General features: G+C 36.1%; 1 long non-coding RNA gene across 1 annotated transcript; it reads left to right on the forward strand.

Moving 5' to 3' along the window:
• Window positions 1-9,372: 9,372 nt before the first annotated feature.
• LOC143631489 (uncharacterized) lies at window positions 9,373-36,163 on the forward strand. The gene is made up of 3 exons (XR_013153366.1): window positions 9,373-9,914; window positions 9,993-10,047; window positions 35,853-36,163. It is a non-coding gene; the product is annotated as an uncharacterized LOC143631489 (long non-coding RNA).
• The last annotated feature ends 35,926 nt before the right edge of the window (window positions 36,164-72,089 follow it).

Here is a 72,089-nt window from a genome sequence, read left to right on the forward strand (position 1 = left end):
GTTAAGGTTCGTTGGAACTCGAGACGTGGACCGGAGTTCACGTGGGAACGCGAAGATCAAATGATGAAAAAGTATCGTCACCTTTTTGAAGGGCTGACCAAACACAGGAAACAGCGAAACCCGACAAACCGTCAAAAATCACCGGAGGTTTGAATTAAATTTCGGGACGAAATTTCTTTCTACTAGGGGATGATATGACAAACTGAAAATTTTTCTTACTTTTTCAGACACTCATCACGACTTGACTCAAATTTTCGTGACGAAAATTCTTTAACATGGGAATGATGTGACAATCGTCAATTTCAGGTTAACTCCGTTAACTCAACTCCGTCAATTCAAACTTAAAGATTACTGAATCTACAACGCACACTTCATTACATTTAAACTAGGGTTTAAATGACGCTTGACACTTACTACATGTGTAGTCTTTCGGGAATTGCACCGAAACGTAAACGAGTTGACGCAAACAATTGGTGAATAAACGAAAAACGTCAAAACAATAATGATGTGATAATTATGTGTTAGACTTATGTGTTATGTGATAACATTGTTATAAACGTTAATTCAAGGTGCAAGAATTAGTTAATTAAGCTAGTAAAGCAACATTTGAAAGTTGAGGGACTTGAGTGTAATATGTTATTATAAATTAATAATAATCACCAAACCCTAGCCTCTACCCCATTCCCAAAACCCGATCGGCAGCCCCCCTTTCTCCCCCTTTCCTTGCGATCGGCCCTCATACACACACATACTACCATTGTTTGATCTTGTTTTTCACAATTGAAGCATTCTACATCCGTTTCTAGCCATCTCCTACCTTCCTATTGCTTGTGTTGGTGTTTTTGAAGGTATAATTGTGAACCCTAGGTTCCGAAAATCTTCATATAATGTGCTCATATGATTCGTTTGATTTGATGATTTATTGATGATGATTTGATAACTAGAATTGATATTATTACATGTTAATTGTTGTGTCTTTGATTTTGAGATCAAATAAAACCCTAACCATGTATGTATGGTGTAATTGACATGCATGGATAGTGGTTATGGTGTCTAGAATGTTTTATGAATGAATTGTGGTCTATAGATGGTTAATATGTTGAGTTTTGTTGCAAACAGTCTCTGGACAGATTGTGTTGTTGATGTTCAATTGACTGTAACGGGGTGTAAATATCAAAATTGGTCAAGATTATTGATACTACAGTAAACTAGGTTGAGTCTAGTTTCTAAAGAATATAAATTTGCAATTTTTGGACGTGTGAAAGTTAACCTTTATGATTTTACAAAAACGTTGTGCAAAGCTGAGTTGTTAGACCTGCTGTTAGGTTGTTTTGTAAATATTATATCTCATGAACTACGAGACCAATTGGGTTGGTTCCACTTCTGGAAGTTGACTTGTTGAGTTAGGAACCTAACCCAAGTGGTCTTGCATTTGTTGGATTTTTCGTTTAACGGGAATTTCAAATAACATTCTGTTGCGCATAAATTTGACTGTTATGAGTTTGCTGTGGTAAATTGATCATTGTGAAAAATATATATGGAATAAAAATATAACAAAAATATGTTCTGGAAACCTAACACATACATGCTTTTGTGATGATTTTTGGTAAATTAATTGAGATGCTATGATCGGTGGAATAGACTAGTTTTTCAAGTAGAATTCTGTCGATAAGAAAACTAGTTGCTGAATTTTGTAAAAGTTGCATGAAACATGGTAATTGCTAATTAATTGTTATAATTTGACCAAATTGCCCCTGCGGGGAATAGTTGCTAGTGATGTACATTATTAATACATGACACGTAAATAATTGTTCACACATGTATCGTATCACAAATGTACTTGTTAAGGCACACACGATTCACAAACAAACACGAAACGTATCTTGTGCTTAGAAATTATGTGCCGGGTCTAGAGACTCGATATTAGTTCCGATACTTAGAAAATCTCCTTGTTGTTTTAGAACGCTAGAGAGAGTTTTCTGTGACGCGGATCACTTGGTGATTTATTTTGGGAATTCTTCGCAAACAGTGAGTTTCACTTACCCCTTTAAACTGTTTTAAACGCTTTTCACTTGGGGGAGATAACATACTCCGAAAACGCATTTAAGATTTTGTTAGTAAATTATATATCACTTGTAAAGGCTAAGTGGCAAACGAAACAACTGAAGTCCTACACATCGAACCGGTTAATATTTGGATAATAGCGAGTCACTGTTGAGTAGTACTACTGGGTTTGACAAACCCCACCCAACGCTAAACTCGACTGGAGGTCGAGTGGGTGTAATTTTGGCTAACACATTACCATGGTCTGGATGACCTGGTGGCAAGGCACTTGATAAACAGTCAGCTTCGGTGTCGAACACTTAGTAATACTTGTTGTATAGGCTAGCTACCTATCGATATATAATTGATTTAACACTATCTGGTAATGCAAAACGCTTAACGCAAAACGCTGAACGCAAAACGCTGAACGCAAAACGCTAAACGCTTTATTTTATATAAACTTGTGAACTCACCAACCTCGTGTTGACACTTTTAGTATGTTATTCTCAGGTAGCCGAGGCGGGCGCGCGGTATAGGATCATGCATGGTTTTTGAACATTCTGATATGCAAACATGTTTTTAACTATTATTACTTGGGTTTTTAAGTCGTCCTGCGTGACGCAACTTTTGTCTTTTGGTTTTTACGCTTCCGCACTTAACTTCATTTAAACGTTCTTATGGTTTGATTATAACTAATGATTCCGATCCTGTTAGTTCACACCCTCTGACGGTAAAACTCTGTTAGTGGATTTTGAGGGTGTGACAATAATAGATAAAGTTTGAAACCAAGATTATAAAATCGATGAGATGAGATAAGAGTACCATGAGGATAAGGTGAGTTTGGAGGGTTTGGGTAGCCATGTATTAAAATATCGAAATAAAATTTGTACATGTGACTCATGTTAGATAACTATGTACAACACATGTTCATAGTCCCAATTTCCAACACGTTTGTAGGAAATCGGTCATAGGTAGTTTATGATATAAATACGGTACTATTAGATAACTATGCATATCACCATGCACATAATCCCGGTAATTAACCGGTCATAGACCAGTTAAATCATGATAATAAATTGTGTAATAATAAATAGTGCACTAAACGACAAAATAGGAATAAATGAGTGATTGAACAACATTATAAATAACCATAATTCTCATTCATAACAAAACTGGAGATTTAATGAAGTCAGTACATTAGATTTAAATGAAGAACTAAATAAAAGAAACTTCTTTGCGTAGCATGTCTTCATAAAGGGTTAGGCTTAGTCTTGGGAACCGTTGATGTAACACACTTTCCCTTGAGTAGCTTGGTCACTTAAGGCTGGTTGGTTGATTGGGGTTTGGTTGACTTGAATGGGTTGGACTTGAATTGCTTGGATGGGTTGAGCTTGGATTGGTTGAAGTTGATTTACTTGGCTTGGTAGGCTTGATATTGAGCGGTTTGAGTTGGGTAGGATTGAATTTGGTTCATGTGTGTGAGTCTTGGGCATGCATTGCGAAAATGGCTAGGGTCTCCACAATTGTAACAAGCTCTAATAGTTGAGGGTGCATGAGTAAACGTTTGAGTATAAGGTAAGGGTTGGATAAGAGGTGAGGTAAATGGTTGCATCAAAGGTTGGTTGCGTTCACGACATGTGGTAAAGAGGTGACCAAATAGATTGCAATGGGTGCATTGTCGACACTTGAGGTTAGGCGAATGGTGAAAGTTACACGTATCACATAATGGGTGGGGTCCTGTGTAGGGCTTCTTGGTGGGTTGGGCTTGCGATTGGGCCAGAACATAGTTTTGGGAATTGGATTTTCTTTTATTGTTGCGGTAATGAGGAGAGTTGCTATGCTTGAAGGATTCGGGCTTAGAATACTCGGGTTTGGGAGATTCGGGCTTGGGTTCTTAGGTGGGCTCGGATGCAGATTTATCATTGGGCTTCTTGGAATTTTTCCAAGGTCCCGGCCTTAACGTGGTTTTCGGTGAGGGTACCGGCTAAGGTGATGGCATCATGGAGCGTTTGAGGGTCACGACTTAGAACGGAGTCTTGGATTTCCATAGGCAAATCCGAGATGTACTTGTCGATTGCACGCTCAAGTGGAGTGACCATGTGGGGAATGAGAAGGCTCAGTTCATGGAAACGATCGTTGTAGGCGATGTCATTACCACTTTCTTGTTTCAAATTCCAAAATTCTTCTTCCAACTTCCGAATCTCATGTTTCGGGCAGAACTTGTTTAGCATAAGTTTCTTGAGGTCATCCCATGGAAAGGCCATGGCAACCTCAGCGCCAAGCGTGCGCTTCTCACCATTCCACCAATTGAGGGCATTCTTCTTAAGCTTGCTCAAGGCGTAATTGGTTTTCTTGTCCTCGGGGCATTCATATTGGAGGAATATGCTCTCCATTTCTTCGAACCATTGGAGGAGAACAGTAGCACCGTCGATACCGTGGTATTCGGGCGGGTTGGCACTCTTGAATTGTTTGAGGGGGTAAGCAATTGGGTTCGGTTTTGTGGATGATGTAGGGGCATTCACATTTTGGAGTTGAGAGATGATTGTTGGGAGGGCTTCCACGATTCCCTTAGCGATGCGGGATGACATGCTACGGCCTGAGTTGCCGGTGCGACGGTTACGGTTTATAAAGCGGGAAGAAGAGATGCTACAATGACGACACGTGAAAAATTTATTACGTTTTGGAAAAAAATTGTATGTATAACTATGTGAAATTTTGAGTTTTGTGAAAATTCACGAGAATACAAAAATAAAATTTTAATAACTTTAACTTAGAGTATTGATGAAATTGATAATTTGAGAAAATATTCGTTCTTAACAAAATAGAAGAATTTAAACAAAAATCTCATCGTTGATTTAAGAGTGTGATCGTCACATGACCACGTTTGATACAATGAGGGTAGCATATTCGGGTACATTTGGTGTGATATGCTTTGGCCTAATAAGTTTCACCCCCTTACCGAACACTTCAGAAAGGCAACCAGGTCCCGCGGTTGATTGAGATTTATGCGCATTGCACTTCCTTAGGCTCGCAAGCCTTGGTGTCAAGAGTTCGGTAAACAAGTGCGTCCCTATTACAGTTACTACATATCCGTCCCCACGAATCATCCTCAAGGAGAGGGGAGTAAAAAGGCGGGATTTCATAAGGAATTTCCCATTTTTTTTTAATCGTCCTAAAGTTTTGAAAACAATTTTGAGAGTGAGGCATAGCCTCGGATTAAGTGTGTGATTTTGTGTACAAGAATAATATTAAATCATTAAATAGTATTTAAGCTACTGCAATCAATAATATAATTCAGGGTGCAAACACGTAAAAGCATATCACGTATAGGGACACTAAGCATGCGACTAGGCCGTTATATCTAACCACCTATCTTATAGCATTCGGCTCTGATACCAGTCTGTCACACCCAGACCAAAGGCAGAACATGCCGGGGCGTAACGTATGGATTGGACAGTAACTCAAAAGACACTAATTAAAGTGACAATAATTATTTAATTCATTAATATCAAAACAAGTACACAAATTCAATAAACAGAACAAATGCATCATATTTATTGTTTGAATAAATAACCTATGGTAAAACTAATATCTTCAATCTTGATCAATATAAATTACTTGTACCTGTAGCATGTATAAAAATAGAGTTTGTCAACACGAATGTTTGTGAGAATACATAAGTTTTAGTTGAGATACATATATAGATAAAACTACAATTCATATGTAAATGATGAGTATTACTATTTCTATGAAAATGTAAACAACTAAATAGATGTGGACCCATTCTTATTGATACGAAATCAATGTACTTGGGTAAATGTATGATCATACTAGATGAGGATAGATGAGGATGAGATACCAACCACCAAACATAAAATAAACAATTAAACACATAGAGCATTATCATAGAGCATGCAATAATCACACATAAACATATATTGAATTGGGTTATGAATAGATAAGTAAATAAAATGAGTAATTTGAATAGGGTATACATGCCACCCCCAAAACTTAAAAGATAAAAAAAGGGGGATATGTAAACTCACCTTATAGCGTAGGATATACGAGGACGATATAATAAAAGAAAAGGCTAGGATGGAAACGGTCAAGCTCCTCGAGGTTTGCCGAAAATTAATCCTAATTGTTAACGATAAAGAGAGTTAAATATAGTCATAAAGAAAGGTTAAGTTTTATGACGGGTTTCGATGTGGTTAATAATATTGAAAGCTACATTATTGTTAGATATAAAGGGTTATTGTTATATTTATAAATGTTATTGTTGTTATTGTTATCCTTGTTATTACTATTATTATTACTAAATATTATATACAATATATTAACGGAAAGATACGAGATAAAAAGTTTGAGCTTTGATAAGAGAACAATACATCTCATTTACGCGATTGATAAAAGGATTTATTGTTATTTTTATCTATTATGTACACCATATATATATACATATTTATATACATATATGCATATTACATGGTTAAAAAATGGTTCAATGACACGAAATTAAATCTGGAGTTCGTTTATGAAGAAAATGCATATTTAATTATATATACATGTATTAATATCAAAATCTTTGATTAAGAGTATTTAAAAATAATAATAACAATTAAAAACAACAAAACCGGGCCTGGGGGATGCGAACCCGCGCCCCAGGCCGGTTCAAGCTTTAGGACAACATGCGTTGGCCATCAGGCCATCGCCTCAATTTGATGAAACAATACAACAGGAAAATTTAAATACAATGAATGCAGCTTATGTTCTTTCCCAAATCAAACCCTAGACTTTAAATTGATTAAATCGCTTGGTGTTGATTCAAATTGACTTAGGGCTTTTGTTTGTTGATTAAAAACGAGCATGAAGAAAAGTTTAATTACCAGAATTGATGATGAAATGAGGGTGAACGACAAGATGAGTTGTCACGGCTCTTGGATTGATCGATGAAGGTCTTAACGGAAGTGTATGTTGAAATTAGGTTAGGGGTTAGGGTCGCAATGCAATAGGGGTGGAATGGTGTGATTTAATTGAATTATAGTGACGTTTATATAGTGCTTTAAGAACCATTTAGGCCGCGGTTCGTTTTATTCGCAATTACGAATCAATTAGTTGTCTTTACTAACTAATTACCATGTATAGCTTGACGGTAGACGCGTTTTAGGTTGTCAATGATTTGATTATATCAATTTGCTTGATTTAGTTCGTAAATTTTGGTCCAAGAAAAGAGGGTGGGGTGTTGTCGGTTGTCGCAAGGGAGAAGAGAGGAGGTTTAGAAATTTTGAATAAAAAAATTGCAACCATGTCCCTAGTTTATGGTGGTGGGTCAAAAGTGGTTATTTTGATAATTTAGGATTGAATTTGCATGATGCTCAAAGTTATAATTATTTATATTGAGTAACTAAAAAATTAAACGAGTCGGGTTTTCGGGTCCAAAAATTGACGAATGTTACAAGGATTAATTAAAATATCTGTTTTAGTTATTAGAGCTTGGTTTGTTTGGTATGGGTTATGTTTTAGTCTTTTAGAGGTAAACGGAAAATAAAGGTCCGGATTTTTGTTCCGGGTTAGTTTTGGATCAGGTTGTTTTTTGTTTAGGTTTGTTGGGTTCTTATATATAAGATTGTGGTTTTGTTCGGGTTATGCTAACTTTATTTATTTTGTTGATAGATTTAGAATGAATCGGGATTTGCTACGCTCGTGGAGATCGGCGATACGATCGATAAAGAGAGTAATGCCGCCATTTTTGATACATTGTTTTAAAAGCAGCCCCACATTAAGTTAGATTTAAATGTTTTTGAGATTGTTGAATTTGGAAAATTTGTGTAGTTCGTATTGTTGATTTTGAAAAATTTTTGTATGATTTTGGTGATATATGTAGCAACTAGTTTTTGCCTCCCGTATTACGGAGGCTGTTTTACATTATTCGTTTTAATAATTATATACTTTTTTGGAGTTTAACTTTATTTATTGTAACAAAATTAATAATATACTTAGAGTTTGATGATAAAAGGGTTTCACAAATAACTAATATGTTATAACCCGCTTTAAAAGTTATCTGGGTTTGGTGAGACCAACACCCGCTTATTTTTTTTTACTATAAAATTGTTTCTTAATTATAAAATAATATCTTTTTTTTTAAAAAATCATATAAAATTTTTTACTATATCCCTATTTTACGAACTGCTCAATGTCTCGCAACGGTCAACCTAAAACGGCTAAGCAAAAGGACAAATCGACTCTAATTATCCGGGTAGGACAAAAAAAAAGAGATGGACTACTGGGTTAGACAAACTTGACCAAATAAACCATATGGCTAGCTAGACCATAAAACAACCGAAAACACTTAGTCAACGGAATACATGCAACCCTAAACCAACATGAAACTATTTCATGTAAGACAAGATCACACAATTATCATACACAACAATATGTCACGGAGCTAAACAATAAAAATCAGAACTCTATATTTAAACCTCAACACATGTTCATCAAATAATCCAAAAAACTCGTCAAACAATCATTAATCAACTCTAACAAGTTTAGCCAATAACCATAATCATATCAAGAACGAATAGCAAAACATAAGCCATAGAAAACATGTCTCAATTCAGAATTTTAGTATAATCATAAAACACTAAAACCAAAAACAAATAAACAAACCATAAAAACAATTGCTCTTGAACCTTGATTCATGTGTCTCTAAAATCCTTTAAAGCCGCTAGTAGAATTAGTGTAGTGCTCCACAAAAAATTAATAATTCTCTGTCAAAAGAAATTGTTGTGCTGCTCTAAGAAAAAATGCTCTCTAAACGTCCGAATATATGTAGGGTTTGTTTTCTCTTTATGTTTTCTTTTTCTTGTAAAACACACTTAATTCCTTGACGACCCAATCTTTAATAGCTCGATCCATTAAAACATCTGTTACAACCCAAACTTCATACGTCACAGCATGTGCGTTGAATTATTATTGGTATTATAATAGTTAAAATATTTGGTGAGATAAATTTTTAATTTAATGGGATGTTATAACCCGTTTAAAGAAATTCTGGGTTTGGTAAGACCTATACCCGTGACTTTGGGTCAAATGCATGAGAAGCCTCCATTTAAAAATCAAACAAATCTGGTGACTCCAAAAAAGGGGGGAGCGACCACATCGCGACACATAGGATTTTTATGTTTTCGTTTATATATATTATAGATATTTGTTGCATAATATTGATTATGTATAGCAGTTTTATAAATAAAATATCCAGTTATTTATTATTCATATTTAGTTAATGTTTGCTGCTATTATTTATAGATATTATATATATATATATATATATATATTTAAAAAGCATTCACAACTCCTCTCACAATGACAACTGTTCATTCAATTTACAACTTATAATGCTTTGAGTACATTCAATACACACTGATACATACAATCAATACATATATACATTACACACATATAGTTCTGTCATGGGCAAATGGTTACTGGTTAGCTATCGTACTTATCATCATTTGGGAGACATCTGTCTATCTTTACATGTGGAGTTATTTGTGCGATACATGTTCTTCTTCCCATATTTCCATACATGTAATACAGATGCAAAAATATCTCACAATTTCATCATCATCCACCGACTTTGTCGGCGTTTGTGGTATGAGAAATCGATTGCGACCGTCTGCGAGGTGGCTCTCTTGCTCTCCGTGAGCATATGAGGATACAACATTTGTTGCTGTTTTGATCGGATTTCTTTTCGTTTTGGCGTGGCAGAGATTGTCTAAGAGAGTAAGAGGAAGGCGATTTTGGAGTCGTTGATGATTGTGGTGCAATAGAAGGTTTCACTATGGTGCAGATTTCATCCTAATAATTTATACGTATGATTCATTTCTCTTTTTCAAACTTCAATGAGATTCTTTTATCGTTAATGAACATTGATTTGTTTTTGTTTGAAGGCAATTATTGAGGAAGCTAAAACTCCATATGAAAAGGGTAATAGTAATCGATTTGGTGTAACATCCCCAAAATTTTGATCCAAATTTGACAACTTAGGAAAGTTGAGGGATCAAAAATAATCTCAAGATAAGTAATGAGAAAATATTAAATAATGAATTATGAGAAAAATAAGGAAATAAAAAAATATTTCCTAAAACTAAGTATTCTTACATGGAGGAAATAAGTAAAGAGAAAACTCCATCCCACATTGGAAGATGTAAGAAAATGGAAGAACTTTACTAAAGTATAAATAAGAAAGATGGAATCCATCCCACATGGAAAGTGGTAAAGAAATGGAAGCTCTTTATAAGGAAGAGATTTTCCATAGTAATATTCTTTTATGAATATCATGCACCAAGTAGTCGTAGCGGAGGGTGCGTAGCACCCGACGAGCACGCGCAAGCGCTCGGACTCGGACGATGGCGATGGCGATGGCGACGGCGACGGCGAAGGGCGTTGGGCGCAATGTGGCGCTTTGATGGCGCACCTTGCACTTCGCACGCTCGCATCGCCACGAGCCGCTTTAAGAGCCGCCTTAGTATTTTTGGACAACGAGAAATAGACCAGAAGTGACAAGCTATAAAAGACGAGGGACTAAAACTGAAAAATAATATTTAGGGACCCATCGCGCTACGCGATGAGTCCAAGGAGATGGCCATCGAGTACCGCAATGGGCCGTGATGACGCATCAACACGTGTCACACACTGGTGACACGTGGCAGCATGCCATGACACGTGGCAGAATGTGTCAGACCACTTGGCGACACGTGGCACACGTGTCAGGCCACGTGGCGACACGTGGCGTAATCTGAAGAAAGGGGGCATCGCGCTACGCGGTGCCGAGGAAAGTAGGATCCATCGCGTATCGCGATGGGATTCAAAAATGGCTATAAATAGGAGGGGCTACGGGCTCATTCCCATACACCACATCCACAATTTCTCTAGAAAATACTCTATCTCTACCTTGGTTTGCGTGTCGAACACCGTTTTGCATGCCACCGACCCGACAAACATTACATCGTAATCCGTGCCAAATACCCGGTGTTTTCCTCGTAGTGCGTGCCACTCAAGAAACCCGACATTTCCGTCTCGTAATACGTGCAAGACCCGGCGGCCGAGCGTTGCCTCGATTTGCGTGCCAAGGAAGGTGGATCAAGAATGTCTCGATATACGTGCATAGAGTACAAGTGCTGCCCGTATAAACTTAGGATTATCTAACTCCTAATACCCGTGTGAGGTAAGGGGTTCTGCCTAAGTTATTAGTATATTATTATAAATGGCTTAGGCCATAGTCGGAGATATAGCCGAACATTGATTACGACTAAGAATAATATAACTTTTCTTAAGCAAAGGTTATAGTTAAATAAGTATTTCTTTATTATTAAGAAATATGATATTCAAATAATATAGTTTGATTAATGTTTCTTCTTGAAGAAGGAACTCGGTATAGACGTTTCTTCTTGAAGAAGAAACGTAGCATATGATTGGTAAATAAAGAAAGGGACTAAAGGTCCAATATGTTTTGAATAAACAAATGTTTTATCAAGGTTAAAGCTATATGAAATAGACTAAAGGTCTTAAGCTAGATCGTTGATCTAGTTATTTATACAAAGGTTATTCTCGTACTATAGGTCCGAGGTAACAAAGCAAGAAGAAGAATCAGAAAACAGGAATCAGTAAAAGAAACTGATTATAAACAGAAAAGGTGAATACGCCCCCAAACCTTTTATAATGAGTCTGAATGTTTGCATAGGATTTACGAATCCTTAAAACTTTGTGTTACAATAATAAGAAACGGACACTCTGATTAAAAGTATACATGTGTCTGGATCCAAACATACATGGTGACTCGGCATTTCCCCAAGGCCATGCATATCATCAACATGCCTCTGAAGGTCTACGGGACTGTTCAGAGAAATGATATTGTGTATATAAATAATTGTACATGGTACTTAGGGTAATTTGATCCCAATTTAGTTGGGTGCCTAATGAGTAGTCACAAAGGTATTATTGTTGGTTTAACAAAGGTATTGAAAAAGAGATTTTAGCGTCAACGTTATTCACCAGCTTTGTGCTGAAGTATTTTCCCACCCATGTTACAGGGATACAAGAAAAGTTAAGCAAGAAGAAATAGAAGATTGGAGTTATAGTCATTAGATGCTATCTGATGGCTCAAATATTTTATTTGAAAATATTATTATAAATTATATTTTATAAAAAAGAAATGTATTTAAAACATCAAACGGGTATTTAAACCTGAGAGTTTAATAAGTTTTCAAAATAAATGTATTAAAGACTTCCGCTATAAAACCGCAACTCTGATGTATTTACAAAACAGGTACCAACTATTGGTCACACGCCTAGGCCTAAAAGTGGGGTGTGACAGGTTGGTATCAGAGCCATCAATCTTAACGAATTAGGTATTTCATTATACCTAGGCTTTGATTAAGGATAAGTTTTGAAAACTTATTATATTGATTTTGATTCAAGCAACATAGATACTTAGTTGAAAAGTATCTAGAAATCATTTATGGATGAGGTATAACAAATAAGATAGGAACGTCTACCTATCCCTAAATTTAACCTCGCGCAGATGTCCGATTGTCAATCTAGCGAAGAATCTATTAAGCCTCGATCTGGTAAAGGAAAAGGATTTATGGGAACGTCTTTTCTCCCAATTCCTATATCTAGTGATGAAAGTACATGCCAAATAAAAATGGAGGAAGATTCGGATTCCTATGATTCTGACATTCCGCTAGCTCAAATAATTTCCAATCATAACACATATGGAGCAGGATCAAGTAGATCCAAGAAACCAATGATGCCAAAGGAAAAAGAAGTAATGACTTATCCGGAAGAATATATTCAGAAGCCAGAATATTTTCTGGCAACTAAGGATGTTTGCTTTGCTCACAATGAAGAAGCAATGAAAGAAATGGAAGTGGATGAACAAGTAAAGGAGACTATCAAGAAAGATAGCAAGATTAAGAAACTAATCATTCGCTGGAAGAAATAGAACCTTAGTAATTTTAGAGAGTATAATTGTAACTAATAATATGCACTCTTGTAACTATAATAAGATGAATAAAAGATATGTTTTGAATTCTTCGAATATTAGACTTATCTTTTAAAATTTTATTGTAGTATGTCAAGAGAAGAAAGTGCAAACTCTCACAATAGTCCTCCCAAGAAAACTGAAAATGAAGAAAATAAAGATAATGAAATTCCTATCCAATATAAAAAAGGAATTCAAAAGATGATTAAGGAAGCTATGAATGACTTTTCTGCAAGTCAAAGTCAACCAAAATCTAACAATAGAAGTCGAAGTAAGTCCGTTCCTTCAAGAAAGGAGAAAGCTTATGATAGCTCTACGGCTGATAATCAATTAAAGAATAAGAAACGAAAGAAACGAAAGATTAAAAAGGGATGTAACTTTAAGAACTTTAAAGTTTATAATCCCAAGTAATTTCACGGAGATAAAGGAGCCATCACAACCGTGAGGTGGCTTGAGGAGATGGTAACAATAGTGATAACAAGTAAGTGTACTGATGAAGAGAAGATTCAGTATACCGCCTTAATGTTTAAAGGAGAGGCGCATGAGTGGTGGAATGCCCTGTTGATGAGCAAAGGGAGAGAAGTAATGTATAACTTAAGTTGGGAAACATTCAAAGGTCTGATATTAAGGAAATTTTGCCCAACTCAGAAATGGATCGAATTCAAACCGAGTTATGGAATCACAAGGTTTTTGGCACAAATATTAGGGAATATAATACTAAATTCCTAGAATACTGCCGACTGGTTCCACATCTAGTAACTTCGGAATATAACAAAGTAACTCGTTACATATATGGGTTACCAAGAGAAATAAGAGACATGGTACGATCCCATATGCCAGAAACGGTTGATTCGGCTATGGAATTGGCCGGATACTTAATCAACAGCATGATAAGGAATTAAGAAGAAGAAAAGATGAAAGACAAAGAAACTAAGAAACCAAAAGATTTCGGAAAGATAGGAAAAGAAGAAAGTACTCCCAAGCCAGTTTGTAAGACTTGTGGAAGAAAACATACTGGGAAGTGTCGAGTAGAAAATTCGAATAATTGTGCATACTGCAAGAGAGCAGGACACACAATAGATGAATGTCGAAAGAAGTTAGGAGTATGTTTTACATGTGGAGAAACGGGTCACTTTAAGACTGAATGCCCGAAAAGAAAAGCTAATCAAGATTAAAAAATGACAAGATCATATCAAAGAAATGTCAAATAGATTAGCTAATTTTGTATATTAATTGTAACTCGTTTTCAAACGAGAAGTTTTATAATCAAAGAAGGGTATTTAAGTCCCTAAGTTATAAATAAAATATTTTCATATAGATCGTGTTAATACACAAGAATGCTTATATTCATTACCTCTAAAGGATAAACAAGAGGTTCAAAAGTTGAAAAGTTCATGCGAAACTTAGAACAAGAAAACGTTGAGAAAATGTATCATCTAGGAGGATGATATACCAAAAGTTAGAAAATATTTAAATATGCAAGGACATTATATCATCGGAAGGAATTCATTCAAGAGATACAACTGATGGAATATTATAGACCAAAAAGTCAAAGAAAAAGAACCTAAAGATAGTCAAGGAAATATAATCGCTAAGTATAGCGAATATGATTAAAGTCAAAGTACAGGGGTACTGTTAAAATATAGAAAACATCATCGATAGAGATCAACGATAGAATAGATTCGATAGACTGAATCTAAACAACAAGTTAGTGGAATAGATTCAACAGATCAAATCGAAACAACAATGTAGTTAACATCAGTAAATATTTAGAATACATAATGGTAAGGTAAATAGTTAAACACAACTGATCAATGTATATAGAAATTTATATTTACTAATGATATTCTGAACTATTGACTGGTTTTATCATTGAAGGATGTAAGTTAGCAACAAAATAAAGAACCTAGTCAGTCTGCATGCAAAAAGAACCAGATTGGATAGAATCTAATCAACATTTGAAAGGTAAAAACCATTCACACTTAAACCAACGAATCTCGAAGACGAGATTCATTCCAATGTGGGGAGGATGTAACATCCCTAAAATTTTGATCCAAATTTGACAACTTAGGAAAGTTGGGGGATCAAAAATAATCTCAAGATAAGTAATGAGAAAATATTAAATAATGAATTATGAGATAAATAAGGAAATAAAAAAATATTTCCTAAAACTAAGTATTCTTACATGGAGGAAATAAGTAAAGAGAAAACTCTATCCCACATTGGAAGATGTAAGAAAAAGGAAGCACTTTACCAAAGTATAAATAAAGAAGATGGAATCCATCCCACATGGAAAGTGGTAAAGAAATGGAAGTTCTTTATAAGGAAGAGATTTTCCATAGTAATATTCTTTTATGAATATCATGCACCAAGTAGTCGTAGCGGAGGGTGCGTAGCACCCGACGCGCACGCGCAAGCGCTCGGACTCGGACGATGGCGATGGCGAAGGCGACGGCGACGGCGAAGGGCGTTGGGCGCAATGTGGCGCTTTGATGGCGCACCTTGCACTTCGCACGCTCGCATCGCCGCGAGCGGCTTTAAGAGCCGCCTTAGTATTTTTGGACAACGAGAAATAGACCAGAAGTGACAAGCTATAAAAGACGAGGGACTAAAACTGAAAAATAATATTTAGGACCCATCGAGCTACGCGATGAGTCCATGGAGACGGCCATCGCGTACCGCGATGGGCAGTGATGAGGCATCAACACGTGTCACACTCTGGTGACACGTGGCAGCATGCCATGACACGTGGCAGAATGTGTCAGACCACGTGGCGACACGTGGCACACGTGTCAGGCCACGTGGCGACACGTGGCGTAATCTGAAGAAAGGGGGCATCGCGCTACGCGATGCCGAGGAAAGTAGGACCCATCGCGTATCGCGATGGGATCCAAAAATGGCTATAAATAGGAGGGGCTACGGGCTCATTCCCATACCCCACATCAACAATTTCTCTAGAAAATACTCTCTCTACCTTGGTTTGCGTGTCGAACACCGTTTTGCGTGCCACCAACCCGACAAACATTACATCGTAATCCGTGCCAAATACCCGGTGTTTTCCTCGTAGTGCACGCCACTCAAGAAACCCGACATTTCCGTCTCGTAATACGTGCAAGACCCGGCGGCCGAGCGTTGCCTCGATTTGCGTGCCAAGGAAGGTGGATCAAGAATGTCTCGATATACGTGCATAGAGTACAAGTGCTGCCCGTATAAACTTAGGATTATCTAACTCCTAATACCCGTGTGAGGTAAGGGGTTCTGCCTAAGTTATTAGTATATTATTATAAATGGCTTAGACCATAGTCGGAGATATAGCCGAACATTGATTACGACTAAGAATAATATAACTTTTCTTAAGCAAAGGTTATAGTTAAATAAGTATTTCTTTATTATTAAGAAATATGATATTCAAATAATATAGTTTGATTAATGTTTCTTCTTGAAGAAGGAACTCTATATAGACGTTTCTTCTTGAAGAAGAAACGTAGCATATGATTGGTAAATAAAGAAAGGGACTAAAGGTCCAATATGTTTTGAATAAACAAATGTTTTATCAAGTTAAAGCTATATGAAATAGACTAAAGGTCTAAAGCTAGATCGTTGATCTAGTTATTTATACAAAGGTTATTCTCGTACTATAGGTCCGAGGTAACAAAGCAAGAAGAAGAATCAGAAAACAGGAATCAGTAAAAGAAACTGATTATAAACAGAAAAGGTGAATATGCCCCAAACCTTTTATAATGAGTCTGAATGTTTGCATAGGATTTACGAATCCTTAAAACTTTGTGTTATGTTAGGTCCCTTTTAATATGGTCGATTCGGCTTGGATCTCAATCAATCATGTCATAAGTCACACAAAATTTATCGTGTTGACAAGAGAGTTAATGACGGGTTACGATATTTAGAAAGATGACCGTTTGTTAAAGGCGGAATCAATGACAAACATACGGTTGCAATGAATATTCAAAGATAGAAGGCACACACAGGATTCACTCAAAAAAATTCCATTTATATAATGTTCATCATACAAACGGGGTAATCGATTTAGGGTTTATAAGGAATCCTAGGACAGCCGTCACACACAAAATATTCTCAATTAATGTGTCGTGTGTAGTATGTGTGTGTCTGTCTGTGTGTCTCCTCCGTGTCTTCCTGGCGGCGTGCCCTAAATATTCTATTTATAGGCCTGCCAACCTAGGACAGCTGTCATTCCTTCTAGAAACCCTATCCGATAATACATATTCAAATTACATATTCAAAAATAAAACTAAGTGTAAAACAAGTCTTCCGGGTAGGCTTTTCATTAATCTTCAGTCTCCAAGTACGCAGTGTACTCGGCCTTCCTTCAGACTTGGTAAACATAGAAGTGTACTCGAGAATCAGTTTCCGGGTAGACTTTACTTAAAGAATATTTTACCAAGTAAAATATTCACCGAGTAGACTTCAGTCTTCTTGAATTTATCAGACTTTGCCCGATAACTCCTTACGAGCAACCCTGTTCTTCTATGGTCCTGTTCGGCTCTTTGTCATTGAATAACTTATTAGCAAAGCGTACTCGGGAATCACTGTACCTTGCTTGAGCTGAACCTTACTCGATATAACTTAGAAATATTCTCTTAACTCATCAAGTATACTCGGACCATATTTATTAATAAATACCTTGCCCGGTCTTCCAATTACTTGGCTTCTTGGACTTGGTTAACAAAACCTTACTCGGAAGAGTAAAAGACTTAGCTTTGAAGAACAACCCTGCTTAACAAAGTGAAACTTGCTCGGAGATGCCAAATCAGTGATCCTTACTCGGGAAGTCACTAAAAAGCATACCTTGCTCGGATATCCACTTAAGAAGACTATTTGAAGTAAACCTTGCCCGAGAGGCAAAATCTCGTACTCGGCTAAGTAAAAGCTTACTCGAAGGTCCAAGGTTTGCTCGGATTCAATACTTAGCAGTTTCTGAGGAGGTTGAGAAGATTCCAATCTTCCATATTCTTCGTTTAGGTCAAATCTCCTCATTTGGGTCAAACTCTTGACCCAACAATCTCCCCCTAGATTGGAACACCTCAGCTGACCCAAAACACTCTATGGTTACTTACAATTAGCAAAATACACATCAAATTAAAAGTCAAATTTCATAATCAAATTACATAAGCAAAATTACATAAGCAAAAGTTGTCCGAAGACATTACAAAGCAAAGCCTATTCTATCTATTTTGTCTTTTCCTTTCGTTGTAGGCTGCTTGTCTTCTCTGCTGGATTACAGATGCAGCTCTTTCTCTGAAGATATTGAGCACTTGGTAGTGAGTGTGTCCTTCTGGTATCACCAAGTCTCTTATATCTATAAGATCATCATTGTGTAAGCATGTCAGATCTGCATCCTTCTTGATTGTTGCCAAAGCTTTTCCATCAGAGTTCCTCAGCACATAGTAACCAGTGTCTTCTTTGTATTCCACTTCAGTAATTACACCGTTCTTCTGCACTGTATAGTTTGGCCTTCTCATTCTTCTTCCCAAGCTTATACACGTATCCATGTTGGAAAGTGGATTCTGATCTCGGACGCTTATTTGGTAGTTCAGTTCAGCTATGTCCATTCTCTTTAGCTTCTCTGACCTCTTTGATCTGTGAAGTTGAATCTTTCTCCAACTTCTCTTTTCCTTTAAAAACTTGAATCCCTTATCAGCTTCTTCATGCAGGTACTTTGATAAATCATTCATCTGTCTTCCTGCTGATCTGTCCCTGTTTCTGTAGTCATACAAGTGAAGTGTGGCCATTCTTCTTAATTGTTCTTCATTATAATCACGGAAGTCACTTCTGACCACAATCTCCCTTAGCAGCCTGCTCTCCATAATCACTTTGAGGGAATCAGTGACTGAATCATAATACAGCTCTCTGGGTAGATCCACATCAGATTGTGGTCTTATTCTGTGTTGTACTGAGCTGCTTGATTCTCCTATTCCTCCTTGACCTCTTCCTCTAGGAAATCTTTGATGAAATGGAGGTCTGAATGGAATTGATTTCTTGGGCTTTTGAGGTCCCAAGTTGAATGTCTTCACATACATAGCTTCCACCATCTCAGTGGGAAGGTTGGCTATCTCCACAATGTTATGTCCTGCTGCCTCCAGTTCAATCAACATTTTTATCATTCCTGGAGTTCTTGCCAGTTCAGCAGGTACAAATCTGCCATCAGTATAATATCTGGGATTTTCTCCTTCTCTCAAAACCTTTTCCCACTCATCCTTCTGAAGGTAGAAAAGAGTCTTTAAATCCTCTTTCTCTAGCACATTAAAATCTTATTCAGTCATCCCTCTCTTGTTTATCATTATGTTCCTTAGGATGTTGATCATTTCCTCATTATCCCAAGGCATGAATGGTTCATCTTCTGTTTCAGGTTTCACTTCTTCTTGGACAATAGGGATTTCAACATTTGTTACTTTCTCCTTTTCTTTTTCCCTTATTGTTTGAATTCTTCTTTTCTTCCTTGGTGGCTCAATAGTTTTTTTCAGTTTGAATTGTGCTTTCAGCTTGGACCCTTGTAGATTTTTATTTTCTTTTCCTTCTGTTATACTGATCCACAACTGTCTTTTTATCCAAGTTCTTCACAATTTCTGACTTCATGCCTTTCTCCAACAAATATCCACACATTCCATTGAATTTTCTTTTCAGCTCTTCTAACTCAATTTCCTCATTTTCTTTAACACATCTTTCCACCACTTTCTCTCTTTCACTAATGTATAAATCTTGTAGTTCATCAAAAGAGAAATGTGCCAAATCTTTCTCAGAGTAACCATGTCTTCTCAAATAATCTTTGTATTTCTTGGCATCTTTGTTCTTTTGTTCCATCAGTCTTTTGGCTTCAGACATACTCAGCTTAATGTTTGCCCTATGAACATCAGTCATTTCGACTTGTGGGGACATAACATTAGCAGTTGTACCAATTTTCCCTTCATCATTCTCAGGTTTATCATTATTGTCATCATCAGAGTTCTCAGAGTCATCCTCTTCTTCTGTCAGCTCATTCATAGCATCTATCTTTGGTTCATCAGGTGCTGGATGATCTGCTTTATCTCTAGTTGTTACATCAGGGACACCTTGCATATGTTCACCAGGTCTTAGACTTTGTAAAGGTGTAGCCCTGATAGGGCTTTGTTCAAATGTTCTTTTTCTTCTTTGATAAGTCTTTTCAAATCTTCTTTCCGGCCAGTTATCAGTGGGGTTCTTTCTCAAATCCTCTTTTACCTGTTCAGCCCATTTCTTGGCAGCCTTTGAAGCAATTGACTCGCCAATCTCCTCTTCAGGAATTATACCAGTGGCTGGTTCAGCAGCAGTTTCTGATGTTTGACTTTTAGATTGAAACATGCTTACTACCAAAGCCAAAGAGTTGTCCACTTCCTCAACCCTGCTCATTTTGATCAGTTCTTCTATAACTTCTTGTTCAGCCTCATCTTCAGTCAATTCTTTTTCAATGTTGGCTTGTCTGATCAGATTTTCTTGCTCTGCTAATTCTTCTGGAGTCAGTGATAGGGCTATTTTCTCCCTCTCCAAAGGTTCTTTGATTATTCTTTCTTGCTCTTCAAGAGCAGCAGCAGCAGCATCATCTTTAAAAGTTACATCTTTCTCAACATACATAACCGGTTCTTCCTCTGTTGCTATCCCTTTACCCTTTTCTTTCCTCTTTCTCAACTGCTCTTCATCTTCTTCTTCATTAGAAATTTCATACTCATCAATTTATTTGAACAGTTGATCTAATTCAGAATCATGCTCTGCCATCTTGGAACTAGCCTCTTGATCATCTTCTGGCTCAGTGTATACCAGTTCCTCAGTAGTAGCATTCAAACCAGTATTTTCAACAGTCATTTCCTCATCCATGATCTCAGTCAGTTCTTCTGTAAGCACAACCTCCTCATCATCATCGGTTTCTTCTTCTATCACTTCCTTTTCAGTCTCATCACTATTATCATAATTGTTCATTATCATCTTCAAAGAATCAACATTATCAACACTTTCAACATCATCCATGTTTACATCAGTATCATCCATATTCTCCCCCTGTTTTGGGGCAGCTGAGGTCTTCTCAACCTCCTGCGCCAGGGTTCGAATCATCAGTTCAGCATCAGCTAACTTACTCAATAACATTTCATTTTCACTAGTTATCTCTTCATTCTTTCTTCTCAACTCAACATTCTCATCCCTAACCTCCTCAACTTGTCTTTTCAACTCATCATTTTCCAACATCAACTCAACATTTCTTTGGAACATATCAACATGTGGACTTGTAGGGTCTGATGTAGTAAACGGTTCAAAGTCAGGTTGGTTGGTGGTAGGTGTTTGTGGTGTTGGTGATTGATGTGTGTATTGATGTGTGGATGTTTCTGGTTGGTCTAGGGTAAGGGTTTGAGGTGGTGTTTGATGTGGTGAGGTTGGTGGTGGTGATTGTGGTAGTTTTGGAATTGGTTGTTCAAGTTCTTCTCTTTGCTCCCCCTGTTCAGGTGCCATAATCTCCATCTCCAAACCATCTCCACCTTCATTGCCATCAACATCATCATCAGAATCTCCTTCATCACTATCATCATCACCCCCTTCTTCCTCCTCTGAGCTTAGCTCAGGCACAGGCATTATAGCCAAATCATGGTTTAACAACCAAGGTAAGATTTCAAACGGAATATTTGCATTAAAGTTATTAGAGACACCAGGATTTTTTATTCTCTTGTAAGCATCAGGATCTTGCAATTTATGTGTGTCTCCAATTGTTGGTAAATCTTGTAATGTGCTGTTGAATATGATCTGCAGGGATCTTGGGTACTGTAAAAATCTCCTCCTTTCTGGTTTCTTTAGATTCCCCACTAACCCCTCAAAAATCATCTTGGAAAAGTTAAAAGGCAGATCAAAGATAGTTCCAACTGTGGCATTTGCCAGATCATGACTCATCAGAGTCCATGATCCCTTCTTCGGAGCAAATCCATGAATAATATGGTGAATCAGAAATCTGTACAGCATCGAAAACAAACCCTTCTGAAACTGTCCTTCATGGACATTTCCTTGATACCCCATCGTTTTTTTAAAGATTTTCAATAAGTGTTTTGTATTGAAGTTTATGTGGTTGTGATCATCATCGTTCAGTCTTAAGCACCTCCTTATCATTCTTTCTGTGATGTGTATCTCTTGGCTGGCCACGGTTGCTTCTATTCTTTTTCCATCATTATCTTCAATCAACTCTGCTGATCTCCAGAAATCCAAGGAGTGATTTCTGTAAATAATTGGGCTTTCAGTGAGCGCAAAGTTGATGTTCGACCGCGCCATCCACGAAATCATTCGAGCCATTGGTTCATTATCTCGTGTCACTTGTAGTAATGCGCACATATCGTGCTTAGGCTCAAAAACATACGTTGGCTCGTTATCTGCCATATCTGAAATTCACAAACAAACATATTCAAAGTGAAATTAGTCATAAAGTTCAGTACTTTAGATAATTTCAAGTTATAAAAATGAAGAAGAAAGAAAGAAATCTTCATGAACCTGTTCTTCGACAAATTAATAACCTAAACACATAAACAGAGTGTCAGTACTCAAATACATAATCAAGTCACATTACAGTTTAATCGTGATCGGAAAACATAATATTTAATGCTTACCGAGTCGGAATTAGGGGCTGATAAAAATTAGGGTTTGGATTAATGTTGAATTCGATAAGTCGGTTATGTTTTTTAGTGAGTAAGAATTTGCAGTGGAGGGGGAGAGAGAGAGAGAGGGAAATCGTGTTGAAAAATTTTCTTAAGTCCCTCTTTTATACCTTTTTGAAAGTGGGTTTTAAATGCTTTTTGTCATTTTGTGAATCATTAGCTGTCAACCAGTAACATTATCCACTTGATACATTAAAGACATTTTTATTTCATTTAAGTTTATTAGACCTTACTCGAAAGATTAATATATCCAAAGTCTACTCGGTCTACTTCCACTAACAAACCTTACTCGGTCAAACTTTGCTCGGAACATTTTCATTTTGAATATACAAAGTTTGCCCGAATTCTTTTATTTTTAAACCTTGCTCGATCAAGTAAATTAATTTAAAGTTAAGACATAATGAAGAAAGCTTACCCGAAATACTTGATTTCTTGAGAAATAAATCACAAGACTAATAATCAAGCACAGTTATCAAATAAACATTCTTACTAAGAACCAATTAAGATCCTCACAAAGATTTCTCAAATTCAAATTGAAACTTATCTAGCATGAACCCTAATAAGAATCATAATCAAATTTTATCATACTAACTAACATATTCAAACAACGTATTCATTCAAGTATGCTTGTACACATAGTGTGCTCGAGCACTCTTTCAAATGTAAAGTGTGCTCGGACAACAATCTTATGCAAAGTATACCCGAATAACTTTCGTATAGTACAAAGTGTGCTCGAAAAGAAATTCTAGCAGACAGTGTACTCAGAAAGTTAAATTTTTTGAAAATTACCAAGTATATTGAAGGAACACAAGTGTACCCGAAATATAAAGTGTGCTCGGAAAACAAAGTTTGCCCGAAAACACTTGTAATTTCAAAGGAATCGTAAACAGATATATCACAGAGCATGCTCGGAATGAAATTGAACACATAAACATTTAAGTGTGCAATAGTCTAAAATTTCATAGAGCTTGCCCGAAAATCCTATGTTAGCACTTAGCTTGCTAGGAAAAACACATTTAGTCATCAGGTATGCCCTTGCTCGAGGGAACTCAACATATCAAACCATACCCGAAAAATGACAAACTTAAACAGTAACATCTAAGCGTGCCCGGAAAGATTAACAAGCCTTTCCTAACAACATATTCACACAAAGCTTACTCGGTGTACTCACTTAAGTTCACAAAGTTTGATTGGAAACACAATCAGCATATAATATGCATAGCTTACTCGAAACTAGCATATAACATGCATAGCTTGCTCGAAACAAGAATTTCTTGTTAAAAGACAGCTATAACAACACATAATCATCTCAAGACTTCAAGCTTACTCGGGAAAATGAGTGCAACAGTGTACTCTACCCGAAAAGTGTAAACATTTCAAAGTATGCCCGAAAATCATAAAGTTAGTCAGAAATGACTAAGCTTACTCGGAAAGTTTGAAAATTATCAAACCTTACCCGAAACGACATATTCACACATAATCAACTGTTTTGTACTCGGAAAGGTTATAAATCATTAACCTTACCCGAAAATACATATTCAAACAGTTTGTCCTCGAGAAGGTTATAAAGCATCAAACCTTACTCGAACTTACATATTCACACATAATCAACTGTTTTGTACTCGGAAAAGTTATAAATCATTAACCTTACCCGAAAATACATATTCAAACAGTTTGTGCTCGAGAAGGTTATAAAGCATCAAGCCTTACTCGAACTTACATATTCAACCTATTTTAGGCAAAATGCAACACTTTTTGACTTAAACTTGTCAGAGACATTTCTAAGTTATGTATTATTTCAGAACATAGTTTAAGTGCAAATGGTGCATTTAGAGATCAAATTTCAGTTATAATTCATTTCAAAACAATATCTTTAATAAACTGAAAAGATCTCAGGAATGGGATCATATTGACTAAGTAGCTATCTCATTACTTTACTCTCAGCATTATTATGACAACTTAGATAGGTTAACAGCAGGTATAAACTTAGCATGATTTTCATCTCTTTGGTGATATGATTAAAGTTCAATTTGAGCATAATGCAATAATGGTCAACACTGTGCTATAATGCCTCATATCTCTTCTCAAAGCTTATTTGGCTTTCCCCAGATCACCCCAATTTGACTCCAACCTCCTGTATTTGGTCAAAAATAGTTTTTGTATGACAGAACTTATTGTATTTTTATATTTTTAGATTCAAACATATATAGAGGTTGAACGTTGGACTTACAGTTAGCAACATGCCTTTCATTCAAGATGAGACAGATTTTGCCAGCATCTTTGTAGTTCTTGTTGTAACCCTCTTGTTTGATAAAATATTTAAAACACTCATCAACTTTTGGTTGATTTATTCATTCTTCCCCTAGTTTTTGATATTTTCTCAAATTTTCTTAAAGTATGTTCTTTGTCATATTTAAAAATGTTTCATTTTGGTTGACCAAATAACAACATGCTCGTGTATGACTGGGTAATCACTTTTCTGCCATATCATTCGGAGAGATCTATCTTGAGACATGCAAAACAACTATGCATCTCCACATAAATATTAGCATATTCATTGTGTTTATATCACCTTAGATTTTACATCATCATGGGAAAGCAACCATACATGTTAATGACTATACTAAGGTCTTTTTTTAGCCTATTAATTCCATATGATCAGCTAAGTAGTCAATGTACTATCATTTCCAAAAAAAATACAGTTTAATATTCAATCACCCCAATATCTCTTGATTATCAGGTTAATGACTATCCTTTTTGACCAAAAATGGTCAACAGGACCAAACATACATGTGAGTATATGTCCTTTCAAAGTCAGAGTTATTGACATAGTTTTAAGTGAAGGAAGAAGAAACAAGTCATTATTGCCCCAAATGCATTCAGTTTTCAGGTTAATGGCTATCATTTGAATCTATAGAGATTTAAGGACCAAACATACACAAGTATATGTCCTTCCAACTGGGCAAATGACATAATTTTCAGTAAAAACAACTACTTGAGACTTTTCTTTAAAAAATCCTTCTTTTAAGCTTCTTAAAAGCTTGAACTGAATAATCTTATCATATCTCGTCACCATTAATCAACTTGCTCATGTTTTGACCAAAATATTGTATTTATGCAAAATTCATTATAAAATTCATTGAACCACTTAATTTTGACATAAAACACATTTTGACACAAACAGTTGCATTACACACTCAAATCTTAATCATTCTTAACATCATCAAGAAAATTAGACTGTACTAACATTCAATGTCTATCCTATCTTAACATCATCAGAAGATCAGATTAAAAATATATTCAAGTAACCATAAACATGTGATTACTCATGACATCATATAAGCATTCAATTTCACCTAAACAGATCAAACTACTTATCATAACATCAGATCAGTTAACATGATCGTCAAGAATTATCATCAATTTCAAACAAATTGCACAGATAGTTACTTAAGCACCTATCAGTTAACTTCAAAACAGTGACATAATCAAAACATATTCAATCAACATTCAGTTGAAACATATTCAATATGTGTAATCTCTAATAAAAGAATCAGTTATCACAGAGAGACACACATAGAAATAGTTAAGTCACATAACTTTTATCATACTCAGTAACATATTCAGCAACATATTTAGCAACATATTCAGCAAGTGCAACCTCTTCTAAAATATTCAAGTATCACATAGAGGTACACAACCAAGCACACATCTTTAATCAGATTTCATCAGAGTTGATCATCCCCAGGGCTTTCAAAAGAAAGTTGAACCTGGTTCTATCAAGTGGTTTGGTGAATAGGTCAGCCAAATTATCACTTGTATCAACTCTTTGCATTTCAATCAAACCTTTTTCACTGCAATCTCTGATGAAGTGATGTCTGATTTCAATGTGCTTTGTCTTAGAATGTTGCACATGATTCTTAATAGTAAAATATGCAGCAGTATTATCAATAAGAATATGGGTGTTTAGAAAATTCAAACCATAGTCCAGCATCTGATTTTGAATCCAGAGAACTTGTGCACAGCAGGCGGATGCAGCAACATATTCAGCTTCTGCAGTGGAGATTGATACTGTAGTCTGTTTCTTGCATTGCCATGACACTAGCCTTTCTCCCAAAAACTGGCATCCCCCTGATGTTGACTTTCTACTCATATTGCATCCATCATAATCACTGTCTATATATGCAATCAGATCAAAGGATTGGTTCTTTGGATACCAAATCCCTAAGTCTGGTCTTCCCTTCAAGTATCTGAATATTCTTTTAACAACATTCATATGGGAGACTTTTGGATTTGACTGGAACCTTGCACATACACACACAGCAAACATGATATCTGGTCTTGTTGCAGTCAGATACATCAGAGATCCAATCTTGGCTCTGTATTCATGTTCATCTACTGACTCCCCCTTTTCATCAGCAATCATCTTTTCTTTGGTGTCCATTGGAGTTGAAGCAGTCTTGTAATCATGACAGTTGAACTTGTTCAAAATGTCCTGCACATATTTAGTTTGGTGAATGAAGATCCCTTCAGCCTTTTGTAGAACTTGCAGTCCCAGAAAGAAGTTCATTTCACCCATGGAACTCATGCTATACTTGGATTTCATCACCCCTTCAAACTCCAAACACATAATTTCATTTGTAGATCCAAAGATGATATCATCAACATAGACTTGTAAAAGCAGCAAATCTGACCCTTTTCTTCTGTAGAAGAGTGTCTTGTCAATGGCTCCCCTTGTGAAACCATTTTCAAGTAAATGAGTTGATAGCTCATCATACCATGCTCTAGGAGCCTGATGCAATCCATAAAGGGCTTTGTTTAACTTATACACCCTGTTTGGATACATTGGATCCTCAAAACCTGGCGGCTGAGCTACATACACTTCTTCACCAATCTTTCCATTTAGGAATGCAGATTTAACATCAAGCTGGAATACTCTTATGTTCTTTGAGGCAGCATATGCAAGGAAAATTCTTATGGCTTCCAGTCATGCAACTGGTGCAAACACTTCCTCAAAGTCTATCCCTTCTTCTTGAAGACATCCCAGTGCTACAAGTCTTGCTTTGTTCTTAATCACCAAACCCCTTTCATCCTTTTTGTTTCTGAACACCCATTTGGTTCCAATTTCATATCTGTCATGTGGCTTGTCTACAAGATCCCACACATGTAAATCTATAAACTGGGCCAATTCCTCTTGCATAGCCTCTACCCAACTATTGTCTTTTAAGGCTTGAGCAATATTCTTTGGTTCTAATTGGGATAGAAAGCAAGAGTACAGACAGATGTTTGCTATTTCAGAATGACTCCTTGTTACTCTTTCATGCAAGTCACCAATGATATTTTCAGCAGGATGATTCTTTTCAACAGTAAGAGTTTGTATTATCATATTTGTAGACAAATTTGTGTCAAGATTTGATTCATTAAGTTCAGGTTCTTCAATGATCAAATCAGCTTCTGCATCATGAAACTCTGGTGCTTCATCATTGGTTTGTCCTTAAGTAGATGCACCATTGTTTCCCATATTCAAGCTTTGAAACAAGTCTTGAAATCTTGCTGTGGAAGCATTCTCATCTTCATTTGATTGGTTGCATGTGTCACTCCCATTTTGAACATAATCATTTTGTACATTTGAAATGTCCTGATTGTTTACTTCCTCATCTTGTTCAATGGCATTGCTTGAGGAGCTTTTCACAAAAGTATATTCCTTTTCTTTTCTTGCAACCTTTTTCCACAATTCTTCCAAGTCCAGTTCTTTCTTCTTGCTCTCTTCAACATGAGTACTGGTCTTATAGAATGAATCATCAAAGTTTTTATAATAAATCTTGAATGACTTGATTAACTTTTCATGATCAAACAGCCATGTTGCACCACTGACTGTGTTGAATTGATTTTCATTAAAAATGATGTCAGATGACTCTATCACACTCATGTGATCTTTCACATAAACTCTGTATGCCTTTGAGTGAGTAGAATATCCAACAAAGAAACAATCTAGTGACTTAGTTTGAAACTTGTTCAAATAATCTCTAGTGTTCAATAGAAAACATTTGCAACCAACGGGCTTGAAAAACTTGATGTAAGGCTTTCTATTATTGAAAATTTCATATGGAGTCTTGTTATGCCTTTTGTTTACAAGTACCCTGTTCTGAACATAACATGATGTATTGATTGCTTCAGCCCAAAAAGTGACAGGCAGATTTGCATCAGTCATCATGGTTCTGGCAGCTTCTATCAAAGTTCTGTTTCTTCTTTCTGCCACACCATTTTGTTCAGGAGTTCTAGGAGCTGTAAATTGTTGAAATATTCCTTTCTTTGTGCAGAATTCTTCCATAACTCCATTTTTGAACTCTGTACCATTGTCACTTCTCATCATTTTGACTTTCTTATTCAGCTTGTTCTCAATCATTGTAACACAACCCATAATCAACTCAGCAGACTCATCCTTGGTACTTAGGAAATAGACCCAAGTATATCTAGAATAGTCATCAATGATCACCAGACAGTATCTTTTATTTCCAATACTTGGCACACTCACAGGACCAAAAAGATCCATGTGAAGTAACTCAAGTGGTTGATCAATTGAATTGATGAGCTTTGTCTTATGAGTAGACTTGTGTTGTTTTCCCTTTTGACATGAGTCACAGTGATCATCTAACTTAAATTCTCTTGTAGGTAAACCAATCACATGTTCACCCTTGACCAGTCTATTCATGTTCTTTAAGTTTACATGACACAATTTCCTATGCCACAATTTTGATTCATTTTCAGTGGCTTTAGAGACAAAACATGCACCACCTCTTGAAATGGCTTCTTTCATATTTAACTCATATAAGTTGCCATTTCTGGGTGCCATCATCTTAATCATCTCAGGTGGAATTACAAACTCAGGTTTTAAGATGAAGCAATGAGTATCATCAAAACTAACTTTGTAACCTTTATCACACATCTGTGATATGCTCAGAAGATTGTATTGAAGTCCCTCAACATGAAACACATTATCAAATGACACCTTTCCATTTTTCAAGATTCCTTTTCCCACAATCTTTCCACCATTTTCATCACTCCCGAAAGCAACAGGACCTTCATATTTCTCTTCATAGTTCACAAGTGACCTCTTGTCACAAGTCATGTGCCTAGAACAACCACTATCCATATACCATATATCATTCAATGGAGTGGCCTGTTCCTGCACAAAGAGAAATTTGATTAGTTAAGTGATGAGGTGCAAGCTTCATCAACTTGTAACTTATCAGTGTCAATTTCAGTGGCAGCCTTGGAAGTGAGTGTTGTAGGTTCAGAATATGCATGAGTGATTTTCAGATTATCAGAATGATCAGTTTCATAGCCACATTCTTTTGGTGTTTTGAAAAGTGAAACTGAACATTGAGGCTCAACTGAGTCAGTGACATTCTCTTTCAAGACATTGTCCTATGTTTCTGAGTAGTCACTTATATCAGTCACAGCTTCAATTTTAGTTTCTGTTTTAGGTTTCCAAGTGAAACCTTGTGGTTCATATCCATGTTTCATCAAGAACTTCTCATCACCAGTCAGTTCATTTGGTTTTATCCTTTGATAAATTTCTTTCCTTCTTGTCTTCTCACTATTAGATGATTCTTGAGACTCATCAGACTTAACTGATTCAAAGTCTTGATTAATCTTCAATAACTGATTTTTCTTCTTTGTCATCTTCTTGTGCTTCTGTGGTGACTTACTTCTTCCTACAGTCTCAGTTACTTGTTTCTTTTCTTTGATTTCAGCATTCTCTTTAATTCTTGACTTCTTTCCACACAGATTTCCTTTTCCCAAATACATTTCATACTTCTCTTTGTACAGAACAAAGTCTTGACCATACATTTTTCCATCTGGTACATGAAATGGTTTGAGTTTGAATCTCTCATGGCATGAATCTGTGTGGTGACCATATTCATCACACCTTTTGCACCAAACCTTTCCTTTGAAGACTTCATGTTCTTTTGGTTTCTTGAATCTTTCACTTGGCTTAGGTGTATTGACTCCTAAAGTTTTCTGATTTTTCAAACCATCAAAGTCAATTGAAAAAGGAACAAATTCCTCAATCTTGATGTCTTGTCTTTCAACATTGCTTTTGACAAAGACAATCTTCTTCATAATCATAGGTTCTTCATCACTGCTTTCTCTAACCCTTGAATGTCTTTTCTCATATTCTTCCATTGTCTCCACTTCTCCAACATCCAACACTTCATGACTAGAAAAGATTGGATAAACTGGGATAAAGTTTTCTGTATCAATCTTTTCATTTACCTTCTTCTTCTTGTTGTTCTGCTTTATCCTATTCAATACAGTCTTGCTTGGTGGTCTGACTGCATGGTAGTTTATCTTCCTCCTTTCACAGATGTCAAAAGAGACATGTTCCCTTTTAATGTTATCATTTTGCGTCTTTAATTTTGGTGGGACTGGTGGATACTTTAGAAGTTTATCAACAGATTCAGGTTTTTTATACTTTCTTCCTTTTTCAGCAGCTTGAATTTCCTTTTCAGTAATTTGATCACTCAAATCACTCAGATCATCTTGATCTAACTCATCTGAATCAAAGTCATCCTCAGAGACTTGAACTCCAATTGACTTTTCCTTTTTCACTTCTTTCTTAATCACAAACTCTCCATCTTCATTCACTTCTACTTTTTTGTATAAATCAACAAATTCTTCCATGTCTTGAAAGACATCTTTGAATTGTTGTAAGTATGCATCTCTTTTCTCTTTGTCAACTTTTGGCATAAAGTTGTTGTTGAATGGAGGTGGAACTGTCTTGTATTTGTCCTGTTCTTTCACTTGATTCAGTATTCCACATATGTTGCCAGTTGAGACCAAATTCTTAAGAAATTCAGTTTCAACCTTTAGTCTTGTGTTTTGCACCTTTTCTTCAACCAACATCTTCTTTAAACCATCAATCTCAGTGATGTATCTGGTTTGAGTTCTGTAGATGATCATGCAATCATCTTCAAGGCTCTTAATCTTTTCATCACTAATCATTTCACTTGCTTCATACTCATTTATGATACTTTGCTTTCTAAAACACTCACCTTCCAGCTTGCCTACTTTTGTTTTTAGTTCACTAATAAGTTCATTCAAATCAACTGTAGGAGCAGAGTATACCTGAGAGGAGGTTCCCTTTTCTTTCTCAATTATGGCCATGAATGTCACATTTGCCTTCCTGATATCATCAGCAATATCCTCTTCATGACTGCTCCAATCAAAACTTCCTTCATGTTGTGTAGTCACAGCCACATTTCCTTGATTTCTGATCTGATTTTGATTTGCTGGAATAGTGTTGTTTTGACTATTTTGAGTTGCTTGAAGGTTTTGATTGTGATTCATTTGAGGCTGAAATCCTTGACTCTGTTGCATACCCTATTGTTGATTGTTCATCTGAGGCTGAAAGTTGTTGAAGTTTGGATTGTAACTGCTGATGTTATTGAAGTTGTTCATTTGATTACTGTTGTGGTTGAATCTTAGCTGATTTTGCTGGTAATGTTGCTGACTTCTTGACTGATTCTGTTGATATTGATGCTGACCTCCTGGTTGTTGATTCTGGAATTGATTCATTTAAAAATTTCTTGGTTGATTGCATTCTCTTGCAAAATGACGAGGTTGCTGACAATTGTAGCATATTGCTTTTGACTTGTCAAAACCAATCCTGTCATTAGGACCAGAAACCAGAGTTCTGCCAGTTCTGTTATACAGCCTTCTACTTCTCAAACCCAACATGGCAGCTTGCCATTTCAAATCCATGTCTTCTAAGTCATCTGCATCAATTTGTTCTAAATCATCTTGAACCACACTTGTGTGAATCATGTTCTTTGCAACAAATGCATTATAAGACTCAGTGAACATAGACAACAAAGCTTGTGTTTCATTGTTTTGAACATGTCCTGTTACAGGGTTAGTAACATTTCCACTAGACATAGAGGCAGAGTCAGAATCATCAATTAGTTGCACATTGAACCTCTGCTGATTTCCTTGAGTGCTTGTGCTACCCCCAATGAAAGATTTTGGAGTCACAACATTATGTTCAGCTGGTTCTTTTATGATGGGAATTTGTTGTTGGTTCTTTGTTGACAGGTTTCCCATAGGGGCAATCAATGCATTTGAAATATTGAAGCTTGGTCTATCTTCCTTAATCATTTCATTCTCAATCATTTCAAGTTCAGCAGCTTGAAGAAAACATACCACATCATCCAATTTCAATTCATTGAAATTCTGCTTTTGAAGGATGAATTTGCAAGCAGTATACCATTCTTTTGGCATTGAGTTGAGCAACTTTGTATTCAAATCAAAGTCAGTCATTACATAATCAGTTGTTCTCAACTCATTCACAATACTCAGAAAACGTTCTAGTATTGATTTCAACCTTTCTCCATCCCTATATTTGAATCTTTCCAACTGTTGCTTCAATCTTTGCTTCTTTATGTTTTTCAGTTCTGAGTTCCCTTCATACATCTCAAGGATGGCATCATACATTTGTTTGGCAATTGTGTGATGAGCCACCTTGGTCAGTATCTCCCATGACAAACCTAGCTTAATCATAGCCAATGCTTTGTCATCCACCTTTCTCATCTTTTCTCTTACAGCAGCAGTTGTAGTAGCATTTGCACCTTCTTCTACAGTAGTTTGCGGACCATTCTTGATAGAGTTCCACATGTCAATGTCATTGTAGCATACGGCTGCTTCAAAGAGTACCTTCCATTTGATAAAGTTTTCCTGTCCATACAACCTTGGTATCTTGTTAGTAGACACCTCTTGTTCCTCATATCCAGACATTTTGAGAAATCAAAAATCAGTTTCTTTAATAAAAAGTTTTTCACAATAATCAGATCTGAAATTGACTGCTCAGATCTGATGTGTCTGATGTGATTAGAACAAGAGTTAGATACAAAGATTAAAACTTTAACTTAAACAAGGAAAAGAAGACACCGTAAATTGTAGATCTGGAAGAAAAATGAAGAACAGGGCTGCTGACGTCACTAATCAATCGAACAGTGCTCTGCTTACGTCATTCTTCTTCAAATCTTCAATCAGCAACACTCTTTCTAAAAATAGCAGTAATCAGCTCTGATACCACTTGTCAGATCCCTTTTAATATGGTCGATTCGGCTTGGATCTCAATCAATCATGTCATAACTCACACAAAATTTATCGTGTTGACAAGAGAGTTAATGACAGGTTACTATATTTAGAAAGATGACCGTTTGTTAAAGGCGGAATCAATAACAAACATGCGGTTGCAATGAATATTCAAAGATAGAAGGCACACACAGGATTCACTCAAAAGATTTCCATTTATATAATGTTCATCATACAAACGGGGTAATTAATTTAGGTTTATAAGGAATCCTAGGACAGCCGTCACACAAAATATTCTCAATTAATGTGTCGTGTGTAGTATGTGTGTGTCTGTCTGTGTGTCTCCTCCGTGTCTTCCTGGCGGCGTGCCCTAAATATTCTATTTATAGGCCTGCCAACCTAGGACAGCTGTCATTCCTTCTAGAAACCCTATCCGATAATACATATTCAAATTACATATTCAAAAATAAAACTAAGTGTAAAACAAGTCTTCCGGGTAGGCTTTTCATTAATCTTCAGTCTCCGAGTACGCAGTGTACTCGGCCTTCCTTCAGACTTGGTAAACATAGAAGTGTACTCGAGAATCAGTTTCCGGGTAGACTTTACTTAAAGAATATTTTACCAAGTAAAATATTCACCGAGTAGACTTCAGTCTTCTTGAATTTATCAGACTTTGCCCGATAACTCCTTACGAGCAACCCTGTTCTTCTATGGTCCTGTTCGGCTCTTTGTCATTGAATAACTTATTAGCAAAGCGTACTCGGGAATCACTGTACCTTGCTTGAGCTGAACCTTACTCGATATAACTTAGAAATATTCTCTTAACTCATCAAGTATACTCGGACCATATTTATTAATAAATACCTTGCCCGGTCTTCCAATTACTTGGCTTCTTGGACTTGGTTAACCAAACCTTACTCGGAAGAGTAAAAGACTTAGCTTTGAAGAACAACCCTGCTTGACAAAGTGAACCTTGCTCGGAGATGCCAAATCAGTGATCCTTACTCGGGAAGTCACTAAAAAGCATACCTTGCTCGGATATCCACTTAAGAAGACTATTTGAAGTAAACCTTGCCCGAGAGGCAAAATCTCGTACTCGGCTAAGTAAAAGCTTACTCGAAGGTCCAAGGTGTGCTCGGATTCAATACTTAGCAGTTTCTGAGGAGGTTGAGAAGATTCCAATCTTCCATATTCTTCGTTTAGGTCAAATCTCCTCATTTGGGTCAAACTCTTGACCCAACATGTTACAATAATAAGAAACGGACACTTTGATTAAGAGTATACATGTGTCTGGATCCAAACAAACATGGTGACTCGGAATTTCCCCGAGGCCATGCATATCATCAACATGCCTCTGAAGGTCTACGGGACTGTTCAGAGAAATGATATTGTGTATATAACTAATTGTACATGGTACTTAGGGTAATTTGATCCCAATTTAGTTGGGTGTCTAATGAGTAGTCATAAAGGTATTATTGTTGGTTTCACAAAGGTATTGAAAAAGAGATTTTAGCGTCAACGTTATTCACCAGCTTTTTGCTGACGTATTTTCCCACCCATGTTACAGGGAAACAAGAAAAGTTAAACAAGAAGAAATAGAAGATTGGAGTTATAGTCATTAGATGCTATCTGATGGCTCAGATATTTTATTTGAAAATATTATTATAAATTATATTTTATAAAAAAGAAATGTATTTAAAACATCAAACGGGTATTTAAACCCGAGAGTTTAATAAGTTTTCAAAATAAATGTATTAAAGACTTCCGCTATAAAACCTCAACTCTGATGTATTTACAAAACAGGTACCAACTATTGGTCACACGCCTAGGTCCCAAAGTGGGGTGTGACATTTGGCGAGCAATGACTTTGTAAATACCAAATTATTTTCATATGGGCCAAATCAAATTCTTTGATTTATAAAGTTTGTACTCTTATCAGCCAATTGATCGTGATAAGTCGATTGTAATTGAACCTGTTTTTAAAATTGTAGGATGATTATGTTGCTACTGTTGATGAGGAACTAAAGAACGAATCTCTGGAATTTTTTTCGATTTCTTCTCAGCCTGTTAATGGTTAGTTAAAATGAGTTGACTTAATTATTATATCGAATCCACATATAACCTTCCTTGATGCAATATTTTTAGTGCTCGCTTTAGCTTTTTCTTCCTTGATGCAATAATATTAGTGCTCACTTAGTCACTTTAGTTTTTTATGACACCGTAAGTCGACTGCTTAGGTAAAATTTTGTGTTACCCAGATTAGGTGATATTTGATGAATTACACATGTGCATAATATATTCACCACCAGCTGGACACACGAGCTTCGTAAGTTCGTATCTTTGTCTGTCATGTGGAAACGTGCACTTAGACGTAGGGATCCATATGTAAACATAGTATCAATTTAGTTTAATAGTCAACGAATTCTCTAAGGTGTTAAGTTGCGCTAATCATTTGGTTAGGTGGATTCGACCAACTCTTTTGACAGAACAACAGTCATTTTATTGATGTTCTTAGCTGTCAAGTTTTAAATTCAATTTAGTGAATAATGGCCACCTATGTCACTGTGTGGACTTCAATAGTAAGCAAGCAGGCACCAGCACCATTAGTGGTGTTAAGGGTTTTTGAAAACAATTTTTTTCTTAGTTATGGTCTTTGGTTTTTACAACGGTTTCGAATTAGGTTGTCATTTCTGGTCTATTATGGTAGTTAGGTAGTTTGTAAACGAGTCTGGAGTGAACTTGATAAAGGGTCAGATTTTGCACAATTGGTCATTTTGCAGTATTGGGTCTGAAACAGTTACTTTGAACTGATTGGTCTTCAAAATGTTCAAAAGGGCCTCTGTTTGTTTTAAAAAGAAAATTATCTCACTTTATGTTTGTGTGTTAAGTAGTTCAAGAACAGTTGGTTTGTGTTCATTCTAAGTGGCTTCATAACAAAAACGGTTAACTGGGTCAAGATCTTTGTAGCCGCCCTTTGTTTTTGCAAAGAAAAAAAATTATTTTTCTTATAAATACCCCTGCTATTCTTTGCAATCCATTTTCAATCATCCTTTAACTGAAAGACCAACAAATGCCCCCCTGTGAACATATATCACCATATGGACTTTGAACGGAAACATAACCCAGAAGCAGTTTTGAACAAACTAATTTCATATTAAAAAAACATCATAGTTGGCTAAATTGTTTAAAGACTTTCTTGGTTATAGCTGAAATTTTTACTTCTCTGTTAGAAACATTTGTGATATAAATTTTAGCATGCTAATCTACTATGCATATTTAACTTAATATTTAATAGTTGCTTTCTGTTGTTTATATTTTTATTATGTTTCATTTTTTGCTTTGCGAAGAAATTTTATTTCAGGACTCCATTTGTAAGGAGGGAAGGTGGTGCTGTTGTTGCAAAAGAACTTGGTTGCTTCTTGAATTCGTGTCGGAACTCAAGAAAGTGTATATCAATGTTTTGAATGATTGCACGGAATGTAACGTTGTTTTACTTGGTGACATTTAACATAATTTAATGGATATAGTACTATTGCCTAAATAATACCGCTGCCCTGCAATGTGAATGATATTATAAACATGTCTGATACACACAGAACATGGCATCAACTTGGTCCGCCGCAACGCGCGGGTAAGATTACTAGTTTAGTTTTAAATTCCCAATGCATAGCTGGCATCTTATCCTATTTGTAATTTGTAAAGTTTAAAGCGGTTCTTGCGAGAAAACCGCTTTTAAAGGTGCACCGCTTCAAATATATTGGAAATATGGAAACCGCTTCAAAGTGAACAAAAAAATCTATTAACAGCGACGCTCATAAAAGCGGTTCCTAACCGCTTCAAAGAAAGCAATATACCGCTTCTAACATAACAGTTTTGTAGTAGTGTATCTTATAACTTGATCAATTTTTTAATTTATGCAATTTTTTATACTTATAATTCAAATAATTATATACATTATATAGCTGAACTAAAATCATATCAAAAATGAAATCAGTTGTATCAACAAACTGTGTAGATTAAATAATATTTCGTGTTACATAGGTAAGTTATGGCAGGTAAGTTTATGAAAAATGTCTATTACAGGAAGAATAGATGTTTATTTAACATAACTTATGTTTTTCAAATTCAAAACAACATTGACTGATAATTTGTTTGACTAATTTTTATGAATATCAAAGTGATTATCATTATTTGGCAATAATTAGTTACCAACCCGTTTTTTAAGTATGTAACTAACAAATTAATTATAATAATATAAGCATTCAATTTCGGCTAATTTTGTGGAATATTTGTTAAATTGGCCCGATGAACACCTCTAAGTACGAGCGTAAAAACTTCCCCAGCCTCCTCTTAAAAAACATGCTTTAACTCCTTAATTCCTACTTCATTCCAACCCACAGTTCCTTCATCTTCTCGATCTCAAACGTAGGGTGTATACACCCTCAATTTGCGCTTATGGACTTGGGTACATTGACTTACTTTTTAGGCATACATACTATGGTAATTTATATGATATATTACGATGTGGTTGTCTTGGTCGGTGTACTTCCTTCTCTACTCTCGTATCTCATGGCGACAACTCTCTAGATGTTTCTAGTGTGCCCTTAATATACCTATACAATGTTGTTGTATTGCAACATCTCATCTTGAGTTGTTAAAAAATATACTTATGTTATAAGAATTCCATAGCATTAGTTATTTGTATTTTGCTATAAGAATTCCAGAGCATAAAGCTCGAACAAGGGTTTCGTTTCGGCAGCATATCACCATCAATCTAGGCGTTTGATCAGAAGAAACAAGTTACACTGCATGTAGATGCCCTAAAGCTTTTTGGTCCACATTCTAGACATAGCTTTAGCAAAATAACGGTTGAATCTGACTTCTTATATTTCAGAGAACAATATTGATCCTTTTATATATAACACAAACCGAACTACATCTGAATAATGGGTAAGCGAGCAACAAGCTGCGCCGCTATCCCCTTCTTATATTTCTAGTTTACAATAATGGTTATGGATCGCATTGCTAGCTATTTAATCAACTTTATGATTATCTCACCGGGACGAGCATGTAATGAAAGGAAGCTTGTTATTAAACTAAGTCATTAGTTTCTCTATGACATTATTGAACTCCGTTTAATGGTTGTTAATATCTTAACTAGTTTTGGTTTTATATCTTATGTTTTTTAATAGCAAAAACATATTGATCCAACATCCTATATATCAATTAAGCAATCATACCCGGTAAAAATCTTATCAATAGCAAAGCTATTAGCAAAGTATGGGGATATCCCAAAGAATAGAGAGGTTGCTACCAGAGACCCCATCTCGAAACTCTCTCTCTCTCTCTCTCTCTATATATATATATATATAGGTAAAACAACATCCTATATATATATGCATCATATTTCGATCACAGGATGGATGGTAAGGTCATCTTAGCAATTTCATATTTAGAATAAGTTAATATTATTTATAAAACAAGGTTAACTTGCTAAACAACCTAGTGTTTCACAAAAGTAAATTTAATCAACATTTAACACCCTAAAATCTATATCAACAGTTACAAATTTAGTAATTTTAAATCCATGTAAGTTATATTATTGCTATCGTGTTCAATATAACAAGATTTTAACACATGTAAAATAAAAACACATAGAAGAGCAGACTGAGATATTGCAGTAGCCAGATCTTATAATCCTCATATTACGGAACAAAAAGCATAGCAAGTCGAGTGAACCCCATTTAAAGTTGTCGACAAGTGAACTATTGTCGAAGGCTATAGTTACTACTGATGATGGTTAGTACAAATAGGTGGTTACTATATACAAAGGATAGTTTAAAGACATGATTTACAACTGAGAAGGCAAGTTGATGCTAATGGCAACTTGTTACAACTAAAAATTAATGCCACTAAAAGCCAAGTAATTTGTTGTAAACACAAGTTACTATTAAAATGATAAAAGAGCAAGGTGGCGCGGAAGCAACTTACTAGTGATGATAACTTAAAACTAAATGCTAAGTTACCACTAATGCCAACTTAGTGTCGCTAGAATAGACTATTAATACTTGTGGTACGTTTTTGCCAATAAGCAAGTCGTTGTCGATGGAGCTTTTTACATTCTTGCCAATAAGCAAGTCGTTGTCGATGCAGCTTTTTACCGATAAAGGCTCAAGTTGTTGCTTATGTAACTTGGTACAATATGAAGGAGTTCTGTTGAGAGGTTGTTATGGGTCATTGTCGGAAAACAAATTCATCAACTCAATAGGACAAATAAGTTTTGTTTTGCAGAAGATTTGTAAGAATCCTTGTACAATCTGCAAATAAAAGTTGCATGAATAGCCAACATACTATATATTTCTTGATGATCCATCACAGCCTGTGACAACCCAACTTTCCCATTCGATAATATTATATTTTAATGCTCAAAACTTCGGGAATTACACTTAACTAATAACCTATATGCGTGCCAATATCGTTAGATTAGAAATACCTATTTCATTTATAATAACTTTTCTAAAACGAACATATTTAGTGCACGTTTGACATCGTTATAACAACCTTACTTATATAAGGGACACAATACAACACAATATTCGTTATTTTACTTAATAATTAAACTAGTAAAAATAAGATTAGTTATTTATAATATGTAACATTCGTTAATTTTCAAACCCGAAATTTTGACCCATTTTAAATTTTCGGTTTTTGTTTATAAATATATCACAAGTTTCGTTTCATGTATTTTAGATTTTTGCTTGTTAAAACCGACCCGTTTTGTCGTTTCAATGTACTAGTTTTTTTCATTCATCATTTATATATTATTTACGATGATTTACGGTTACCGTTCGTTCGTTTTCTATTTGTTTTGTTTAGTTAATGAAACTCCGGGACTTAAAGTCTTTATTTAAACAATTTGTAAACTATCCAGGTATAATTTGAGGATGGTCCAAATATATTAACTTTTATTATATTTATATAGCATTTCAAAGTTCAAGATTTATTATGTAAATATATTTTACATTATGTTCTAAAACAATATGAAAGATGAGGAGCCAAAAGTGTAAATTACATTTAAATTATATTATTTTAATAAATAAACCCAGCCCCCTTCCCCGTTTTTCCGGCCAGACCGCCGCCGCCGACCGCTAAGCAACTCCGGCAGCCCCGAATTCCCTTTTAGCGCACGTTTTGACCTAATTAAAAGCTCGTGATACCTATTGTTCATAACGGAAAACGCAAATCAATGATTATAACGAGTTATAACAACCTTTAATACACGGATATTACTCCAGAATCGCCGCCCATTATTTTAAATTCAATTAACAAGAAATTTACACTAAACGTTCCAATTAAGCCTATAAATAGCCTCTAAACCATCATCTAAACTCGTCCCAAGCAGCAAATCAATCAAATATACTCTCTAAAATCCGTAATTAACCATCCAAATTCGTATTCCGGCCACCATAGTTCATCGTTGGTTGCTCCACACCTCCTCTCAAACCACCATATTGTTTTATTTGTAAATGAATGTTTTTCCTGTATTTGACTCGAATTTACGGGTATGGGCCTTACCAAACACATATAGCACTTAAACAGTTTATAACATCTCATTATATTACAAAACTAATCTCACAAAGTATTTGATATGGAAATTCTATAAAATAGAGATATATTAGAAACTAATGTCCCATTTCTTAAAAAATGATATTATTTATAATTAATAAACAATTTTATAGTTGAAAAATATGCGGATCATGGGTCTTACCAAACCCAAATAACTTTTAAACATGTTATAAAATATTATTTGTGAAACATTTTATCATCAACTCTTAAATATTATATATTTAAAACCTAGTTATTATATATTTAATGATTGACAACTTCATCAACACAAAATATATACGATCCAAGTATAAAAAGAGTAGAGCAGACAAAAACAAAGAAATACAAGAAATTAAATTTAAATAAGTTAGGAAGATATTGTAGGTTCCGGAACGGATCGTACACGGGATATCGCTAACAACGCAGGTGCGGAATCCCTGCGCAGGTAGTTACGAGTGTAGAGATAGAATCACACGAGCAATAAATCAACCACGTTATATTGATAACCGAACACGTGACTCACGGTCACTATTACAGAGAATAACACGTAACACCAATATGAAACACACTGAAACAAACCCTAAACGACCAACTACCAAACTGTTTCAGCGAAACAGTTTTATACACGACAACTTCGCCATTGGCGAAGTTGTCCATAACTTCGCTGATTCAACAAGTTCGCCATAGCGAACTTGTTGACAACTTCGCATATTACAAAACAATCATAAACAAAACATAATTACATTACAGACTCGATTACAAATGCTAGACTATGAACTACTGACACACATGTACCAACAGACTCCCCCTTGGCAGTAGCTTCATATCTTGATCTTCAAATCTTGAGTCTTGTAATCTTCACCTCTACGCGTGCGCCCCTTCTCTCACACATACTGACACTACCCCTTGATATTTCCTAGCTTGATCCTTCCAAGCAGGAATGTAGAAGATCTTCTTCTCGTTGAGCACTTTCAAATCAGCCTGTGACAGATTAACAAGATGCATCGGGTCGTACACCCGAAGTACTTCTTGTTCATCCTCATCTTCCATTACCGCCTCAGCTGTCTCACAATCCACGTACCACCATTTTAAATCTTTTAGGACGTTCTTGGGCATAACTTTCATCGGTACTTCTTTCAAATGACGGACTGGTTTATACTTCATAACCAACCATGGTTTGCCGTCAGCCCTCATTCCACGATCTTTATCTTCTATCAACTTTCCTTTTTGAGGCTTTAGTAGTTCAAATTTTTTGTCTTTAATGGCTTCTTTCCATACGATCTTCTCAATGATTCTTGCCATATCATCATTGCTTCTATTGATCAGCCCCAATCTCGCTAAATCTTTCACCTCACATTCTGGTAAGGAATTCAGAGATCTCAACAATCTCTTAAAGTACTGAATGCCTTCGTACCGTTTGATCACAAATAGTTTCAGCTCTTTGTCGTACAACCAGCATATGATTCCCTTCTTTGACTCTGCATAGCCCTTTATATTATAAGTCTTTCTATCGTTGGCACTGCAGGCTTCTTGGTTTTAACAAACCACTGAGCACATCCTTCTTTCCAGTTCGGCTGCTCCTCCCATACAGTATCTTCTATCACACTCTCATCCCCCAATTCTGATCTCTCAACAGCTGGAATCTCATGTTCCACTGAATCATCCACAATCTCACCTTCTTCTAATACATCTTCCACATTAATCTGTTCTCCAATCCTCTCAATCTCATCCATAGGCAACACGTCGTCATCATCCATCAACTCATCGTCCTCCTCCTCATCCAACTCCTTCAAAGCATCGATAACGTCTTCAACATCAGCGTCGTCATCCACAACTACAACATCATCACCAGCTGCATTTGTAGACTCCCCCTCAGTTGTGGAAGCCCCAAGAGCCTGAGAGGTTCTTGGCAGCTCATCACCTGCACCGGAAGGTGCATTGGGATCATCGTCATGATCTTCTCGTCTTTTCGTTCTCAACTCATCGCCCCTACACGTCGTCTCCCCCTGAGATGCCAAGTAATCCTTGAAGGCATCTATTATTCTTCCATGTTCAACCAGGAGGGCAGCTTGTAGTCGATTGGATTCCACTAGGCTTTGAATGGTCTTTGTCTGATCAGCAACAATCCGCTCTAGTGATGTAATCCTCTCGGAATCTGAATTAGGCAATGGAGTTGGTGGAACATCAGTAGCTGAAGTGACCGCAGGTGGTACCCTTGGTAACCCTGCAGTAGAAGTGATGGTCGACTCCACAAACCGTGCAACTACCACCGGTGGATTAAGCGGTTGGGGTGGTAGGGACACAATTGCTGGTGCCGACGTCTCGATCGCTGTAACCTGTGCTGTAGTAGGAATAAGAGACATACCAGATAAGGCAGGTGGAGCAAAACGTACTAGCCTTGAAGATTCTCCAGCTCCCGAACCTATACCTCTCTGTTCTCTTCTTGAACGTCTTAGCACAATCTGTACTGCCTCCTCTTCATCCACTTCATCCTCATCCTCCTCCACAGTTCTCGGCCTCTTTCCCGTAGTCCGTTCCCGAGACACCATAAGTCTTCTTGCCTCAGCAAACGTCTCGTCTAGATCAGAGTCAGCTACCGAAGTAGCTGCTCTGGTAACATCCATAAACTGAGGACCCGAGACATCCATATCAAACAAACCATGTCCACTAAAAGCAGCATCTAGATCAACTTGTTCAGCAGTGGACACAGCCTGAGATATAGTAGCTGGCACAGCAGCAGAAGATACAACAGGCGAAGTTACGCTTAACTTCGCCAAGGCGAAGTTAAGCACAACTTCGCCGAATTCAACAACTTCGCCCGTAATTTTCAAAATCAGCCCTTTAAGTTTGAATAATCTTGAAATTAACCTTATAAGTTACCAAAAAGAGTTAAACAAATATGATCAAGACCCAGTAACCAACAATACAATAATATAACTACAAAAAACAACAAAAAAACTTAGAAAAATTTTAACGAAATAAGGGATCAAATTTCAGTCTAGTCAGGGACCACTGCGTCTTAGAAAAGATCCTAACAGGAATCATACTAACGATGTGACTGTCACTTAGATCCGTGTTTAGCTGTATTATGACATAGAGACACAGGTTGTAAGCATGTAAATAACGTAAATGGTTTTCATCGTTTCTGTGATACGGATTAAGGTTCAGTTAAGCTCAAAAATTTAAGTTGGCAACATCTCAGAGATAATGATGTCTTCTATCTATTCTCAAAGCGTATTTGGCTATACCCAAGTCACCCCGAATTGACTTCGACCCATAATGTCTGATTATCTTGTAGATACACGATGTCTGCCTCCCGTTTTCTTCTAACTCCAGACGTGAGAAGTCTTGATTGTTACTATGTCTCATAAGTATTTAAAAATATACACATATATATATATATATATATATATATATATTTTTTTTTAAATCAACATTTTTATCGACTTCGGAGTACTAAACCACTGCAAGTCCCGAATCTGGATCACTGCAGTATCTTGAAATGCTTTCTTCACGGGAATCAGAACACTCACGGGCTCGTGTATGACTGGGTAGTCGCTTTTCTGCCTATCCTTCGAAAAGATGTGTGAAGACATACAAAAACTCTTAAGGAGTTTCCACGTAAATTCGAGTAAATTTAAGTTAGTATCACATACACTTTTACGCACCATAAAAATTACCATGACATACAATGACTGTTCTAAAGCCTTTTAAGCCTAATAACTTCACTAGTTAAGCACACACAATTAGTATATACATCATTTTCCAAGGTTGGATCAATTTTCTGTTAAACACAGCATAGAACTTCTTACGACGTAACAGACTTGAAAAGTAATTTCATTTCCCAAAAAAAACTTTAATTTCAATCGCCCCAATCACGTCAAAGTCGTCAGGTAAACGGCTATCCTGAAGATCCAATGGATCAACTGGACCGACCACATACAAGTATGTGTCCTTCTTACTAAGTATGACCGACTAATTTTCAGCAACTGAAAGAACACACGTCATAGCTGCCCCGGTTACTTTCAGTCTTCCGGTTAATGGCTATCCTTATTTTCTAAGTCGAAAAACGAGGACCAAAACATATCCGAGGATATGTCCATCAAACTGAGGTAACCGACTGATTTTAAGCAAAAATGACCCTTTTTTTTTTTTTTTTTTTTTTTAAAACAAAGACATGGTTACTCGGGATTGATCATCCCGTTTAGCTCAATTAGGTTTTGAAATCTGGATTTATCAAACGCTTTTGTAAACAAGTCAGCAAAATTTTCAAGTGTATCAACTTTTTCGATCTTTATCAGTTTCTTCTCAGCACAATCCCGTATGAAGTGATGACGAATGTCAATATGCTTAGTTTTACTGTGCTTCACGGGATTGTTAATTACTGAGATGGCGGCAGTGTTATCAATTAAAATAGGAGTAAGTAAGAAATTCAGACCATAGTCGCGCAATTGTTGCTGAATCCACAAAACCTGAGAGCAGCAGTTGGATGCTGCCATGTATTCAGCTTCGCATGTTGAAATTGCAACTGATGTCTGTTTCTTGCACTGCCAGGAAACTAATCTTCCTCCAAGAAACTGACAGCCTCCTGTTGTTGACTTCCGACTCTGATTACATCCACCATAATCAGAATCTGTATATGCCACCAGTTCAACGTCTCCTCCCTTTGGGTACCACAACCCTAGCTTCGGCTTGCCCTTAAGATACCGCAAAATCCTCTTCACACCTTTCATGTGAGATTCCTTTGGGTTTGCCTGAAAACGAGCACAAAGACAAACAGAAAACATTATATCGGGCCTAGAAGCAGTTAAATACATTAATGAACCTATTATCGCCCGATACAGAGTAGGGTCCACATCTGCGTCACCATCTGATTCAGCGCCCAATTTGTGATTGACGCAGATTGGGGTGTCATATGGAGAACTGTCCTCCATCTTGAATCTCTTCAGCACATCATGAACATACTTTGTTTGATGAATGAACATCCCATCCTTCTTCTGATCAACCTGCAATCCTAGAAAGAAGGTTAGTTCACCCATAGCACTCATCTCGAATCGTTTCTTCATGACAGCTTCAAAATCCTGACACATGGATACTCTTGATGCAGCAAAAATGATGTCATCCACGTAGACTTGAACCAGTAGGAAGTCACATCCTTCTCTCTTCACAAACAACGTACTGTCAATCAATCCTCTTTCAAAACCATTTTCCAGCAAGTAGTCTGATAACGTTGAATACCAGGCACGAGGTGCCTGATGTAACCCATATAACGCCTTGCTCAACCTGTATACGTGATCCGGAAAGTCTGGGTCAGGAAAACCCGGAGGTTGCTCAACAAACACAACCTCATCAACTTTCCCGTTAAGAAACGCGCTCTTCACATCCAACTGAAACACCTTCATCTTTTTAGATGCAGCAAACGCCAAAAACAATCTAATCGCTTCTAACCGGGCAACAGGAGCGAAAACCTCATTGTAGTCAATACCCTCTTGCTGATTAAAACCTTTAACAACCAGCCTCGCCTTATTTCTCACGATAATCCCCTTTTCATCTCTCTTGCACTTGAACACCCATTTCGTGCCTATAGCATGCACATTCTTTGGTTTTTCAACCAAAGTCCAAACTTCCATTTTTTCGAACTGAGCCAACTCTTCTTGCATGGCTTCGACCCACGAGCTGTCCTTTAAAGCCATTTGATAATTCTTCGGTTCAACTTGGCTTATGAAGCAAGAGTACAAACATTCGTTCATGATACCTGTATCTTTAATGCTTGTATAAACACAGGTGTGCTCATTCAAGCTACTTCTGGTTTGTACACTAGAGGACACATCACCTATAACATTCTCCAATGGGTGATCTTTGTGAATTCTCGTGGTCGGAACAGCACCGACATGCAAATTGTCTTCCAAGTTTGAAGAGATCTCATCTATGGTAGTTTCAGGCTGAGAGTGAAAAGGATTAATAAACTCATCTTCAGTTGAGGCCGCAGGGGTATCGATAGGGTTTGATGTGGAAGGCTGAGATTTTTCTGTCATCTGATGTTGCACTACCTCCTCTTCCTCATCAAATATCATCTTCGCCACTGCTCTTTCGTCTTCTTCAGAAATTTCCAAAGTAGGTACGTTAAACGACTTAAAAAGTTTAACATAGTCAAACAGCTCAGCAGGTCCATTGCTTGGTTTTGGCGGTTGGTAACTAGTAATGTCGGTGTTACAAACCACCTCCACCTTGCAAGTTGTCGTATTGAAGACCCGTCTGTTGGGAGTCCCAACAACATAACCGACTAGGATTCCCTCATCAGCCACTTCACCAAATTTCGAATTAGTCTTCAAAATCGAACAAGGAGACCCAAAAGGTTCAAGACCGCACAGGTTGGGCTTCCTTCCGTGCATAAGCTCGTAACAAGTTTTTCCAAGTCTCTTAACTGTTAACACCCGATTCAGAACATAGCAGGCTGTAGCAACTGCTTCAGCCCAGAACATCACAGGAAGCTTTGAGTCTGCCAGCATAGTTCTGGCTCCTTCAATCAACGTTCGGTTCTTCCTTTCAGCTACTCCGTTCTGTTGTGGAGTATACGGAGCGCTGTATTGATGCTCAATACCCTTCTGAAGACAAAAGATTTCCATCTCAAAGTTCTTGAACTCTGTCCCATTGTCGCTTCTGATGAATTTAACTGATTTACTCATGACGTTCTCGACTTTTGTAATTAGATTCTTCACCATCTGAGTCGTCTCGTCTTTCGTTTTCAGAAAATATACCCACGAGTATCGCGAGTAATCATCAGTTATCACCAAGCAGTAAGAAGTACCGCCTAGACTTTGTACATTCACCGGACCGAAGAGATCCATATGAAGTAGTTCTAGAGTACCAGCAATTGAGTTGATCGTCTTGGTGAGATGGCTTTTCTTGTGTTGTTTTCCCTTCTTGCACGCTATGCATTTATCTTCAAAGTTAAAACTCTTTAAGGGAACTCCCATCACAAGCCCATTTTTGACAATGAAGTTCATCTTACGAAGATGAATATGTCCCATTCTCCTGTGCCATAATTCTGATTCTGATTCGCTTGCCTTTGTCATTAAACAGGATTCTCCGGTGGCCATTTCAGTAGACCTCATATCCATCACGTATGTATTCGTTTCACGTGGAGCTTTCATTACTATCCATTCTTCTGGTATATGAAAACCAGGCTTCAATACCATCGCTTCATTCTTAGTGAAATGGACAGTGTATTCTTTATCACAAATCTGCGACACACTCAGCAGATTGTGCTTTAATTCCTCCACAAAGTTTACATTTTCAAGTGTCATTCTCCCATTCGACACAGTCCCTCTACCAGTAATCCTTCCACCGCTTTCACCAGCAAAACTAACTCTAGCTCCCTGAACAGGTTTTAAGTCTTGCAACAAGTGTTTGTTGCCTGTCATGTGCCTGGAACAGCCGCTATCTACAATCCAAAGATTGTTTGCAGCCCTGTTCAACTGTTCCTGCACAATAAAACAAAGAGTTAGAATCTTGGGACCCAAGACCAATTGGTCTTGGATCGATACGTCCCGTACCCTGGCTTTCTCAAGTTAGCGTCAGGATAATTTCTGTAAGTCCTGTTAGGGAATCTCCTTGCAGATTGGGTGTAATGCCTTCCAAACCTTTGAGAATTGAAAGTGTTATATCTTGAGGTTTGGTTGTAAAAATGAGGTTGGTCTTTATGAAAACTTGAATTCGTTACATTATGGCATTTTTTAAAGTTTTCATTTTTAGCAGGAACAAAATGACGCTTATTCTCATTTTTATTTGGCTTCACACCTCTGAATCTCGGCTCCAGAGGGCAATCTGCAACTAAATGCCCTAATTTGTTACATCTAAAGCAACACCGACTCTCCAATTTCTTGTCAAATGTCGGTTTGGATGTAGAGGCAGTGTTACCAGCCGTTCGTCTCACATAAGGTGGGACATACGGGTTGAGTGGAGTACACTTTTTAGAAGATTTATCTTTATCTCCACCGGTAGGTAACACTACATTCTCTTTCGTCTTCCCAGATTCGGACAACTTATCCGAATCCGATGAGACTGGACTCGTAACAGAAATATTTACACTAGAAACAGGCGAACTCGTTTCGCCACTGCTAACACTTGATTCTACCCTTGAAATCTTAATTGGAGTTGTCTGATTAACCTCGAAATCAACAGATTTCTGAACACTCGGATTATATGTATAATTGTGGTTAAAGGGTGGTGGAACTTCGTGATATCCGATTCCTCCCCTCTTTGCAGAGGTACCTGGATCACTCACGAGGTGATCAAGGATGGCCGAGGAATTCCTGAACTGCTCAAGTTTGCGGTTCAGTTCCACCACCTTTACCTGGTGGTCAGCAATCTGTTTATCCCGATCAAAATCACTTTAGTTTTTTCTTCCAAAACTTCATAACTAAGATCAATTATTTCAATTTTCTCAGCAAGTTTAATTTTTAAGCTTTGAACATCTTTTTCACATGCTTTTATTTTAATTTTATAACTCGTTTCTCTTGCTTTCGTAAAATGGTGATCTTCTTTAATAGTTTTAAAGTCAGCATCTAAATGGACATACTGATCAGTTATCGTTTTAAGTTGCTCAGACAAATTCTCACAACTAGTACAAATAGTTTTAGGACTTACCTCGGAGCGATTATCTTTGTCATTTGCCATGAAAGCGGTTTCTTCTTCATTTGCTTTCTCAATTTCTTCAACCTTCTCACATTCTTCAGCTTCAGACTCAGCCATGTTTGCTTGCTCACCAGAACCACTTGAGCGTTGATTCCAGTTGTACTCTCCTGCCTCTCTGGTCAACATGGCATTTATCTCTCTGTTAACTCCTGAGTGTTGTGTAGGTCGACCTTGTCCTCGTTCAACCCTCTCATTTCTGCATTCCTTGGCAAAGTGCCCGTACTGTTGACAATTATAGCACCTTACCTTGGACTTGTCGAACCCGGGCCTACCACCAACAAACTTTCTCCCAGTTTTGTTCATAAACCGTTTCACACGCCTCACAATCATTGCCATTTGCCATTGCAAGTCCATCTCCTCCAGATCATCAGCATCGATCTGGTCGTAATCCTCATCTAGTACAGCAGGGTCCACAATCTTCCCCTGGATGTAGTTTTCATAGGAAGCAATAAATGATGCATAGACTGCAAACTGCTCTTCAGCAGATTTTACACTCATAGGCATCTTGGAATAATTATTGCTTGATGCATTTGCAGAAAAACTACTTGTGGATGCTTGAGGCTTTGAAGTACTAGATCCTCCAGCAACGAAACATACATCACCATTCGTGTTTACAGAAACGTTTCCTTTATGAGACGAGTCAGAACCTGACTCCCCTTTAGAGTAATAAGCAGCAGATTCAGGCCTCGAACTTGAGCCTGAGTTAACCTTTGCACCATACATACCAGGGTCTTGTATCTGATCTGTAGGTGTTTCTTTTCGAACCATATTAAGCTCATAAGTTCTGAGCTTGTTCACTGCCGTTTCAAGATCATAATTAGGAAAGTCTCTGTCTTCCCTCATAAGAACGGTGTACATTTCCCACTTCGGTGGGAGAGCATCGAGAAGTTTTTCAACGATCTCTTCTTCTCGGTAAGCAATTGAATAATTGCTGAGCTCTGTCATTAGATGATAGTATCTGGTGATAATATCATCCAGTGATTCGTTCTTCAAAAATTTGAAGACGGAGAACTGGGTCTTCAAAAGTTTTACCTTCGATGCACGGATACCCACATTCCCCTCGAATCTATTTTCAAGAGCATCCCAAAGCTCTCTTGCAGAAGTGTACTTTCGGAATGTATGGAGAACCTCTTGAGGAAGTGCCATTGTTATCGCAGCATGGGCCTTGCTTTCGGCCTCGTACATTTTCTTTTCTTCGTCCTCCATTTTGCTGTACTACTTAACCACATCGCGACCTTCGTATTGCGCAGTTGGAGGGATATATCCATCCTGGATGCACACCCACATTTTGGCATCCTGGTATTTGATGTATTGGATGAATCTGTCCTTCCATGCCACGAAGTCAGTTCCTTTCATCAGCCTCGGGGCCTTAGTGGCAGACCCCGCTTCTACTTCCATCTTGACCAAATCGGAGATGTTGATCGACGACATCCTTGCAAAAACCTGACAAAACCTGGAAAAAACAAAAAAATATTAAAACAGCTCAGTAGGCGAAGTTAAGAATAACTTCGCTTGAAGGTTAACTTCGCTGAAAAGAGAACTTCGCTGAGATCTTAAATTCGCTTGAATTTGGCGAAGTTAAAAATAACTTCGCTTAGCTCTGGCGAACTTATGAGTTGAGCGAACTTGGGTATGAAGCGAAGTTGCGGATAACTTCGCTAAGGCGAACTTATGAAGTTAGCGAAGTTGTAATTAACTTCGCTAATCCTTATATCTTCGCCAAAAACCCTAATTCCAGCGACGGCAACTTCGCCTGAAGAATGGTAACTTCGCCCGATGAACGGTAACTTCGCCCGATGAACAGGGAAGTTTGTTCAGATCTGTTTTCGTCAATCCAGCAGCTCCCGATCAATGCAAAGGCTTGAAAATGACTGTCAAGCACTAGCAAAACTCAATCCCAACAAAAACACGTCCCGCGAATAGGTCAAACGAGACGTTTTCTACACCCGCGTGAAATCCCGAACCTCACAATCGAGCCGATCGGCTCTGATACCAATTGTAGGTTCCGGAACGGATCGTACACGGGATATCGCTAACAACGCAGGTGCGGAATCCCTGCGCAGGTAGTTACGAGTGTAGAGATAGAATCACACGAGCAATAAATCAACCACGTTATATTGATAACCGAACACGTGACTCACGGTCACTATTACAGAGAATAACACGTAACACCAATATGAAACACACTGAAACAAACCCTAAACGACCAACTACCAAACTGTTTCAGCGAAACAGTTTTATACACGACAACTTCGCCATTGGCGAAGTTGTCCATAACTTCGCTGATTCAACAAGTTCGCCATAGCGAACTTGTTGACAACTTCGCATATTACAAAACAATCATAAACAAAACATAATTACATTACAGACTCGATTACAAATGCTAGACTATGAACTACTGACACACATGTACCAACAGATATATAAGAAGAGTAGTGGATTTACATATCCTCCAAAGTTAAAGGACCACTATTGTAAATATAATATTAGGGTACAGGGTAATAAGCCGACATTCCATTCCTTTTTAAGACCAAAACGTAGATCAAATCAGATCAGATCACTCATGGAAAAAGCCATTTAAAAAAAAAACAGAGAGAGAGAACAACTCATTCCATTCCTTCTTTCACCCAAAACGAAGATCAGATTCGGCATGGAAATGGAAGGAGCTAAATCGGAGGAGATTTCTCCACATTTCGCTTGCACCGCCTGGCTGTAAGATTTCAGTTTCTCATGTTTATGCTATCTTGATCTTAATTACGGAATTAATTTTTGATGCAATCTGTAACAAACAAAGATGGATTGCAATTGGATTATGAATTGAGTAATGAAAGTGAATCGGGTAAAGAGACTATTATTGTTATTATTATTGTTTTCCCAACTAACTGAAATCTTGTTGCTTTATACAATTTGCTCTAACCAACCACTCCTAAACAAATAGGCCGTTCAAACCGCTCGTCGCTCGAACTTGGTCGTCCGTTTGCTCGAAAATTGCTCTGAAAATACTTGCTCGACTGTAAACTAGCTGTTCTGCTTGGTTTGGTTTTTAAATGGGCTAAGCAACGAGCAAAGTTCGGCTCGAATATTTTTAATATTTTTTATATATTTGAACAAACTTATTAATATATAGACAACAACCATAAATATAAGATACAATTTTTTAAACTCATTTAAAATTCACATTTTGCCAATTTTAGAGTTTCGTTTGTTTGCTTCGAGTTTTCAAAATACTAGAATTTTATTTATATGATTATTATATCTCACTTCATTATTCTTTCTAATAAAATTTAAAGCTTGTTACACGGTTGTCTAAATATTATTAATTTGTTTACAAAATATATTACTTACAACATTCAAATTTGTTTTTAATTGAAAATTTAAAAGTGAAAAATAAATAAATAATGCTCGAAAATCGCTTGATGTTCTATCAAAAGATGCTCGATTCGATTTTTGCTAGTTAGAATTTCAACTGATCGGTTCGGCTGTAAGCGAGCCAACCGATGAGCAAACATTGACTCGGTTTGACTTGGCTCGTGTGAACAACCCTATAAACAGGTGTGAAATTTGGTGTTTATTAACCATATTCTTCATGGTCTTATAATCGGTGATTGTGATTTTTAAAGACCTTTTTCTATTTTTGTACCTCTTTGATTTGTGATAACTTTTTTAAGTTGTTATTTTTTTGTTGTAGGGATCTTTCTTGCAAGCCATATGTTTTAGGTGTGAAATATTATTTACCTTAACGATAATACAAAGACAACGACAAAACAATGACACGACAAAACAATGACACGACAATGACAAAACAACTACACGACAACGACAAAATAAGGACAACGGCAAAACAAGGACAACGACAATGACAATTACTACAAGACAAAACAACGACCACCACCACCACGACGACAACAAAAACAAAAATAATAATATTAATATTGGTAATTGTGACATGTTCACGCTTAAATGTTTCTTATCGTCAATGTTTGCAGCTTGTGGCCATGCATGCTGCTTTTGGTGTTGTCTGCGTTCAATGAATAATTGCGTTGAATTTCATTGTCCATCGTGTAGGCATTCTTATCATCATTTTCCTAATATTTGTCTCGAGCTTAACTTCTTGCTCAAGAAGTTGTATCCAACTGTCTACATTCATAGGATTAAAGACATAAGTTAAAGTTAATAATATTATGTAAAACTTAACTTATTTAGTTTTAATAATCTGTAAAGATGAATTATGTTTTTGACCTTCGTTACGTTGTATATCAATAGCGGCGAAAGATATCCTTGTAGGGACATCACCACCAGTTGATGATTCAAACGAGTTGGGCTAATTTATTGTTTTCCAAGACAAGGTTCAGTCAATGATGTTCTTTGTGATGCATGCAACCAAGTACTTTATCGTTAAACTGAACTGAATTGCGGCCATGGTACGTATGTTTGCTATTAGTTACAGTTAAATGCAGCTATTAACTAGTTGGAGTTCGCCCATGTGACATGGCCAAAATTGTCTAGGCTAGGGTTTTATTTTTATAAACACATACGCATAATATTGTATTCTAGTGTTTATTTGTATCTAGCCCATGGTCTTGAGATAGGATTTTCTAGGGTTTCATTTTTGTATATGTTTAGGGTTCTTCGTCCATCGTAATTGATTCAGTGAAACATCTAGTCACATTCATAGTTACATCATCCAATTTTAAAAATTCAGTATTCTCATTATGTGTGTGTTTTGTATTTTATTATGCAGTTTACTGGCAAAGAAAGCTTGTAATCCCAACTATGGAAATGTTCAAATACAAAGTTTGTGAAAGCTGGCACCCTGATAGACGTCCAAAAGTTTGCCATTTTCTTGATAATTTCTTAAAAGAGCGGATTTCTGTAGAATATGAGGTCAGAAAAACAACTATTCAACAAAATCAAAAGCATACTTAAACTGTATAGCTTTGATCTTTGTGAAGATTGACACACGAACCTTACTGATTCAAGTAAGTTTTGCCTAATACACGATTCATCATCACACCACCACATTGCTTTAGTTAAACCAACAGTACATGACACAATGGTTCGGGTTTTAGGCAAAAGAGTTTCACCACTTTCTGCTCTTGCTCTTGACAGAAACATTGTCAACATGCTTTGTGTTTTTAATTTTGAACGGTAATTGGTAGATTTTGTGTAAGATGTGATTTTGGTTTCCAAGTATATATGTATTATGGCTCGCATGTTTTGTGTTTTTAAATTTTGAATGGAAATTGGTAGATTTTGTTTAAGATGTAATTTTGGTTTCCAAAGTGTACGTGTATTTTGTGTATTATGATTGGCTATAGGCTTTTCAAGAAGTGAGGATTAAGTTTTATGCTACTATTTTGTGATTAAAATTATTAATCTTACTAAATTATTAAAGCAATAAAAGATTTTCATATGACATTCAACTAGCATGTGTAAATTGGCTTCCAACTCATAAATTTTCACACAACATTAAATTGGAGATGGTTTCAAAATTAAAGGTTATAATCGTCATTTATTGAGTAATAAAGACAATTAACTGCTTTCATATTTTTTTAAAATATGTGACTTTGTTATTTAAAAAAAATGGATTTTAGGAAATTATTCATGAACGTTTGTAGTGGATGTCTGGATTGAAATGGTTGTTTAAGTCACGAGGTTTGAATTATATTGTTGTTTTATTAAACGTGCGGTTTAATGAAATTTATAGTTATACCTTGCTATATTCATATTTTTAGCATTATTTATGTTGTGTACTTAAATGTTTATAATTCAATAAAAATAGTTTTTATAACACACAACTTATGTTACAACATCTATATATTTACGCTTCATAGTTTATAACATATGACTTCATTGATGATGAATTTTAATTAATATGTCTTTTTTGTTTTAGGCTATAAGTTAGAAACATGTGGCATAACTTAAAACTATGTTTAAATTGTTATTTTTCTCTATTTATCTTTATATGCTGGATTCTTTTAATTAAAACAACAATGTGATAATAATAATAATAATAATGCTAGATTATTTGACTTTACAATTTATTAAAATGTATATAACACATGCGCACACACACATGTTACATACATATGAAGTTTTATATATTTTTCGTTCGTGTGTAACATGGGATTTAACCTAGTCGGTTTTATTACAAAAGTCAGGTTTATGTTAGAATTACCGGTGTACACCATGTACACAAACTTGCTATTCTTGTTTTATATATTTTCTCTTGGTAAAATTAATAATTATATTCATATGTTTGTTTTGAACCGAAATTAAGTATTTATATATAATTTTAAACGTCTTAACATTATTATTGCGGCGTTAGACCATGTGCCTGAGTTGGCGCGTTAACTCTAGACGTGACGTTTCTAAGTTTTATACTTCATTCGTCTCATTAAAAGTGTCTTTATTTTTTTTATTTGTCACGTTACAAATGTCCACTTTCAAAATTAATTAGCCATATTTAAAGTTTACCCTTAAACACACACAACTACGAGCATTCTCATCCTATCCCTCAAAATTGTATAAGGGAAATTTGCAAATTATAAGGTGGGATTTTGAGTAGTTGTGAGTGTAAATTATAGGGTGAAGAGAACAATGTAGTGATTTTCTTGTAAATTGGAGGAAACAAAGTATGCACCTATTTATTTTTTAATATTTGTTGAATTGGTTGTGAGTAAAGGATAAAGAAAACTGTAATAATAATGTTATAAAAAATATTATTTAATTAAATAGAAGAAAGAAACTTAGTGTTTTTGTAGCGTAACATAGAGATGGGGATGAGAGATATGTTGGGAATGCTGTTAGTAATGACTATTAGTTAATAGGGTAAAGTTAAAATACAAAGGACAACAACAATGAGAAGGATGAGAAGAAATCTAATTCATTGATCTTAGATTTGGATGGTGGAGATTAATTCAAGAATAAAAATTAAATAAAAATAGATAAGAAGGGCATGAATGTAATAACTCACTTATGAAGACTTTCTCTCTCCACACGCAAGACACATGTCAATTCCTCCATCATTTTAAAACGTCTATAACCTTTTTCATACGACATTTATTTAGAAATTTTTTTTATCATAATAACAAGCGTTTTTTTATGTTTAATATGAATATCATATTGTTATATAAAGATAAAAAAAAGTTGGTGGTTTTTTATATTGTGTTATTTGATTGTCCATTGTATTTTTAATTGAGTTTTTCTATGCATTGTGTTATAAATTTTGGTTATTGTGTTTTTCAATTGATACTCATATTAAAGATAAAAATTAACACAAAGATTACGTCATTGTGTCTTTCGTGCGTCATTGTGTCTTTGTGCTCAACATTTGTCTTTATACTTATCTTTGTGTTTTAGTCATTGTGTTTAATATTCACTTAATTTGAGAAAAATAGTATTATGTTGTTTGTGTATTACGTTCAAGGCATTGTGTAATATTTAGATTTCATTGTGTTTTACATTTCAGGTCATTGTGTTATATGTATTTACCATTGTGTCTTATGTTTCAGACCATTGTGTTATATTATTTACCATTGTGTCTTACGTTTCTGGCCATTGTGTTATATGTATTTACCATTGTGTCTTACGTTTCTGGCCATTGTGTTATATGTATTTACCACTGTGTCTTACGTTTCTGGCCATTGTGTTATATGTATTTACCACTGTGTCTTACGTTTCAAGCCATTGTGTTGTTATATGTATTCATTATTGTGTTTTACGTTTCAGGTTATTGCGTAACATGCATTCATCATTGTGTTTTATGTATTCGATAATTTGTAGGTATTTTTCATTATATATATATATATATACTATTACACAACGGTGTTATTAGTATTTAAAAAAAAACACAATGATTAGATGAAAGACACAATGGCGAAAAAACACAATAACAAACAGAATGACACAATGACGAAAAAAGACACAATGGTACGCAAAAAGACACAATGACGTAAATTATTTTTTTTATTATATAACAAAATTATACCCATATTAAAGGTAAAAAACACTTGTTATTATGGTGATTTTTTTTTTTTAAATATCATATGAGAAAGTTATAGATGTTTAAAAATGATGGGAGAATTAGCATGTAACTTGCATGTGGAAAGAAAAAATGTGTAATATTACTTTTATACCCTTTTTTCATTTGTTCCCTACTTAACACATGTCAATTAATTATGGTTTCTCATCATCTTCATTTTTGTTCTCATTTGTAGAATAACTTGACCCTTAGTTAATATTAAATAAATATTCATATAAGTAGGAAACCCATACAATGTTGCGCTGGTGAAAATGTGTAACGCGATACTCTAATTATGTTTATTATTTTTTTTCCTTTCTTAAAATTTTCGAGTTATTAGCATAGTGTGGTCTATCCACGCCATGGGGCACTCGCTAGTCATGATCATTGTTTGAAGTAACAACCTAAAGAGACAGACCCGGCTTCGAGAAAGCAAAAAAAATTTTGGGCCAGAGGCGAAATTTTTTTTGGACCTTAATTAAAAATGAGTATTTTGTTGGTTTAAACAATTAAATTTTTATATAGGTTTATTTGGTTATAATTTGGGCTGTGTAAAAAAAATTTGTATAAAAAAAAGATTAAACATGTCTCAAATGAGACTTGAACCTATAACCTTTTGGTTGAGAGTAATACCCTTTTGCCACTAAACCAAGCTAGTTGTCATGTAATTAAGTTTAAACATTAAAGCTACATATTGTTTTTTTAAATATATTTTAAAAAAATAAAAAATTTCGGGCCTAACGGGGTGTCGGGCCCGTGGCCGTCGACCACCCTGCCACCCCTATGGGCCGGCCATGTAAAGAGACCATATGGTAACTAAATCAACACTGAACAAATCCTAAAGAGAGTTGTGATGGGATGAAGATCATATTAAGAGGGCGTAAAAGATCGGGGGAAAGAATTGTGGAAGAAGTTAAGATCGCGTTTTATTGTTGGGTGAAAAACATAATTAGATGGAGATCTATTGTGTGGGAAACTTGGTCTTAGAGTTCAGTAATTTGTTTCTAAAATGTGGTTGTTTGTTAGTGTAGTCTAGGGGTTGTTTTCTTTTTCATCTAGAAGCCAATGGTTGTTTTTGTTTGTTTTATCAGCTTCTAGTTGATAATTTAATTTTAAATATAACTGGCTTTTAAAAAATAATTTGAAACACAAATATAATTTATAAATATATAATTACAAATAAACTTATGCATCATCAGTTATACATCTTGCATATAAATTTGTACTTCATTTAACGTGTAATCCACCGCCACTCGTTCCAATTACTTTCTTCCACCGCTGCTCCTTCCAGTTCCACCAGATCTTGGGTATAATCTTCTAAAAGAAGATTTGACAGCCTCATTTTCCACTTGAACATTACATTCACCACCATCTTCCTTTCTGGTGTACAACGAAATCACTACCGATTCTTCATACTCAGCCATTATTTGGTGTTGATGATGATAAGTGTTGTGAAACCAGTTATATGAAGGGCTAAATTTATTTGGTCTAAAAACTCTTAATTTCGTCTTATATTCTCTCTATCATCGTCTATGTACCTATGACAGCGGAGAAGTGTCGATCGGTGGCTGAACTTGGGGGTTCATGTTCACAAAATTGACCTATATTATTACATATATATTGAAGACAGAGTAAATGATTATTACATGAATCTTATGATATATAACAGAATCAGAAACTCTTGATGTTTCTAATCAATTTTGTTTATGATTTAGGTACAAAGGCATGCATTTCAAATCAAGGATGACTTTACCAACCTCTAAGCGAAGGAAACTGAGGTTAGTATTGATATTGGTAGTTTGATTATAATTGTAGCCACTAATTAAACTTTTCTTTTGTTAACTGCTGCAAATTTTCATATATTATATATAGGCACTAGGTTTGTGATATTTCTAGGCTGTTTTGATTGCATCTTTCTGTGTTATTAATTACTATGACTTGAGTATATGAGATGATAAATTACGGTTTAACTAAATTTATCATGCGGGTAAATTTAGCGATTCATTATTCGCAGCTCTTAGTTAAGTTAATTTCTAATATGGTACAGGTCTAAAGGACATGGAAAGTTTGATAACATATCTTAGGAAGGAGTAGTGCGTCTGATCATTAGAATGATCATGAACAACACATGGAACTTTTAGCTATAGTTAATGGTGATGACATCATCAAGGTGATAAGGCATTAGCAATTACGTATTCAGGTACTAATAACTTTATATGATTATATTAATGGTTATTTTTTGTCATGATGTTGCTCTCTAAGTCTCTTATCTTTAGAAGCTATATTTAGACGTTTTGCATCACATGTAATTTGGAGACATCTGAAAAAGAACCGGTGATTGATTCAGTTTTGGTTTTTGCTATCAACCAAAAAACTGAAAAACGTAAAACTGAACCAGAATAACCGAACTCAATAAAAAGCTGACAGATTGGTCTTTTTTCATGGGATCGGTTGTTTCAGTTTTTGGTTCATAGACAAATCGAACTGAAATTCGGTTTTTCTAAGGATTTTAAAACTAATCCGCAGTTTTTTCTGGGTTTGGTTATTTCGGTTCCTTTTTTTTCAAAGTTGGTTTGATAGCAAAAGCAAAGTAGAATAGAAAAGTTGGGTTTTTAAATAACTTAAAACAAATCCGTTGGTTTTTTATATTGGGTTCGATTACATCGGTTATCGAATATTTCAGCATCATGCACACCCCTATCGTACAAGTTACGGGTATCTTTTGTTTTGTAGATGGCGGATCCTTTGATTGTATTGATTTATGTTGTCCAAGTTATGGACTTTCTCAGCACTTTGATTTTTGATTTCCAAGACTCTGAAAAGATGTTAGCTAGACCCGCATCCCCGCTTTTTGTTTCGAAGAAATATACACAGAGACCGATGAAGTGAACAAGTAAACCTATATAAACGAATTATAAAACACAACGGATAAATAAACGAGTAAACGAACCATAAACCGAAACCCGAACCCGGATCCGATTACAACTATATACGAGCACGATAAAGATATAAAACAACCATAGATTAAAGTTTAAGCTTTTATACCTCGGTTATACACAACCGGGTGAGACACCGAGGGATAACGAAACGCGCTAGGTGAACGACACAACCCACAAGACGAACCACAGCAGCTCCGGCAACCTATACGGCGATGGCGGATGGCGGCGCGGCGACAGAAGACGGCGCAGCAGCAGATCCGGCGGCGGCGGTGGTTGACAGACAGCAGAGGAGGGCGGAGATTAGTAACAGCAGCTTCCAGTAGCAGCAGATCGCCGGAAATACGCTCGCCGGAAAAATGGGCTCGCCAGAATCTCCCAAGGTCGCCGGAAAAACGGATTACAGTTTGCGGCTGAGGCAAACGACGGCACCAGCGGCTTATACATGTCGGTGGTGGTGGTTGCAGTGACCTAGGGACAACGTTTGTGGTAGTCGGCTGGCGGCCGGAGGTGGCGGCTGCCGGATATAATGGTGGCTAGGGTTTTGTTTTTGTAGAGATCATCCATATAATAATAATATAATACTATATATATATTAAAGTAAATTAGGGTCTAAACTAATTTAAACCCAATGGGCCTTTAGCCCAAATCAAACCAAAAGCCTATAACCATCATAACTCATGTCCAATCGTGTCTAGCTCAGTTAACAACTTAAGTAGGCTCGGTGTTCGTTATTCTCGGTGTAAATCTTACCGGGTCACAATAGGGTCGGCCCGCGTTGACTTGATCCGAACCGACCATTTTTCCAACAGTCTCACACTTGGACGAATTTGGATCAAGTAGCACAACGCTAACAGCTAGAGGTGTTCTAGCTACACATAGCTGTCCCCAACTAATTACGACATTTTTAAATCCATAACCAAAATATCTTGGAATATCTTATTGCAAGACAATGAATTTATAGTAATTGTTGTCATCTATCTTTTCTGTATAAGACATCAATTGAACAATGAGACATGGATCAAATTAATCTCATATGGTGTTCAATTATTTTAGTTCTCGATATAGAGTCAAAGTGGTCCAATCAAACACACAGTAAGTTTGGGTGAGGCCTCACACTTTACCAGTTTGAATCAACGAGGGCACCAATATGTCTAACTATTACATTTTAATGTAAGAGTACAGAATCCCATCTTGACTACATACAACTCCCACTGAACTCCAGAACATTCCCAATCAATGCTTTTATGGCTGGCAGTTACGCAACAGCGGTTAACATGATCAAAGAATATTCCTCAGTAAACGAAAGTTCCAATATGTATCTCAGGTCTAAGGATACTAAATGAGCATACTATTATCAAAACATCTTATGATCAAGATCCATGAAGATGATTTGATGCGAGTTACATACAACGTCATTCATAATGAGGTCTGTGAGTTTGGAAGTCAACTGCTTGAGTCCAAAGTCAGAATAGTCTTAATTCAGAATCGTTCCCACGAGTCTGATCGACTATGGATAATTTAGAATACAATATTCACGGATTAAACGTATTAAAATGAACACAGTTGTATTATTCAACGTTTGCATTTAACCATTAAATCAAAAGTGAACAGAGAAGTAAAACTGATTAAACGTTCATACATCCAAATACTAAATCAAAATAAATCACTAGCAAGTCTAAGCCCGATAGCATCTCTATGCTGATTATGCTTGTCCTGAGTCATCGGCTTAGTGAACGAGTCAACTAGTTTTTTATCTGTGTCTACTTTGCTTGTTATGATGTCACCTCGTTCCAGTATTTCTCGTACATAGTGGAAAAAATGTGCTTCGTCATGTGATGATAATTGAGCTCTTTGACTTGAGCAATAGCACCTGTGTTATCACATATTACGTCGATCATTTTCCTAAACTTGGAACCAGATCGAGGTTGGCTATGAATTTCTTCATCCAAGCAGATTATGAGCGAGAAACATCTCGGTCATTCTGGAAGTTAGCGTTAGTGTAACACCTTACAGTGAGCTCCTCTTTCACTCCTCTAAACACGCTTACGAGATGTCAGGTCTAGTGCATAATATAGTGTACATGACAGAGCTAATCGTTGAAGCATATGGAATTGCTTGCATGTGCTTTGTCTCAATGTCCGTTGCCGAAGATTGCGATTTGCTAAAACGGTTCCTTTAGCAATGGAACAGCTCTTATCTTGGAGTTGTCCATTGAGAAGCGTGTCATGAATTTGCTTATGTATGTACTTTGACTTAGCCCTAGAAGCTGCTTAGATCTATCTCGGTAGATCTTGATTCCTAGAATACAAGCAGCTTTTCCAAGATCCTTCATTGCAAAACAAGATTCCAACCAGCGCTTAACTCCCTTAAGCATATGAATGTTGTTTCCAATGATCAGTATATCATCCACATACATGATGAGGAATGAAATAGTGCTCCTACTAGCCTTTCTGTAAACACAAGGCTCATCTTCATTTTTGATAAAATCAAACTCTTTGATTATTCTTATCAAAATGCAGATTCCAGCTACGAGATGCTTGTTTGAAAATCCACTTGCTCCCTATTGCCCGACCTTCGGGGGTAGCTCAATCAAGTTCCTGACTTGATTGCCATGAATAGATTGCATCTCGGCATTCATGGCTTCACGCCTTTTCTCATATTCTGGATCCAAGATTGCAGATTTGTAGTTAGTAGGTTCGTCGTTAGACTCGGCTACTAATAAGAGTTCAGGACCATCTAGATGCAATAAGTATCTAGAGTTTGGTACGGGAGTCCTACTATTTCTGCGAACGCTCGTGTTTATGTCTGATGTGTCAGCAACAACAACTTGTTGATAAGACACTCCAACTTCCTCAGCGGTTGATTGTGGTTCTTGAATTTCTTCAAGACCGACAATGTTATCTCCAGTTCCTCGATTGAGAAATTCTTTCTCGAGGAAGTGGCCTTTCCTCTTGATAGAAATAATATTTGTATCAGGATAAAAGAAGTAATAACCGCTTTGGTAGTAGTATTTGATGAATGTGGGAGGCGGTCATAAGGGCGGAAATCCAAAAGAAGTGAGGCAAGTTAGTTCCTACACATCATCGTTCGAACCATGTTTAGCAAAGTTCGATTCCTCCTCTCGCTCGCCATTATGTTGGGGTGTGCCAGGTGGAGTGAGCTGTGAAACAATTCCACACTCTTTTAGATGGCTGGTGAACTTTGAGCTGAGATACTTTCCATCTCGATCTGATCGAAGTATCTTAATGATTTTACCAAGTTGGTTTTTCCACTTCGTTGTGAAACTCTTTGAACCTTTCAAAAGTTTCATACTTGTGTTTTATAAGATACACATAAGAGTATCGACTATAATCGTCGATAAAAGAAATGAAGTATCTTTCATGGTTTCTATACATGTTTCTGAAAGGTCCACATACATCAGTATGTATGAGTCCTAACAGATCTCTTGCTCGTTCACTTTTATGAGTGAAGGAGTCCTTTGCGAGTTTGCCAGCTAAGCAAGATTCACAATCGTCAAAAGAGCCCGGTCCGGTGGATTCAAGAAACCCTTCAGATTTGAGTCTTTTAACTTTTGCCTTGCTTATGTGGCCAAGTCGGCAATTCTATAGAAATGTATCATTGATGCCAGACCGGATACGTTTTGAAAGATCATATACGTTATTGTTAGTTTGAACATCAATCTCATAAATACCATTTCAAGGTTTAGCCTCAAAATAAAAGATATCATTCAAGTAAGCAGAAATAGCCATGCCATTAAAAACGTACTTAAAACCTTGTTCAAACAACAAAGAAACTGAAACGATGTTTCTCGTCAAACAATTATTCAAATAAAAAACTAGGCCAGATGGACAAGTAAAAAATGAAAAACTCCAGTTGCCAGAACTGGTACTCTCTTCTCATCTCCAACGATGAGTTTCATGCTGCCATTATTCAGTTTCCTCCACTTCTCAGGCTCCTGCAAGACATTAAGGATGTGAAAATCACATCCGGTATCAAATACCCATGTGTTGCTAGAGTTGGTGAAAAATTTAATAACGTATATGGAAATACCTCGAGAAGAGCCTTCACCATTGGCTGTCTTCATCTTGATCTCAGCAAGGTATTCGAGACAGTTTCGCATCCAGTGTCCCATCTGGTTGCATCGATAGCACTGGCGCTCTTCAGGGGGCGGCGGTGGTATCTTTGGAATCACTTTGTTAGCACTGGTGGCACGAGGGGAAGCAATGGTAACATTATTCTTGCCTTTACCCTTATAACCCCGGTTCTTGGGATTAGGCTTCTTGACACCAGCAGATCGACTCATCAGAACTTGATTGGTCCTAGAAGGAATGTTCATCTCAGCCGTCTTGAGCATGTTATGAAGCTCCGCACTGTCTTTACCCAACCGTTCATGTTGAAATTCATTACGAACTGGTCGTAAGAGCTGGGGAGAGAGTTGAGGATGAAATCCGCTGCCATCTCATCAGGCAGGGGATAATCAAGTTTCTGAAGCTGATCGATGTGCCCCCTTCATCTTTAGGACATGTACACTGATGGGAGACCCCTCTGCCATCTTACAGCTAATGAGCTGTTTCATGGTGTCGAACCGTTCCCGACGGGCTTGTTTCTGGAACATGCCTTGAGTTGTTCCAGCATCTCATAGGCACCAAAGTCTTCTAAGCCTTTAGCAAGCTCAGAAGTCATGGTGGCTAGCATAATACGGTAGACCTTAGCCGAGTCATCCCTATGCTTGTCAAGAGCTTTTCGAGCAGCGGCTGTGTTGTTTTCAGGCTCGTTTGGAACAGGTCCATCGAGAACATACAGGCGCTTTTGCCATTGTAAGAACTAGTCATAAGTTGCGGTGCCATTCTATGAAGTTGGTTCCGTTCAGTTTCTCCTTCTCAAGGATAGACTTAAGGGTGTAGGGTGAATTTTCGTTTGATGACATATGATTAATAAAACAAAAGTAAATTTAATTAGTATTTCCGATGTTGTAATCCTATTATTAATGACCCAATAACATTAATTAAATAAGAGCATGCGAATCTGGCTTCCAGTTATTAAAGGCAACTGTAGCACACAACATTAATAAGTGGTTAGGCAGACTGACAACGATTGTCAATTGTGAATAGATTACAACTCTCGGTTATGAGGCCTATAGGGACAACGATTGTCTGTATAGATACGTTTAGCCTCATCTTTGCCCACTTTAAGTCTCCAGACAGCTTTAGCACGTAACAGGATAGTAAAGTAATAGTTGTCCTAGTACAGTGACGTGTGAAAGCGCCGGATGTGTCAACGAAACGCTTTCACCTTGATGGGATAGGCTAGAAAACAAGTGTGGTGCTTTAGCTCCAAACACTCAAAATTTTGCAGTATGCCTCAAGTGTGACTTGTAGTAGGATTGGCACAAACTATTGGTTTTAAATTAGGATTAATTTTATAATTACCAAATAGAGTAAAAGGTCAAATTTTACTGTATTTATTATCGGGACAAAATTGATGAACCCTTTCATCTCTCAGGACACTCAGTTTTAAATAACCTATTAAAACTAAGTTTGTCGCGATATGACTAACCAATTTTAAGTTAAATAGAAAACTATTAAGTTATTAGTTTTGGAAATCAAAACGCTTTTAATTTGCAAAACATAAATGGTTAATTAAAAATGTTTATTTTCCAATTTTATTTGGTATTAAGTTGGTGATAATATAATCCTATTATAAACAAACCAAGCAACCAAAATAGCAAATAATAATATGTAAATCCTTATGGCCAAAAGGTGATCGGTCTCGCTAGAGCCAATTAGGGAGACCGATCGGGTCAAGGGGTTCACAACACAAAACAACCATAAGGATGGACTTCAATGTGCATCCCGTCATCTTGTCCGAACTCCCACTAACTCCAAGAAATCCTTGAGCTCATCCTCGGTTATCATCGCGTCTTCTTTATTACAAATTTATAAATTAACAATAATTGCCCTATAACAAATTTGAACCATCCAATATGGCCAAAAGAAAACCAAAAAATAAAATAATAACCGGTTACAATTTTGAACCATCTATATGGCCAAAAAACAAACTCAAGATCCCACAACCAAACAAACATAGGTTAGGGTCGGATTTACATATTCAAAATAAATAAATTTCGGGTCATTTTGACTTGGTCAAATAAAATAAACAAAATTTTGATCAAGTCTAAAATTACCCGAAAACTAATCTAGATCTACAAACTTCAAACGATTTAAAGTTTGAGATGTAGATTCGGTTTTAACAAACCGGGATCGACTCGTACGTTGTAACTGCGGCTCTGATATCGCTGTTGGGTACTGTTGGGTTTCAAAGGTGGTTTGGAACGAAAACGGTCAAACTTTTTAACCTGTTTTAGTTAAATATTTCGTTTAAGTAATTATTAATCAATATTAATAATTTATATATATATATACGAATTATAAAACGCAATGGATAAATAAATGAGTAAACGAACCATAAACCAAAACCCGAACCTGGATCCGGTTAGAACTATTTACGAGCACGATAAAGATATAAAACAACCATAGATTAAAGTTTAAGCTTTTATACCTCGGTTATACACAACCGGGTGAGACACCGAGGGATAAAGAAACGCGCTAGGTGAACGACACAACCCACAAGACGAACCACAGCAGCTCCGGCAACCTATACGGCAACGACGGATGGTGGCGCGACGATAGAAGACGGCGCAGCAGCAGATCCGGCGGCAGCGGTGGTTGGCGGACAACAGAGGTGGGCGGAGATTAGTAACAGCAGCTTCCAGTAGCAGCAGGTCGCCGGAAATACGCTCGCCGGAATCTCCCAAAGTCGCCGGAAAAACGGATTACAGCTTGCGGCTGAGGCAAACGACGACACCAGCGGCTTATACGGGTCGGTGGTGGTGGTTGCGGTGACCAAGGGACAACGTTTGTGGTAGTCAGCTGGCGTCCGGAGGTGGCGGCTGCCGGATATTATGGTGGCTAGGGTTTTGTTTTTGTAGAGATCATCCATATAATAATAATATACTACTATATATATATATATATATTAAGTAAATTAGGGTCTAAACTAATTTAAACCCAATGGGCCTTTAGCCCAAATCAAACCAAAAGCCTATAACCACCATAACTCATGTCCAATCGTGTCTAACCCAGTTAACAACTTAAGTAGGCTCGGTGTTCGTTATTCTCAGTGTAAATCTTACCGGGTCACAATAGGGTCGGCCCGCGTTGACTTGACCCGAACATTCAATTTTTCCAACAGTAACCACCTCATATAGTCACTTACTACTAAAGGCGAAGTATATAACCCAAATTGGAGGTTATTTGCATCTTAGTGTAATGATTTAGTGGGATAAAGACCGTTTGGTTGTTTCATGAAAACATTGTGTTGTTTGTTTGAGTTATGATTATTTTTTATAACCACTCACCTAACTCAACTACCTACAAATTTGGTTGGGTTGTACAAGGTTCTAAGAGCAGAAATCCGCAATCGAGTAACTTTAATTCACCGGCACTAATGCAGCATAGGCAAAAGCGGGCGTTGCTAGAACTTATTCTTGATAACCGCCCACCTGACTCAACTATCTATAAATTTGTTAAATCCATATGATTTTTGTTTTTTTCTTAAACTTAATTGACGATCGGAAGCATATGATTTTTGTTTTTGTTGAACTTTATTGACATTTGGAAACTGACTTTTCCATCCATTTTTCGCAATCCCCGCTTCTGTTTCAACATTCAGAATGTCCCACCGCAACCATATATCGTATATACGAGTGTCTAGATAACATTTATATGGATTTAGTTAGTTCTTTTTATTCTTGTTCGAGCCGGATGATGAAAAATTATCATGTCCAGTTTCTTCGGGGGATGGATCTATAAGAATTCACCTATCCCGGTGGGTTCAACCACTAGTTACATTATAATCCACACTCAACAGTCGGTATATCATCAAATAAGTAAATCAAACCAGCCAAGTTATTATGATGACACAGTCAGTAAAGGACGGAAACACATTATTGACAGATTTATGTTAAAAATAACAACTTTTTATATGAATAACTAGGTTATTGTCCCGTGGGCGTTACGGGTGGAAATATAGAAATCGTCTAATAAACACATATAATTTCAAACAACAATATTTCCCGTCCTCAAAAGTAATTTAATAAAACTTGTCTAAATTCGAAGGATAGACAAAGTCTTTAAAATAAGATATTGGATATAATGAATTGTTAATTAGAAGATCATTGGAATTTTTACATTAATCTATCGTCATTTGAACCCCCCTCCCCCAACATTCCGTTCACCTATATCCAATTTTATCTCTTCAACATGTAAGGATTGACATTTAACAGTGAGCCTCGTGTTTTTTTGATAGTTTAAGTACCTTGTGCTTTTACAAGGTCTAGGAAGAATTACTTGAAGTGTAATTTAAAATAAACATGAAGAAAATTCAATACAATTTAACTATTTATTTAACAAAAGTATCATAAATTTAGTATCTGCAACTCCCTAAATACTTCCTTATATATAAGGTTTATACTTTAATTTGTAATTAATCAATTTAAAGGTCAAAATTAAATTAACTACGCAATTGATGAATATAAAGTAAGAAATTACCTTGTATTCAAATTCCACTGTCAAGATCCTAATATGTAATTATAATAATAAAATAGTTTATAAAGCTTTCGCTAAATAAAGTAAAAAAACCTTATACAACAAACACCAAATAAATTGAGGTTTTTTACCTAACACCCGATTAGAGATTGAGCATGAGATGATAGTTTATATTAGGGGTGTGCATGGGTCGGTTTGGGATGGGTTTTGGTAAACCCATAACCATAACCAACATGGCGGTTAATAGAAAACCATAACCATAACCGATCCGTTATGGCGGTTTCGGTTAATCGGTTTTGATGGTTATAACGAGTTTGTTATGGGTCGGTTAACCGTGACCAAAGATATAATTAGGTCTAAAACTTTTGTACCAAATATTACCAAAAAACAAAAAAAGACATGACCCGATCCAACAAAATACATAATCCATAATATTAATACCAAATATTCAATCGAAACGCCATGGCATAACCCAATAATAAAATTCAAGTTAATTCGATAAGAAACAATGAGCCAAAACACAAAAATATATAATCCGATAATATGTTCGATTCATAAGTATAATAAACGGGGTGGTTCGGTTATGGCGGTTTTGATATTATCAATAACCAAAACTGACCCGTATTTGACGGTTGTCAATAATTATTAAACTGACCCACCGGTTATAGCGGTTATCGGTTAAAATCGGTTCGGTTATACCGGTTATGGTTCGGTTTATGGTTAACAATGGTTAATTTGCTCACCCCTAGTTTATATAGCCTTTTGATATCTTATTTTCCATTAGTAAGATACTAATAATGTATTCATTTTTTAATACATACAAAAGGTGAATAAAATAATTTTTAGTGGTTCTTAAATATTTAATAGTAATTGAAGCTTACTATTGTATAATAGTATTATTCCTCCTAATTATTATACCTCCACATGAGGCGTCATCACCATAAAACTGCATCAAAAAAGCTTTTAATAATTCATACAAAAGTCAATGATATAAATTTAAGTAAACATAATAAATAAATTAAACATGAAAATATGTTATTAAGCTTTGTACCAAATGTTATGAAGCTGAATCTCTTAATTTCTTAAGAATAAAAAAAGTCAACACATTTTTCCATTTACATAGAGAATAACTAAAGATTTTAATTACAATTAGTTCATAAACTGATGATTTTGCATAATTATGGTAAATTGAATGATATGTGGTTTTGGTAATTGAATGTGATTTTAATCCGGTTATTCAAATGATTTTGAATTTTGGGATATTTAATGATATTAGAAAAGTTAGTCTCGCCATTTTTATTATAGAAAGTAATTAATTTTGATAAATGACTATCATAAAGTAAATTAAGAAAACTATTAAATGATTTATCATAAAGTAATTATTCATTCTTTAGTAAACATCATTTTAATAAAGAAATATAATATATACATAGGCTTAATTAATTGTATCATATCTCGTATAATAAACATCTTTTGAAGTTAGTTTATACATTTATTTTTAACTAGTTGACTCAATTAAAATTTTTAATTTCATATCCCGTCTCTAGTAAAAATTATTTTAATATATAGGCTTAATTAATATACATTATTTTTTTATAAAGCTAAACAAAGTTATATTCTAGGCTTAATTATTTATGTTATTGTTAACTGGGTCTAATTTTAGATGTATGGGAATTGACAATTCATACCAGTTACCAAATTCGTTTAATTGATATGATTAATTATATTAATGGTAATAAATATCAATTACTAACTTATTCTTGTACACTGCTAATTTTATGCTCTAGCTTGAAATATGGTGTAGATTTAAACATATCAATTTTAATTATATTGTAATTAATCATGTTTAAAACATTATATCACCTAACCTAACTAAAACACGTATTATAAGAATCTTTATAAAAATGTAAATACATTAATTAATTAACAATAATAATTTATTAGTTACCTTAATTAAAACACGGTAATTAAAAAATTATAATAAAGACATATTAAATTGGTCAAATGTATTAAAGATTCTATAATGTACGTGAGCACCGGATTATTAACTATATAACCTATTTTTGTAAGTGGTCAAGAATTCGAATTTCAAAATGGTTCAAATAAATAATTTTTATTATTCACTTAACGAATTTAGTTGAAATTGACATTAAATTTACAATAACTTGAAATATTTAGAAGAAACTAATATATTCTTTGTTGAATGCATGAATATTGAATAATTATGAAATGAGTTTATATTTATGAATGGTATTCAAAAAATAAAAAGGGTTGAAAAAAAGTAGTCAAAATAGGAATGAGAATTATGTTTAAATATGTAAATTTTATTTAAACCTATTCAACATAAATGGTCAAATT

Source organism: Bidens hawaiensis, unplaced genomic scaffold (genome assembly GCF_021521415.1).
Source record: "Bidens hawaiensis isolate Kalapana, Puna unplaced genomic scaffold, B.hawaiensis_p1.1 tig00006085_1, whole genome shotgun sequence".
Lineage (NCBI taxonomy): Eukaryota > Viridiplantae > Streptophyta > Magnoliopsida > Asterales > Asteraceae > Bidens > Bidens hawaiensis.